This window comes from Pteronotus mesoamericanus, unplaced genomic scaffold, assembly GCF_021234165.1.
Source record: "Pteronotus mesoamericanus isolate MK-2021 breed Mesoamerican mustached bat unplaced genomic scaffold, CSHL_Meso_final contig_169, whole genome shotgun sequence".
Classification (NCBI taxonomy): domain Eukaryota; kingdom Metazoa; phylum Chordata; class Mammalia; order Chiroptera; family Mormoopidae; genus Pteronotus; species Pteronotus mesoamericanus.
In genome coordinates, this window is record NW_026555068.1 from 10,438,448 (window position 1) to 10,510,536 (window position 72,089).

General features: G+C 38.6%; 1 non-coding gene across 1 annotated transcript; it reads left to right on the forward strand.

Annotated features, from left to right (window-relative positions):
- The first annotated feature begins 28,470 nt into the window (after positions 1-28,470).
- LOC129064931 (small nucleolar RNA SNORA44) lies at positions 28,471-28,601 on the forward strand. Its single transcript, XR_008528542.1, has one exon. It is a non-coding gene; the product is annotated as a small nucleolar RNA SNORA44 (small nucleolar RNA).
- Positions 28,602-72,089: the final 43,488 nt, after the last annotated feature.

Consider the following 72,089-nt stretch of genomic DNA (forward strand, 5'->3'; position numbering starts at 1 on the left):
ACAAATCATAGACTCACCCCCAAGGACCTAGGGAAAGCAGTCAGAAAATTAGGTTGTGGCTTATACATTTTCTTCACTGAACTCAGATACTCGCCTGTTCTTAAGGTTTGTTCTGAGTCAGAAGTTTGCCTTCTTCTCATTTGGTTTCAATTTTCCATCTGCCCATGTGGCTTTGTCGCCCGCCTGTTGTCAACAGGCCAACACCTTCCAAAGGCTAGAAGGAAAACCCTCTGTGCCCTCTTGCTTCAAAGCAGCCCATCTTCTTTGCCTGCCCGCTGAATTACCATTCCCTGAGTGACAATGACCTTCATAATCAATAACGGCATTGAAGAATCAAAGGTTCCACCTCAGCTCTGTTAACCACCCACTTCCCAGGCTCTTTGTGAAAACTCTCCACTCACAGGTACCTCTCTCCTTCCTTCTGACTACCATTTCCCTTCAGCATCCTGTTCCCTCACTTGTATAATATTAGAATTACCTATACCAAAATAACAGCTGTTCCCAACAAATGGAATAGAAAAGCATTCTCTTCCAGGCCCGAGAAGAAGAGTAAAGGATGGGGCACCAAAATATCTTTTCTGGGATTGGCCCTCCAAGAATCCTTCAGGTTTTTCTGTCATACTACTAATGAGCTCTTCAAAATAATAGTCTCAGTCCAGGAATCACAACCATAATAGGTTTCTCTTATTACTCAATTTTCCTAGGCTTCTCAGCTCTGAGAACTTCCATCGTCACTTAAATCACAGACCTTGTGGCTGTGCCTACTAGACCATCTGGCCTCTTCCAGTGCCTAGCCCTCAGCCCATCAGAGAAACTGCCTTTTGACAGCAGCAAGGGCCACTTTTGGAGGTCCTCTCAAGCATAACTTTGAAAGTTCACTTTTCTTGTAGTTTCTGCCGTCATTATACAAAAACGACAAGCTGCTCTTTAGATTTCAGTCTCCACACCGTGAAAGCCAAAGACTTCCTAACTTTGAGGTATGTCAGTCAGGGGTCACTTAGAAATCCAACTTAACAAGATTGCTTCCCTCACTGCGTGAGCTACTTAATTCTGTTTTTAGCCCTGTTCTGCTGCTGATTGATTGGCAGGCACAATTGTTTCAAGGTTACCACCAAAGGGCTGTATGTACCCATGTGCAGCATGTTTGCTGGAAATCACATGCAGCCAGAATGTGGTTTAGGTGGTTATTTTCACTGAAGCAAATATGAAAAGTATTTGCTTCACCTATGAAAGACGTATGGTCTTTCTTTCTAATTTGGCATCAAATATTTTATATATTCCATATTGCTATTAGCTATTTACTTTGGACTTTTTCTGGCTCTTGTTCTCTAGTTGTACCTTAAATGTTGAAGCTTTCTGAAGTTACATTCCTGTTTGAATTCCTTTCTCCCTTGACATACTCTCATAAGTTTCCATATACCCCCATTTCTTAAAGAACCACAGTATCTAATGACTCAAAAGCACAGTCCCCCACTGGATCTCTCTCCTGAGCTGTATAGCAGTACCTGCCTTCACACCTGGATGCTGTATTTTGTTGTATCCTAACTAAACCCCCAACTCACCAAGTGCAATACACTTAACTGCTTTGCATGCCACCCCCCTACTCTGCACACCAGCCTCTAAGACCTCACCCATCGCTGCTGTCACCACTGCATCTATTCGCTTCTCGTTCCCCCTATGGTTGTGGACATCACTCATGGTCACCAGTGTCTAGTTGTTTTGTAGCCCCATATATCTGAAAGGTCACACTTGCTTCCCCATTAAGGATACACATGGCTATGTTACTAGTCTTCCCAATAATGACTTTGAGCAGCTAAATATGTGTCTGTCCCCACCATGCAAACACATTCAAGAGCTGGTGCATAATTTTCTATGTTTTGTCCCTCTGAGGGAAATGTTGAATTAGTGGCATCATTGTAACCTCACTCAGTCTGCATCCCTAAGTGACTATGAGGAAAAAATCCCCAGCCAAACTCCCCAAACAAGAAGCAGACATTTGCTGTTTTAAGCTTCTGTGATTTGAGGCTGTTTATTAGCACATCATGACATGGCCTTCTCTGACTGGTACATCTTTGCTGCTCAAGGGGACCCACTCAGCTAAGTAATCAAGTACCACTAACGCTTTCCTTTCCTTGATTTTCTATATCCAGATGGTCAAGAGCCCTGATAGTTCTCCCTGTAAATATACCTTAAATCAGTTTTTTTCCCTTTCCATCCTAACTGCCACTATTCTTTTTGTAATTACATTTTTACAAACTTCCTAAATGGGTCTCCTGTGTCACCCAGCTCCACCTCTACACAAATATTCTTTGATTCTTCTGGAATGTTTCAAAATAAAAATCTGATTTTTTAAAATATTTTGTGAGTTCCTAAAAAACCTTTACTTAGGGTTCTTTTAAATACAGTCACTTGTTTTAAGGAGTAAGGCTTTGGAATATCAGCATTATTTTGTGAACAAGACATTATCTTGGAAATCAAACATCTAAAAGTAGATCTAAAAGACAAGAACTTCATTCGAGAAGGAAGGTAACTCTTCCCCTAACAATACTTTGTGAGGTCAAACTGCCCATCCCTAGTATCATCTCTGTCAAAGGAGAGCTGGGTTTGGGAGGAGAAGCAAAAAGGAAAGCAGGACCAGCAGGCAATGGAACAGAAATCTATATGACTTCTCAACTCTTTCAGTATCTAAAATTTATGACAATCCTATTTTCCAGTGTAAGTCTAAAAACCAATCCCTAGACCCAACCAGACGTTCACTCACTCTATTTTTCTCATCACTTTTCCACCCCTGTAGTTAACCACTCACTGTGAAAACAGCAAGCCGATGCTATTATCCCTGATTTTTAGGAAAAAAAAGAAAAAGGTTTTTAAAAATGAGACAGAGAATGACCATTTAACCAGACCAATTCTGCACATTTGTAGCCTGGCAAGATTGCTTCCCAGGGATTCTGGTTAGCAGCTAATTTCTCCTCACACAGGGACTGACTCCTGCTGTTCATCATTCGTTTGTGGTATGAACCTGTGAGTTTAGAGAAAAGTACTGCCAAGCAATAATATTGCTAAGTATTATTTTTATTAGTTCTCCTTTTATTTCTATTGGAGTTTCTCAATGGAGGCCCCTGCTATATATTTGGACACAGTAATGTGCAATATGCAAAAAAGGAATGTGAGTGGTGGCTCTGCGTTCTCCTGGCTGCAAAGCCTCGAGGGTCTCACCTGGAGCTGTATTTAAACTCACTTATTTAAACTTCGAGGATAATTTCTAATGTTCGGTGCCCTATGGGATCTACAACTATAATTTCCACCTTAGATATAAATAACTAAGTGACAGGCAAAGGAAAGGAAATTAGAGCTGATATAGTCTCTATAAAAACTCTAAAAATTATTGAGTGTTCAGATTATAGTTTCCAAAGGTAAAAAAAATAAGGTAATCATAAAACAAATTAATAGTCGATTATTGTTTTAAGAATAATTCTCCAAAGATTTAAATACACTCAGATGCCTTAGGGATTGTTTTTAAATCCATATGTCCATTAACCTAATTTTTGAATATTTATTTAACAATTTAAATATTTACAAAATTGGTAGCAATGGGAATTATATAAATTTTTTTCAGAATGAATATTGTCAAAGGCATAGATTTAAAACATAGAAGTCCTCTCCTCCCATAAGTGGCCTGAGGTGACCTCTGATAATTGTTTGCTACTCACTTGACTCAGAAAACCCCACAAAATCATGCAAATTAAGATGTTCAGATCTTTGCATCTACTTTAAGAACACTTGAGAAACTGCCCCGGCCATCAGGGGTATGCATATCCAAAAAGCCAAGTGAGGTTTTTCCAAAAACCAAAGATCTGAAGGGTGTCAGTTTATAGAAGCAACATGTGCGCCATTCCGTTGTTATACTGGTAGAGGTGATAGGCATGCCGAGGCCAAACAGGGGGGCTGGATGCAGGGTCACTGGCCCAAAGAGAGCACTGAGTCTTTACTGGGTATGTTTATAAATCCAGAGAGTAATGCTGAACATAAGGGTAGATTCTCTGGTCGTTGAGCACATTCCAGTGAACAAAGCTCCCAAGATGCAGCACAACACTTAAGAGCTCATGAACAGGTTAACTCATACACAGCTCTCCCTACCACATTGCAATGATCCTGTTGATTGATCCAAAACCATAAGAAAAGGAAGAAACAAAAACTATGATCCAGGAATAAATTCAACATAAAATATGAGGCCTGTCCCTAAATTATCCAGACATGTACTGAGAAAAATAGATACATTTATTAAACAAGAAACAAGATACAAGAAGCATTGTACATTAGACAATGACACCTCAGAAGGAGTTCAGAGTAGGTACCATGGGACCTCACATGATTCTCCTGGCATCTCTTCCACTGTTCAAAACACTCTGCAAAATTCTTGGAATCACCATCAGCCAGCCCTCCATGTTTTCCTGAATCTCATTAACAGTCTGAAATCTCCTCCCTTTCAAAGGTGATTTTAGTTTTGGAAAAAGCCAGCAGTTGCAGAGCACCAAATCTGGACTGTAGTGGGGCCTGAGTTATCTGTGTGATTTGATATTTTGCCAAAAAATCTCTGGAAGAGACATGATGCATGAAGGGGCATATTGTTGTGATGAAGCTGCCAATCACCAGTTGCCCACAGCTGTGCCCGTTTTTGTCATATCACATTTCTCAGCTGACAAAGAACATTGAGGTAGTACTCTTTATTAATTGTTTAGCCTGGAGGGGCATACTGGTGATTGACAATACCTTCCCAATCAAAAAACACAGTTAACATGCTTTTGATCTTGCTGTGACTTTGCCACACCTTTTTCAGGCATGGAGAACTAGGAGACTTCCATTGGGACAACTGGGTCCCCGTTTTGGGATCATAGCCATAGATCCACAATTCATCTCCAGTTATGACCTTCTTTAGGAAATCTGGGTCATTGGTAGCAGTTTGAATCAAGTCATTAGTAACTGTAGCATCATGTTCCTTCTACTCTGGTAGCAGAAGCCACAGAATGAATTTTGCCATGACACCTGTCATGTCAAGAATCATGTGTCAAAATCTTGGATATAGTAGATATTGGAATACCCAGATCAGCTTCTAGTTCTCACACTGTCAGCTGCCGATCTTTGTTGACTGCAACCTGTACATGTTTGACATTCTCAGGTGCTCTGCTTGTCTCAGGCTTTCCAGAACATGGATCACTTTCAACAGATTCTTGGTCATCTTTGAAGTGTCTGTGCCATACTTTTATTTGCACTGCACTCATTGCATCGTCCCCAATCATCCACATATTTTCTGCGGAGGAATGTTCAAGCTTAACGCAAAATTCAATGCAGACTCATTGCTCTACTCACTCAGTCAATTTGAATGCGACAGCCACACTGTACACATGTGCACTCAATAGCTTCTACTACTCCCCTCCACTGACTAGTACAGTGAAGTCGCCATTGTTCACACATGTGCATTCCAATCCACTCTCTTTGGCTACCAGGTTATATCAATGCCACACACACCATTTTCATTATATTAACAATGGCTCAACTTTATCTGAACAGAACTCATATATCCTAACAAAAGTAAAAAATTAAAATAAAATAAAATAAAATAAAATAATAAAACATGGACATCTCCCCACCAAAAATTTCCTTAAAGAAAAGATTTTGCCTTCTCCCTAGTTCCTCCTCCCTCAATACCTCTCCACCATCCCAACCAGTGCACCCACAGGTCCCCACATCTGGGTAAGGGAAAAGGTGATGGGGAAAGTGTCATGGGGTAGGATTGAGGGAAGGCATGGAGCAAGAACTGAAAATATTAAGAATAATTCCACAGAGAGAAAAATTCTTCTGGAAAGTCCTCCTCAGATGTGCCTCTTTCCTCTGGGCTAAGCAGAATTATTAGAAGCCTCCTGGAAGGCCACTACTCATGTCCCTGAAGATGCTGCTGCCAGAGTCCCATACTCCAGTGCATCAGAAAACACAACCCTAAGTGACACTGATGACACACTGTTTTAGAATCCTCTGTCATTTGCTTGTATGACAGACTACTGAATGATAAATTGAGGACAAGCTTATATTACTCCTAGGAGAAATAAAATTAAACTTGTGTCTCACTGACCTGTCTCTCTCGGGTTCATTTTGCCTTTGAGCACTTGCAAAGCGATCACAGTGTCATTGGGGCCAACTTCCATGCACTACAGGAAGCTGTGCTCACACCCCCACCCCTTTGCAGCCCAAGTCCACCTCTGAGCGCTCCTGTCTGAACACACAAGTGCCATTTTATATGCAACATTGGGTCTAGTCATTACTTTGGTGTCATTTTTTTTATCATGATGTTTCAGCCTAAACTGTCTTCTCATGTATCTCTGCAGTCTTATTGGCTAACATGGCTGATCGGCTAGGATGTAGTGTTGTAGTGTCTGTCCTGGCTGCACATTGTCACTCGATCTGGTCTATAGATACTCTTAGGTTTCAGTGATCACTCTGGTTTTATTGATCCTTGGTTTGGTTTATGGCAGGAAGGAACAGTTCATGGAAAAGGCTCTTTGTGAAGACTACTACATTCTTAGAGGGGAAAAAATGACCCTTTTTTGTGTATGGTTTAGATATCTTTTGTCAATATGAAAAAACTCTGGATTATGTTCAAATTGTTGCTTTCATAGAACAAAAAATCTTTAAAATTCTTTTTCTTTCCATTTTTATACTTTTCGGAAATGATCCATAATTATATTTTCAACTAGATTAGCATTTTTTAATATTTATTCTCATCCTATGTATTAAGCAAGGGAAGTGTTGTACTTTTTTTTTTGGATAACGATAAGGATAAGAATATTGAACTCAGGATATCCGAAATGCTAATGGTCACACAGCTGGCCAATAAAACTGAGAAAATACAACTCCTTTCTGATTCTGAGCTCAGTGTCTTTTTGACAAAATTATACTCTGTAATCACTGATGATAAAAATAAATGATTTCCTCATCAATGCTTTTCTATGCATTTCTTCACTTACCCATGCATGTCTTAAACTTTGGGGATATGACTGGGTACATGTGGGTGGGAAGTTATTGTCAGGAGCAAACAGTGAAGTATCAATAAAAAGATAAGAGAAGCAAATGGAAGGATAAAGGCATCAAAACTTTAGCATAGACTTAGAATAGGAGAAGTGGTATTAGAGCTTCAAAAAAAAAAAGAAAAAGATTAAGATTCCTATTTCCTCTCAAATACATAAAGTATACACACTTATTCCAATGGCACAAGCATTTCACAGGTAAAAACTTCTTGCTACCTCAATAGCTGATGAAGCTGAAATGTACTAATAAGCCAAAAATAGTGCCCAGCATTCCTGGACTCCAGTCCTTGCTCTGTCACTAGACATATCTTCCCATTTTAAGATTTTCTATTTATAACAAAAGAAAGGAAAGATATTTTTCCTTTTCAGGGAACTTAGACATTAACAAAATGTTTTGAGCAGGAGTAACATGTCTTTAACATCATTGTTATGTCAATGACTTACAACTAAGCCCAACAGCCATGAAATCATAAAATTATTCAACCTGTCATGTGTTCATCTCAAGAGAACTTACCATGTGCAGAGCCTATGCTCTTAAAGAGCTTTTCTGTTAGAAGTGGGTTGTACCAATTTTCTCCTTTTCTCTTTCAAGGCAATTTCTTAGTAAGAGAAAAAGAATGACAGTGGGAAAGGTTTTATTTGTTGTTGGGTTTTTTTTTTAAATGATAGCTATCATATTGAAAAGATGTGAGAGGTATATATAGAGTAGGAGGGAAGTAAAATAAATTAAAAACTAACATAAGGCTGTTTGAAACTTCAGTCACCTTCATTAAAATGCTTCGCATGGGTCCTCAAGAGGATGACTGATCAAGTATTAGCAAAGATCAAAGAGAGCCATCATCTTTCCCCTCGTGGAGCACTTTAAAAATAATCCTTGCAGTGTGTCACAAAAGTCAGTGGACAGGAATTTAGAGAGAGAAGCAACACCATCACTATTTCTGGTTCTTCAGATTTGGGAAGAGGTGAGGGCCAGCTGGCCAATCTAGTGCAGGTGGTCAAAGCCATACACTGGAAGAAACCACCCTGGACATGAGGTTTTTTGATGAGTTTTCCTTTAGAATTTCTATTGTTCTGTATTTCTGTGTTGGCCATGGGTTAGGTGGTGCTATTGTCAATTTGGTATATGAGTCTAAACAAAATAAGAGCCACTTGGGATTTATTAATGCTGATTTCATGTTGAGCGAGAGAGAGCCAAGAGGAGGTGTCAACTCAGGTTTGTGTCTGTTCTGTGACTGGATAAATGCATGTTGCTTTCTATTTACAGAAAATGGCACTTGTCCTGCTCTTGTGGTGCTAAAATGGATAAGGATGAATAGTGCAGACAGTTCTGTCAACTGTACTTTCAGCTGTCTAAATGGTTTCTACAAATTCCCACCTACAATGGGCAAGGTCAAAAGCATCAAGGAGGTGTCACCTCATTGAGACAGAAATACACCTGGCTTCAAGCCCCACACAACTATCCCTGAGGCTAAAATTAGTTCTATAGATGCTTGAGTACTTTATCTTTCCATCTCACATTTGGTTTTATTAAGCACAGAGGACAGTTAATAAAGGAAGAAAAATTGGTCTAACCAGATTAATTGAGCTCTCGTAGAAGGGAGGGTGAACATTGCCAGTCTGTCTACTTCTGAAAGAACAATGAAGCTTTTATTATTGCCCATAACACTGAGTGCCTGTATTTACATTTCATTCTTAGGCTTCAGGTGCACTATCCCACCAGGGGAGGAAGTTCAGGAGTATGTCTCTGCTTCATTTCCTTCAAGAAGAAAGAGAGCTACATATACCCAAACAAAATAAAACACACATACACACACCATCAATCATATGAATAGAACCAGGATAACGAATATTCATTAAATGATATTAGCGGACCTTGAATGGCACCTCTCTCTGTATTTTCCATAACCTTAGTTTACATACTTCAGTAGCCATAAGAAACTTCTAAGATCTTTACTATGAATTCCACATTTTAAAAAGGATTCTAATGGTAGTGGAAGGAAACTTGACTTTGGGTGGTGAACACACAATACAATGCAGAGATGATGTATTATAGAACTGTGCCCCTGAAACCTATACAACTTTATTAACTAATGTCGCCCAAATAAATTTAATAAAAACTTTAAAAAACATATTCTGGAGGCTTATCCCCAGATATTCTGTTGTAGTAAACAATGTCAAAAATAATACACCTTAAAAATCTATTTTGAATAAGCCCATGGATTAGACTCATGGAATTAGACCATGGAACCCACTTTGAGAAACACTGGTCTACATGACTGATTGATTATAGTACTGATGGATGGGTTGAAGATTCTCTTTTTATTTTATGAAAGGCAATTAAATAAGTTCTCCCTGCTTTCACCTCCTACCTAAATAGAAGTAACTTTCATCTTCTTAATGAAACCCATAATTATATTTCAAAGGACTTCCAGTTCTCATCTGCTTTCTTCCAGATTCTATGCCACTGAGTCCCACCTAATTTTTTTCAAGACCATCTTCTGGTGCTAAAAGGAGATATAGGGTGGATCAAAATATAGTCACACCTGAAGCCACAATTCTACATTATCACTACCTATTTCATTTCCTTGAGTTAATTTGACTTTGCATATAAACAGTAAGCTCATGTCTCTGTGGTAGATTCATTGAGGGTCAGTTAGAGACATAAAAAGTAGTCACATGTGTACTACTTGTCAGTGCACTATCACAAGAAGCAGATAGGTGATAGGGGTTGGCAATGCCGAGGTCAAAACCAGAAGAGCCAGACAAGAGAGTGCTCCGAGTCCTGCCAGATATCTGGAGGGATGTGGGACTATCCAATGAATGGGCGATCCAACTAATATTTATTATTTTTTCAATTAATAAAATTTATTTTTTTAGAGAAATCTTTGGCTCACAGAAAGATTGAGCAGAGGGTACAGAGAGTTCCCATATAGCCCTGCCTCCCCACACACAAAACCTCCCCCACCATGGACATCCTGCACCAGAGGAGTGCCGTTGTTACAATCGGTGACCTAAATTGACACGTCATTATCACCCAAAGCTATAGGGGACATTAGGGTTCATTTTTAGTGTTTACATTCTATAGGTTTTGAAAAGTGTAGAATGACATGTATCCACTGTTGTAGTATTTGATGTTAAATTTTAAAGGATGAGTTAATACCAACTGAATGACTTAGCCATACACCAGCACCTGACACCCTGGTACCACATCCCACATTTTCTTTCAAGCAATCAGACAAGGTAGGTCTTATTAGCTCTGTTTTGTTCAAGAAGAAACTGAGATTCAGAGAGGTAAATGGATCTCTTCAAGTTCAAACAGCTAGTAAATGATGGCGCTGTATAAATTGGACTGACTGCAACATCCCCACACTTGCCATTATTTCATGCCACCTTCTAAAGTATTTGTACTTGTGGAAATAGTACCAGGTGAAATATGTTGTTTGGCTTTATTGAGGCACTAAGCAAGTGATGCTCTGCCCAAAACATTAGCAACATTAAGAGGACCAGAGAGAAAACATACCACAAATAGCTTAGACTTCACTCAGCAGAGTTGAGTCTACGGGGACACTGAGGGCAAGTACACAGGCACATTTGAAAAACTTTTTGGAGCCTCTCCACAAAAAGAAATGGATTTATAATCACAGTGTTCAGACACTGAGCTCCTTAAATGCAAAGGATCAAGTCCTCACACCTTTCAGGATGAATGATAATTTCCCGGTAAAGAGAGACATATTAGACCTGTCATAGGCGGATTTTGTAATAATCAGGTCTGCATTTGCAAGAGAATCAAGGTTCCACACTGTCAGTTTCAGCTTTTCTAGTTAAATTAACTTCTTCCTGATAATACATCCTTCTGGGAGGAAATGACGGAAGAGTTGGGGAAGGGATATATTAGGGTGAAAGAAATATGCTACTAAATTCACCTGGCTTTGTTTGTTGTGAGTTGGGGGTGGAGGGGAAACACTGAGATCAAAACACATTGGGCACATATCTTCATTGTATTTCCTGTATAAATTGTTGCAAAAACATAGCCCTGTAACACCACCCCCTTCCCTTCCTAAAGCAGACTCACTCTCTCCCTTCTGCCTCTTCTTCCTTTTCCGCCCAGAGTACCTGCTCCCATAGCAGTTGCCACATCCTCAAAGAAATCTTGCCTAATTATCCTAGCTTAACCTTGACCTTCACTTTGTTCCTTCAGGCATTTCGAGCTAGTTGTTCTCTGACTCCATCTTTACTCTTCTTTATTTTTCTTCAAAGTATTTATGCTAAAATTTATCTCATCTTCATATGTCTGTTTATTGCCTATCCCCTGCCTACCCAGTCACAAAAATGGAAATGCCATGAACACAAGGGCATTTTCTGAATTGTTCATTGATGTTTTCCTGGGATACAGGGATAGTTTCTGGGACACAGATAATGCTACATAAATATTTGTTGAATCAATAAATGAATAAAATATATAAAACGATGGCTACAGAGGAAAGGAGCCACATGTAGAGCTTTCTCCGGTTTTTTCCTATTTCCCGAAGTCAGTTGTCTCCCTGGACTAAGAAACCTGTCTCAGATCTGTCATCACCATGCCAGTCCATAGAAGGACACGTGAAGTTGGTATTTGTAATGTCCTGTTACGGCAATTGAGGCTTGACAAGACTCTTTTTTTTACCCTTTTAAAACCCCACAAGCTACTTGTACATCTGATCATATAACTTTGTGTTGAAACCTGGCTAATAAATAGAATGGTACCCCAAAAGGTAGGAGAAATGGATGGATTTACAAATGAGGGAAAATGTTTTTAGTTACAAATTTTACAAAATATAATTCATCATTACAAAATAGAACTAAGAGCATTCATAATCGGTCTGCCCACAGTCTGTCTTAGCTCAGGTATATTCGTGTTTCTAAACCTTCAGGAATCACAGAACTTCCTCTCCCTCCTCAAACCTATGTCTAGCCTTCATTCTGCATGTGGTGTCCTGGCTGGTCCTGTGGCACCCCCAGGCAACGTTGCTTGTTGCACTTTTGAGGGTTACCATTATGGCCTTTGCAGACAGGGAGCAAGCCTCTCTTCAGATGTCACAGAAACCACCTTGGCCCTTCTACTAGGCCTCTCGTGGCCAAGTCGTCCATCATATGCTCCTTCCTGATCCATTTCTTTGTCTTGCGCCCAAAGCATACAAGCAGGTAAAGGAGTCAGCAGTGCAGAATGGAACGTTTTTGGACTTTACAATTATAGTCTAGAGATTAAATCATGACTTTGGAACCTTCTAGATATAGAGCCTTAAGAAAAGTAAATTTTGTAAGTTTTAGGAAATTACTCTCCAATATTGAAGTAATAACAATTATATTCCAAGATTTTGAAAATTCAATGTTATATAAAACCTAACAAACCCTACATAGTAGTAACCGAATAAAAATATTTTTTTAAACTACTTTCGCCAGGTGGTTGAAGTTGTATGTGCCTGTTTATGAAACCCCACCCCCAATCTTGTCTTCAGGTAAACATCTTGGCTTCCTCTTTCCTTAGTGTTCTCTCTATCGTAGGTGCCATCTTTCCTAAAGTCAGTGAATGCAAACAGATTTTCCCTGTCCCAGCCCACCACTCGACTCAGCCACAACCCCACTTTGCTTACCTGGTATGCACAAACACTGGGTTATGCATGAGTAGCTCTGCCTCTCAACAACTTTCCTAATCTCTAAAATTTCCTGTGGCAAATGAATGGTCAAAATAAATAAATCACAGTTATGTGCTCCTAAACTTCAGGAACTAAAATCTGAAGGCATACTGCCAACATCTTGAAAGAACTATAGCTTTCACTATAAAATAACATTTGTCCATTTAAACTCTATGAAAAAGATTTTAAATAATTATAATAATTTTACTCATAGCATTATGGCATACTAGCTAATATATTATTCCCAGTGTTTCTAAAATAATGTGATAATATGCCATACATGTGACATAAAACATAATTGATTTCCAAAATGAGAGTTGCAAAATCCTCCTTTTAATATTGGAGAGAAAAGACATATTTCTCAATTGTGATACATGCTGTTTCTACTTAGGATTGATTCAAATTAGAGCCACCTAATCTCGTGGGACTCTCAGATTCCCGTTCTGCTTGATGTCACATTTTTGCTAGGGCACCTTGTGGGTAAATAGTCTCTATTTCAGGAGACACCCATAGGAATTTGCAGAATAGTTACAAAATTTGAATTATTGATTGTCTCCTCCTTGGACTGAAGGCTCGTAGTGGCCTCTGACTGTGTCTTTTCCTAATTAAATGTTGGTGGAAATTAATTGTTTTTAACTTAGATGCTATATAATCATAGGAAAGTGAATGTTCCTACTTTGTCCTCCAGTTTCCTACAGATGAAGTAGAGATAATCTTCCAAATTACCCAACAAGCTTAAATGCTCCCATCCATATCACAAGACTTAATCTCTCTCGTGAGCTCCAGAACAAGTTTTTCATGCATTTCTAAAACTTTATTTTAGTAAACCTGAAGTTTTCCTCAGCCCCTTCCTATAACAGTCTCCTCTTCTGGGTCTCTGGCTAATAATGCCATTATATCCTAATCACATCTGCAAATTTTGGACTTCTCTTTATCAGCTTTCTCATCCTGATCTGCTGCATATGGGTCCTCAGCAGATCCCGATAATGCTATTCTCTGCAATACTCATGCTCTTGACTGTATTTTGTTTGTTTGTTTGTTTTTGTTTCAACCTAGACTAATTCAATAGCGTCCCAATTAACCTCACAAATTCTAAACATTTGCCTCCCTTGAGCACCATATTTCCATCTTTATCAGCCAAACATATAAATCGGGTTAGTTCATTTCCTTCCTAAAAACTGTATGGCTTCCTCATTGCCTCCCAAATGAAATCCCAAGTTCTTATGGATTTTTAAATATCTAGTTGCAAATTATCATTCTAGTCGTACTCCTCTCTGCATAATGCTGGCTGCCTGATGTCCTAATCAATTTCAAAATGCACCCTGAACTGTGTGTCCTGATGTTTTGACTCCTGCTGCTCCTTCAATTCTCAATTCTTTATTAAAATCCTTCTCATCTTTCAAGACCCAATTCAGTTGCCACTATTCCTTTGGATTATCTAACCCCATGTCAGAAAAAAATGCATCTTTGTTTGGATGCCTATATTTTATTTGTACATTTACTTAGCACTTATTGCATTTTCCTCCCATGCTATCTTAAGAGGCAACATAAGGGCATTTTAAGTGAAAGCATGCTAAGACATTAGGAAGACCTGGGTTACAGTGACAGATTTATGCCTTGCTGGCTGGGTGACATTGGGCAACATGCTTAGTTTAAATTATCTCACCTCTTTTTATCATCTCAAAAATGTGGATAATAATAGCTACTTCATGTAATTATTAGGAGGACTAAAGAAATCTATATACTTATAAATATCTGCTATAATTTAAATAATAGGTGTCAGGAAGGAATATTTTCTCTAGATAGCTTCCACTAAATAAACTCCTTTGATATATTCTTTCAGAGAGATAAAAAAGCAGCAACTTAGAAAATCTGAGGTAACAACACAATTGCCTGGATTGTCTGAATTGTGTAAGTCCTACAGATTGTTTTATCTTTCATACACCCAGGGGGACACAGGAAATACCCTCAGGATACAGAGGAGGATATGATGTATGTCTTCTAGCTGAGACTGTTAAAATGATCACACTAGCTGTCAATATGTCTGTTCGCTTACCCCCACTCCCGCCCCCTAGATGGTAAGCTGCTTGAGTATATGAATCTTCTCATACTCATTCCTGGATAACCTTAGTGCCTCAGCGGGGTGCATTGGCATTAATAATGTTGAATTGAGTTGAATTAAACTTAATTGAATTGACACTAATCGAATCTCTGCTAACTAAACATGTGCACCAAAAAGAGAGAGAAATATGCTATTTGATATTCATTTTCTTACTGCTATGTTCTACCTCCTTGACCTGCTGTTCTTTGTTTATATTAGCACAAGAAGCATCTCACAGCCTCCCTTTTCTTGCATTAGCTTCCATCTGTTGCTTCTGCTGTATTACTCCCTTCCTGGGAAGAGTTGCTTTCCCTAATTATTTCACTTTGGTTTAATCTCCTCTTTCATGATGGACATGTTATTTGTACAATCTGTAGAGTGTTTCATTAGCAGAGATGTGTACACTAGGAAGAGGGCGTGTTTATTATTCATATTTGTCATTATTCTGGAGCTGCAATCGCTTTTCTAATTTTGGCTCTTCTGAGCCTACTCAATTTGTCTTCCTTTCGCTCATCTTCCTTCAAAAGCGGCCTGACTCCAGTTATAATTGCTTGGATCTGTAACAGATTAGTTGGGCCTTCTGATGTCTTTCTGTGTGACTTCACAATGTAGGGAAAAGATGCATCAAGGCCTCTCAGCCAGTGGACCCTGAATTGTTTTCCTCTGCTCCCATCACCGGACAAAACCAGGCATTGCCCAAAATGAGTCCACAGCATGTTTGCTGACCTATTACCCATCTTCTGAAAGCAATCATTGAACTCATCCATCTGCTCTGGCAGCGCACATTCCTCTCTTTCCCCCAGTGAAATTAAGATTGAAGCCAAGGGTAATTGTAATTTTGCTATCAATAACAGCTCTTTCATAACATATTAGAGTCAAAGTATTATTTCTATCAGCTTGAAAGTTGGTGGTTAATAGCAGGATCTTTGTCTAATCCCTTCTCTTAAATCGGAGTCTAAGGACTACCTGCAAAGTCTAATAAGCACACACAATTCCGATCTCAACTCCCACAAATTCAGATTCAGTGGGTCTGAAATGGAGCCAGGAATATGCATTTTTAACAAATTCTCCAGATGAACCTAAGACAGGTAGTCTGAATTCAACGTGTTGAGTACATTTAGAACTGTGATACATTTCCACCAGATGTCTAAATAAACATAAAACTTAGAGGAGAAAGAAAAAGAAATTCATTCAAATGGTCATTACAGGATAAGACAGTGGGTAATGACTGGGTTTTTAACCAGTTGTTTGTTAAATTATGAAGACAAGAGTTCGAATAAATTCAAGGTTGGTAAATGTCTGAGATAAACCTTTGTTTCTGCATTTTGATGCTTCAGCCACAACCAGTAATAAACAATGGCTCCAGTATGAGTATCTATTGCTGGGTAACCAATTAACCCAACATTTTGTGGCTTAAATTAGGAGTTATTATTTCACAGTTTCTATGGATCATGAATTCAAGGAAGATAAGGATGACAAACCATTCTGGTTTGCCTGGGACTCAGGGTATTCCTGGGACATGGGACTTTCACTGTTTAAACTAAGAAAGTTTTGGAAAACCCGTGGACTTGACTAACTTGGACTCAGCTGGGTGGTTCTGGCATAAGTTGGGATATCAGGATAGTCTGCTGTCACTTTATGACTTGACTGTAGCTGAAGGATCTGCTTCCAGGATGGCAGACTTATGGCTACTGGCCAGATGCCTTCAATCCTTGCTGGCTCTAAGCAGGAGACTTCACTTCCTCCCTACACTGTTCCCTCTGAGTGGCACCAGTGTATCCTCACAATACAGGAGCTAACTTCACCCAGACTGAACAATACAAGAGAGGGGTCCGGGAGAAAGTCGCAGTTCTTTTTATAAGCTAGACTCCAAAATCACACATCACTACTTTTGCCTTCTCTTATTTATTAGAAATAAGAGAAGGCAAATTTCAGCTCACAAGGTAGGACAATTAGGCTCCGCCTTTTGAACAAAAAAAATGCCAAAGAATTTGTGGATATACTTTAAACTGCCACAGCTCCTGGTGCTTTCTTCACATTCAAAACCTTCCTAGAAGATGATTTAGTAGCGACTCATGCCCTCTAACTAACACTGAAAGAATTTCAAGTTAGAATAAAATAATCCCTTCCTGGCATTTCTTTGGGTTGATGCACTATAGCTGACCTCTCTGACCTTCAGGAGTTATGTTCTTGTTGCTTTAATAAAAAAGAATGAACTTTAATGCTATTTTACTCAAAGATGACTCTCATTTCTAAAGTAAATGCCAGTCGGTTTCCTTCCTAGCTGTAAGGAAGGTGGAAACTCGGCAAGTTCATAATTGACCAGATCAATGTGTTCGGTCAAAAATTTCAGAAAATTGTTTCCAAATTTATTTTTTTAATTTTAGTCTTATTTTTCTATTAAATTAGTAGTTAAGCAGAGCCTGGAAGACAGACTTTAGCAAATTATCTATGTGACCATAGGCAAGTGCTTTTCCTGACTATTTTATATACATATAAAATGAAGAAATTTGTCTAAAAGTTAAGATATTTTCTTAAGGTTGTCTGAATCACTGGGATATTTGTTAGATCTTAAGAGAGAATGGATCAGATATATATCCTTGAATCTGGAAAAGTAGAGCATATGTTGGTGGACTGGTCCACTCCCTTGATGAGTTAGCAGGATACTTAAGTCACTCCTTAAAGGTAATACAGTATCTGAGAGGTAATACAATATCTGATGACCTGGATGAGCAACATACCATCAAAACTTGTGCACTTCCATACATATCACTTAAAAAAAGCAGACCACCTTTGAAAACAAAAGGTTCCGGGGGAGTGTGATGTTTTCACGTATGCTACAAACATCCTGGCTGTCCAAATTCTGGAGACTACAGAAAAGCATCCAATGTGCAGTGCCTTCTTTTCATTAGCCATTTTCCTTGCCATATGTTACAAACTGATATGTCATTGTCATACATATCAACTCAATACCTTAATTGAATTCCCCCTACAACATTCAAGAGAGTCATAATCTTTACTTACCAGTAAGCACTAACAGCCATAAAGATTACTTAAATTTCATCTTCCCTGTTTATTCATCTTTTCCTTTGTGTTTATAAAATTAATTTAGTACAGCCTAATACAGTTAGTTGGGTCTCTTTTTTTCCTTTCAGATGTTCTCTCTAAAGATGCAATGATTTTTTTTCTTTAATATTTGACATATATTTTAAGACTTTGCACACACAGAGATCAATGAATACTGTCTCATATACAAACACAAAAAACAGAGGAATGCCATTCTCTCATCATAGATAAATAACAAACAACTTTGAGAGAACTGTCACTAGGCAGAGTAACATGACTCAACAGTTAATGACAGAAAATGACATTCTTTTACCTAATAGACAGAAAAAAAAAAGCTCAGAGGATTCTAACATAAGAGCTGTCCAAATTGTGAAATGTTCCTGGGTGCAAACCCCTCCCGACTGTGTGACATCCTTGGCAGCACGCAGGGCCTTAATCACAGACTAACTCAAGGAACTAGTATCTGTTATCTTCAGCATATGGCACATATACAGGTGCCATATGGCATAGGTACAATGCAATGACATTTAGCTTTTGCAAATTCAAATATGCAAGGTCATATAAAAATAATATTTTTAAAAAATAGGTTTAGACCACATGGTTCTAAACACAAGCCAGATACTTCCTCTGGTATAAAAGCCAATGGAACAGAAACTTCTTTAAATGCTGAAGGGAAAAACTGGCAGTGCAACACGCATAAACTCATAGTGTATTCTTCATGGGAAATGTAAAAGATTCTTCTAGAGCACTTTATGACTGCATGTAAGTTTTGTCATAAATCATGACTTTGGAGCCTTACTACAGAGGACAAGAATAGGTGGAGAGAAACCTGGCCTCTTAAACAGAATAAAGGGAATCCAGGTACCCCATACAGGTCATTGTCCATCGGCCCAGTTGAAAGATCTGGCCCTCCCTAATCAACACAGTCACCCATGGCTGTGTCTTCTGACACTGAAGCTGATGCAACACTACAGTCAGTTAGCTTCCTCTTTATTGGCTAGTGTATGGGAAAGGAACATATTGAACTACACAGGAGGGTTCCAAAACCACTGCAAAGATCAAGGAGTGATGTTTTCAAAGAGTTTCCAATAAGATATCTTGCAGTTGCTTCTCTCGTCTGCACCCCCACCTCCATCCTATTCCCTTCTGCCTGCTTGAAAAGATGATCATTGCCTTAAGTGATTAAGTGCTTCCTTTTTTCTGACTCATAGTTCATAAGACCAGGGCAAGAATTTCAATTAGCTTTTCTTCCTCTGTGAAGGGAAAAACAGAAAAAAAGAAAGAAAGAAAGAAAAATCAGGCCTCAGAGAACAGGGTTGTCAGGAAGCATTTTCAACGCCTACCTGTTGTCTTTTTATTTCACTATGACAAAACTACAATAAGACAGCAAATAGGCTCAAGATTCAAACGCTTCTTAAATGAGCAGTTGCTATGTTAATTTCCTGTTTGACGTCTTCTGCCAAACCACACAAATGTGCTACATGAAGAGACTATTTATTGTTACTCAGGTCTCCAGAAACACTTAGAATTACAGCGCAGCCTAACTAGGTTCCTAGTTAGAAACCTTTGTTCCAAGTTCCAGTTGGGTGGCTACTTACTAGGTGTGAAACTTTGAGTACATTGCAAAACTTTTCTAAAACCCAGTTTCCTCACCTATAAAATGGAAAAATATTAATACCTGCATCACAAGCTGGCTATGAGGAGTAAGTGATTCCACACTTCCTTCCGCATGGAGGAAACTTTGTTCGCTCTAAAACACTATGATGGAAAACAATAGTGCCCAGTGGTAAAGACTGGAGACTCTAGTGCTGAGCTTCCCAATGAGGCATGTGCCTCCACTACTTCCTAGCTGCATGATTTAGGAACTCTCAGCCTCTTGAAGCCTCAGTTTCCCTTCTGTACAATGCAGATGCCAAGATGCTGTGATAATCCATGAAACATTTAGGCTAGGGCCTGGCATGCTGCAAGTAAAACTTACCTGTCGGCTATTATTACTATGTAACTGTTATTGATGTTTTTGTTGAGTTATAATGAGGAGCAATGTAAATAAAGCAAGGAGAGATAAGCAATAGAAAGAAAATGGTGGCACTGCCCGAAATACTCTCTTAAGCAAGGAAATAAAATAGTGTGGGTTAACAATCCTGTACACTCAAAATTCAAAAGGCCCAATTACATGTAAAAACTGCTTTTCAGGAAGGAAGGAAGGCATGTTCCCCAGGTAGAGCACAGCCTAGTTCCTTAAATAAGTGTTCAGCAACTTATTCTCGGGAGTACACCTCAGTACTGACTTTAAGAATTGTCTTTTGTCACCAGGGGAGGAAGGACCATATGACACTCAAGTTGGGTGGATGAATCCACTTAACAGTCAGGTAAAGGAGGGTAATAATACTCAGCAAGAGATCGAAGGACTGATCCTTAATCCAAGAATTAGCACTGATAAACAAAACACTATTCAAAAGGGTGACAACAACATATATGGAAAATGGTCCCACAGTATTTGTTCAGTACACTTCAAACCTATAAATGGGTCACCTATAAAAGTGTTTGTCTTAGAGAATAAAGAGTTTAACCTTCTCCCATAGTGAAAATAATGCCAAGGGGATAATTTCCCCAGCAACTCCTCTTCTGCCTTTTGGAATCTTCCATTTAAAACTAGTCATAACCCCAAAGGAAGAGAACAGCAGGTGGGAAATCAGGACAATAGCAATAGCAACAATAGCTGTAATATTTTCATTTATCTTGCTCCTACCACATGCCTGCACTGTGATTAAGTGTTTTTTATGTGCATAATCTCATTTAATCCTCCTAAACATTCTGTGGAAGTAGGATTACAGAAGGAAACTAAGGCTTGCAGAAATAAGCATCATGTCCAAGTTCATACAACTAGAAAATAGTAAATCTGGGATTTCAGTCGAGTTCTAACTGACTCCAGAAAAAGTACCTTACATCCCTATCCATATATATATATGCGCCATATATCTATCTGTTATGGCAGTGTTAGGTGAGTCCTTATTTCTCATACAAAAGAGGATAATGTAGGAACTGTTCTGGTCAGTGAATCCATAACATCTGTTTCATGCCCACTGTCCACATCCAAATACATTGAATAGCGAGTACATGTGGGACTATTCTTTCATTGTTGCTGGTGTTGTTTTTAATGGATAACATGAAGAAAACAAATATAAATAGGAAAAACAAGCTCTTTCACTGAGAGAGCTTAAAATCCAAAGATACAAAACAAATATTCAAGGAAGAGAAATCATGTGAAAAGAAGAGCATTGCTTGCTGCAGGCAGAAATGACCTGAAATCAATAGGCTGATCCCCAGCAGCACTGCACTAAGACACATGGGTCCCTTCCTAGTGGCCAAGACACAAAGTATGTGGAGAGGTTGTTGCTGTTGTTTCTCCTGCAATCGACCAGGATGCAGAGAGAGCATGTCATTAATAATCATTAGCTCAAGGCTTACAGGTGCTACAGCAGATGTTGCCTGGCAGGAAAATTGGCAGCATCTGAGAACACGAACCAGGAGGTAATTTTCATCATGGGACGATTCTCGGAAGATGACCAGCTGAATTCAAACTGTGTTCACTCTCCCAGCCTTCATATGGGATGGGATCGTCACATCATCTGACTCCCACAGGAGTTAGATTCCCTACCTGTGTGCTCCCCATACGCCATGACTTACCCCCATCAAAACCTCTGTCCCACTGTATTATGTCTGTTTGTTTGTTTGTTTACATGTATTCCTCTAAGTAGATTGTCAGTTCTTTGAGGACAGGAGTATGTTTTATTTATCTTTGCATCTCTAGCATTCAGCACATGAGAGTTGCTCAGTTATTGTTGAATAAATGAGTGAATAAGTGGACGAACCAATAGGTGGATCAATGGATGGATGGATGGATGGACGGATGGATGGATGAATGGATGGATGGATGAGTAAGTGGAAAGGGTGGACTACAAGAATAATTTTTCAGTCAATATTTACCCTCAGAACCAACACATTCAAAAGTGACCTTAGGAGTCATCTATTTTCATAAGAATATCACTTTACCTTTGGAAAACATTTTGTTATTTTACAATATGTTTGCAAGTATATAATTCAACATAATCTTCAAAATAGTCTTTTATGATACATAGAAAAAAAATTTGATTCACCCATTTCAAAAATGAGGAAAACAGCCCTCAAAGGATAACCAGTTTCCCTAATGTCAGACAGTAAGTATGTGGTGTGGACAATAACATGCCTTTTGGAAAAACACCTCTTGACATGCTCTCGGACCCTGATAGAGATGGACTGCTTAACCATGAAACACAAAGTGAAATGTACATCCAACACAGCCCATCAGAGGGTCTCTGATGCACAAAGTAACAAAGTGGAGCTGGCCCGCAGGCCAAAGAAGCAGCACCAGGAAGAACAGAAAGCGCAGACAAGCATAGGGGAGCTTGTCATCCATCACAGTTACACCACCACAGCTCTCTCAGTTCGCACAATGGTCACATGGGAAGTCCTGTAAGATGAGCTGAAGAAGAAAGAAAAAAGCCAAGACCGGTTTGTAGAGGGCGAGGCTTAGTTGGAAGGTGCAGGTCAAAAATGGATGAGATGGGTGGGAGCTGCATTACTGTTTTACAAGAGAGGAGCCTTGAAAGACAGTGAAGAGAAAACGCCTTCTGAGTGGGTGGTTTGGGACGTGCACTAATAATCTACTTTATGTGGAAAAAAAAGGGGGGCCAGATGTTAATATACATGTGAACTCATAATGGCAAATGGCAAATGGCAAATGTCTTAGATGCTGGGCAGGGCCTAGAAAGTAAAAGAATAGTGAGATGAGTTCTGGCTGAGTTGCTCAGTTGGTTGGAGTGTCATCCTATACACCAAAAGATTGTAGGTTCAATCCCTGGTCAGGTCACATATCTAGGTTGCGGGTTCAACCCCCTGTCAGAGCACATATAGAAGGTAACTGATATCTCTCTCTCCATCTTTCCCCGTCTCTCTAAAACCGATAAACATATACTCAGGTAAAGACTAAAAAAAGAGTAGTGAGACAAGACAAGGAGCTCTGGGATAGAAGCATGTAGATGGAATATAGGCATAAGTGTAAACTATTATAATGTTTGCATTACCCTTTAACACCCATCAGAAAGCACACACCACAGAAGAGGCAGTAAATTACCAATTAGATAAATTGAATCAGTCAGTTGATATTAGCCAGCCTGTGTCAGCTGCCATCCCAAGTGACAAAAAATAAATAAATAAATAACCACACAGACACAGGAACAAAGTGGCTGGGATAGAGCTATGCATGAGACAAACAGCAGAGACTCCCCCTGTTGACTAAGCAAGCCACTGTTACCTCTGAATGTCTAACCTGAAAGCAACAGGCTAAAGCTGGGATCTCTTGAGGAGATCAACTGTCCACACAGTGGCAAACTGGCCACAAGGGGCCTCCTCAAACCTGGCAGAGTCCACCACACATTCTCACGAAAATAGATAATTATTCTAATAAGGGATTGCCTTTCGTGCTGGCAGAGTCTCAGCCAGCACCGCCATCCAGGGCCAACGCAGTACCTGATTCATAGTCATAGAATTGCACCCAACACAGCATTTAATTAAAGCAGCCTTTTCACTCTGAAGGAGGGGCTGAGGTGCGCCCATGACCGTACAGTCCACCAGTTGTGCCATGTATGGGACCATCCGCAAGCAGCCAGGGTGGCACAGTTCTGTAATGTTCGTCTCCCTGAACAGCTTCTTGTCTCTCTGGTTACAAGCCTGGTATACGGTGATAGCAAGGAAAGCTTTGAGTGAGATATGAGAGAAAAGTTTAAAATGAGTCATCTTTTTAAAAACTAGAAATATGAGGAAGCCTTATGGAACCTGACCAAAATGAATTAAGAGATCTGTTCTCGGAGCAAGAGTTGAGGGGTGGAAGATTTGACGTATAATGGTTGGGTAAGGTAATTGAAAAATAAAATCATTTCATGTTTGTACTTTTCTTAATTGAAAGTGCTTCATAAACTGGTTACATTTGTTGCTTTCTACCCATTATCAGCAAGGCCCATTATGGGAGGGCACAGACGTTGCACCCATACTGTACAATTTGGTGTTCACAGATTGACTTCTCCAAAGCCTCCCTTCTCTCTAATGGCTGCTAAATGATTCACTCCTCAAGTGCTTTCTGAGCATGGACTGCAATTATTAAGAGTCCTTTCTGCAGCACTCATTCTCTCTCCTTCCATAAAAGAACCTTCTTCCCTATTGTCTTCCTCATTTGCAATTCATTCTCCTAATCATAGCAGCTTTGTCCGGACTAAAGAGCATACTGAACGCTTTCTATACAATTCTCTCTCTCTTCAATCATGGGAAAAAGAAGCAGCAGCTGACTCACTTCAAGATTCACTCTTTCAAAAAAAAAGTCATTGTTTCCTGATTGGAAAACACTTTAAATAAAGTGTCCTAAATATACTTAACTGCTCTTTCATTTTAATTTAATACTGGGAGATACAGGAAAAAAAGAACTAATTGAGCTTTAACAATATGCCTTTGAAAGATTGGAATTTTTTAAGTGGCTTTTTATTGCTAAAGGGTTAGAAAATCTCACTAAATGAAGATTCATTTGTTTGTTATTGTTTTTTGCCTTATACAAAATATTACCACATGCATATTTGTATATAACATATATCTCCCAAATGAACAGTCTTTGCATTGTATTTTATATACATAGATGTGTATTTGTAATGTGCATACACACATCTCACAGAGAAAATTATATATATTTACTCAAAATTTTGAATAATATGGACATATATTACTCAAAATAAACAATCTTTGAGTGTTTGACCAAAAAAGCCTAGAAGAATTAGCACACACATACTTTGACTTCCCCCCGTTACTATGAATCATGTGCTCATGCTTCTACCTAAAGCCAGCCCCTCCGCATTTGCACATAAGATCTCATTTCCCTACTCCTACAAGGACATATAACCTGTCTCTCTTTTACATCATTCACTTTTCTTCTCTACTATATTTTTCCCATCAGTCTCAATGCTGCCTGTGGCTGGCTCTGGCCACACAAGAAGCCATAAATGTAGTCACAGTCTGGTGTGACTTGAAAGGGAGCCCCAGGACTCATGCCTTATAAAAGGTCTGTCCAGAAGGTATCCAGCCATGTAAATATAAAAAATGGAGGTGTTTAATGAAGAAGACACAAAATACAAGAAACATTGTACCATGATGCCTCTGTCCCCTTCAGATTAGGCACCTTGGGGTCTCACACAGTTCTCTTAATTGTCACCAGTTGCCCTGTCATATTTTCCTGAAGCACATCAACTGTCTTCCCTTTCAAAGGCAACTTTAGTTTTAAGAAAAGCCAGTAGTCGCAGGGCATCACGTCTGGCCTGTAGTGCAGCTGGGTCACCTGGGTAATCTGATGTTTTGCCAAAAAAGCTCTGCATGAGACATGACATATGAACAGTCATGTTGTTGTAATGGAGCTGCCAATCACCAGTTTTCCATAGCTGCAGCCTTCTGAATCATGTGAGTAGTTTCTGTAGAAGAATATCCAAGTTTAACACCAAATTTGAGGCAGATTTGTCACTCTACTCACTGTCATTTTGAATGCAACAGCCACACAGTGCACATGCTCATCAATGGCATATACCACCCCCACTGACTAGCACAGTAAAATCATCATTGTCCACGCATGCACATTCCAGTCCACTCTCCTTGGCTGCCCGGTTACATCAGTGTTGCACAAGCCATTCTCATTATATTAACAATGGCTTGAAATTTTCCGGGCAGACTTCACATACTACACCTTCATCCAATTATGCTTTTTAAACATGCCTTCATTTGTTTTTTCACTTTATGAGTAGAAACACTGAAGCATGAGTACGCATATTCACCGAGGCCAATTTAAACACATACAAATGGAGATTTAGCCAGAAAATGTGGTGTAGTGTTCCAAAAGTTTGGAAGGTCCTGGCAAAATAAAGCCACTTTCTCTTCTGGTAAGTAGAGATGTCCATTCCCAACCTGATACAAACTTCCTGGCTTTTGCTAGATAAATGAAAAAAGAATCTTTCCAGAGAGACCCTCCAACCCAGCCTGAAATATAAACAGGACTTGGGGAAGGAGAGTATTGTAGTTTCCAAGTTGCTGCTTCTTACAGCACTGAGGAGAAAGTATCAAAAGAGCCTGGTTGGTTACACTGGATAGGGATGTATTTCTTCCTGACACCTAGTATTATTCAAATGACAGCAGATATGACTGAAAGCATTTATCACACTCCCTGACTCACTTTAATCTCCCACAAAGGGGAAGCTACGCTCAGCACTGGGCGGGGGGATAATAAGGCAGCCGACAAAGCTGCCAGAGAGGAGCATTGATTTTAGGTGCCAAAAATAGAATCTGCTACAGTGTCCAGTCGGCTGCCCCATGTCGAGAAGTGGATTATCAGCTGAACTGCACGAGAAGAGGAGATGTTTGCAGGCAATCAGATTGGCTTATACACAGAGCATTAATTCTCCCGGAATATGCCATGTTAACCAATCAAAATGGCTTCATCTTTAAATAAAGCCGGCAGCCTCTGAGGCAGTATTCACAGTTCCAAATAGCAATAATGACCCCTGCTTGCAGGGCATGTTCCAAGCATTAGCACCTAGCCCGGGTTAATGGTACAAAGCACAGCTTCTCCTAACTGGTCATTAATCCCAAGTAAATACCCAGCAACTCAATTTCTGTGGCTTTAGGATAAACCTGAAATCAAATGGCCTAGTCAGACCGAGCAGATTTAATGCAGGAAAAGCTAATGACCACAACAGCCTCCCCCTCTGGGTACAGTGGAGGAGAAGCTAATCTAAAAAGCATTTTTCCTTTCATGATGGCTGAAATGCTGATTTCTAAGTAAGAGCATGCTTCTCTGACTAAATGGAGACACATCACGAACCCAGAGTCAGTGAGGAATGAGCTGGGAGCTGTTTTTCCAGTTAATGATGATGGATTTTAAACTGATCCATTCACATCTGACCTCCCTGCACTCCCCCCACCCTCTGAACAGGCTAGTTCTGCTTAGGCTGCTGTCTGACTAAGCAGTCAGGCAAGTTAACCAGGGATGGGAGGCCTGGTTGGGCTCTGCCCTGTGATACTGAGGCCAGCAGAGCCGCCCCGCTGAGGCTCCAGCAGATGCGCTTGATCGTTACCGCGTGCGTGTCCTTTAGCTCTGTAATCCTCTGAAATCGTCGCGCCGGATAATTGTCAAACTGTATTCCGTGATGTTGAGGGGTTCAGAGAGATGCATTGTGGACTTTGGAAGGCTGTGGAGACAGGTTGGGGAGGATTGTCCAGTGATCTGACCTTGGGTTTATGCTTCAAGGAATCCATGTGTTTTCCTGTTTTATATACTGAAAGTCTTTGTAAATTTTCATTAACAAAAACAGTCCTGCTATTAAACTACAGTTCATAATATCTGATCGTAGGGGAAATGGGTTTCCCACAGTGCAGCGTTTGGGCAGCCCTCCACGCACACGAAGTTCAGTCACGGCCCCTTCCTTCTTTGCAACAAGTTTTATTACTTCTTCCACTCCTGGAAATTTACAGCACTGCCTTATTTTGCCAAATGCTATTTTCTCAAAAAAGCTGTATCCTCCTCAAGGGCAGGATAATAACAAACATTTCTTATTCATTTTAGTGCCTAGCACAATATTTATACAATGTTTATACTAAACATTGATTTCTTAGGAAAATGATCAATGGCAATAGTATAGAAGACTTTAGTCAAAGAAATATTAGATCTAGCTAAGCATAGCTTAAACAATTTGATTTTTGGTTTTTGTTGGTTTGGGCATTTGTTTTTGGTTATTTGTCTTTATTTTTTCTTACCATTATCAAGATGTGTTCAGACAGTAAATTGCTGACATTTGTTAAATGAGGTCAGAATTCATCTTTATCTAATGATCTCAAAGTAGATACCACTGCTCCAGACTTCATGTTTAGGCTAATAATGAAGTGTAGGTAGAGAAAAGTGAGAAGTTGTGCCCAAAACTGATCCTTTAAAAAAATTATTTTTTTTCCCAGAAGCCTCCTAGAATAACTTTGTGGTAATCTCTGTGAAGAACTATGAGTAATCTGAGAATTTACCCTACTTGCAAACTAACACATTAGCCTATGACAGGTTCATGGATGTTGGCAGAAAACATGAGACTCCTAGTTCAGAGATAAAGGACTTTATTACTCATAGCAACACAAGCAGCATGAGCATCAGCATATTCGTGTCAGAACCTCTTGCTCCCAAGTCTCACAAGGGTGACATCAGTGGGTTCAGATAGATGCTGGCACAAGTGGGCTGCATTGTAAGAAAGGAACGCACAGCTTAGGAAACCCTGATCTTGTATGATGGGCAGTAGGCAAGCCTGCCATCTGCTCCAGGCAACAACTATGGCTATCTCCCAAAGCCGGTCACTATTCATTCTTTAGAAAATAATCCAAAGTAGGGCAATCGGCACCTCTCTTCCTAAGGCATGTAGAACCATGAGAAACCCATGAGGAATTATCTCTCCAGCATGTTTTCAAGGGTGGTGGCTGGTTGTAGCCATGGGGTCTCCAGTTGCATGCGAGAGCAACCTGGAGAGACTTTGACAGCTCAGGTCAGCACAATACCTGTAGCTGTCACTCGCCTTTCCTATAATATCTCAAAAACAAGACAAAACCAAACAAAACAAAAAGAACAGAAAAAAAGTAAATAAAGAGAAAAGAATTATCTCTCAACAAAATGTCATGAACCAAGACTTGGACCTATAACTATACCTGTCTATATTCCAACTTGATGATAGAATAATTATCTTTTGATGACAGAGGGACAATTTATAAATTCAAAAAGAAATAAATACTATCTTAGCTCACAAGATGTCTCTAAAGTAAATAATATTTGCATAGTTATAATAGAGTAATTCTGTTTATTTGTTTTCAACTTTTGTGATTAACTCATAACAAACTCATGGAAAACTTCATTGTGATTACTGAAAATATAATATATATCATCAACCAAGATACTTTTGGAAAGGAATACTAAGACGATGTAGACATAAAACACCATCACTTAAAACAAATGGAGAAAGTTGAATAAAATATACCAATTTAAAATTTTGTAAACATAACCAAATTTGGATCCAAGAAAGGAAAATCTCTAGGTTCTGGAAACCAAAGGAGCTGAAAGTCACAATAGTGAGTATGAATTGAAACCAAAATACCTCACAGTGTTGTGGAAACTAAAATATGCCTTAAAATCTAGGGTACGGAATACTATCTAATGCCTGCAAAGAGAAGAGTCTTGGCCATAGGGACTCAGAGATGCACTGCTTGCATTAAGCTAAGAGTCACAGAGACTTAGCTACCTGTAAAACAGAGACTAGAAGAACCCCACTCGATACTGAAGGATGTGACATAGAAAACTTTCATCCATTCCAGACCATATTTACAGAAAGAGTCTGAACTCAAACAAATGCCATTTGTAGGAGTGGGACCTGAATTCATACACTCAAAGGATATGTATATTCCAAGCCAAGGAATTCGCATTAAAGACTGATCCAGATTTTATCAGAGATGAAAACAAAACCACATTATACAGATGTTTCTACAGACAAGATTTCTAGCTATACTTCCATGGAAAATGGTCATCACTAAATCTGGGTTCATAACCAAATATTATAAATAGATAAAGAGATAAAGTAAATTAGAAAACATTAGGAAGTGCAAGTAGATGGAAGAAACTACAGACTAAAAATTAAAAACTGTAAGCCAATATGAAATAAGCTTTGAAAGTATTAAGTTTAAAATGTTTAAAGAGATAAAAAAATAAATAAAACCTAAGACAAATATAAGACAGTATGAAAAATTGGCAGAGTTTTAAGAATCAAAGGGAATTGCATGAATAAACAATGCAGTCAGTAAAATTAAAATATCATGGAATGATTTTACAGTACAAAAATAAAACTAATGAATTGGAAAAAAATTTGAGAAAAATCATCCATAATTCGGCACATAGGAGAAGAGATGGAGAGAGGTAAAGATAATTAAGACATGTAAGCTAGAGGGGGGAAGAAGGTGAAAAACGCATTAAATAAGCTTTCCTAACAGGAAAGAGAGAGAGAGAGAATCATTATTCAAAGGGCTAATGAAAAAGAATTTTCCAGAATTTCAGAAAGATACATTAAAAGAAGCACACCAAATCCTCTGCAAAATAAATAAAAATAAATCTGTAACTAGCCATATTATAATTACAATGTAGAACATCAAACACAAAGAAAAACTCTGAAAACAGCTGCCTTTGTTTCAGTATAGGCTTAGCTGCAAAATTTTTTTTCAATGCAGGGGTTCCAAAAAGATTTAAATTCATTTTCTTTTCTCATATAGTAGTCTAAACTTTAGAGCACCTTTGTCCAAATGAAGTAAAATGCAAGCCCCGTATGTAATTTTAAAGAGTTTAATAACCACATTTCAAAAAGTAAAACAAAAAATTATATTAACTTGAATATTTTACTTTATTTAAGGCAATGTATTTAAATACTTCAAAATGCCATCAACATAAAATTATTAGATGATTTACTTTTTACTAAATCTTTAATCTTTACATTTACAGCATATTGCAACTTAGACTACATTTTTATGGGAAGCACTTGATCTGTATTTAGAGTTTACAAAATTTACTGTCGAAAAAGTAGATTCACATGTTCAAATTATTCCAAACATTTTTAAAAGTGTTCAAGTCCTAAAACAAATATCAGTGTTTAAATTTATTAGTTAAAATTAAATAATATTTAAAGTTTGTTTCCTTAGATGTGCTTGCCACATATCAAACATTCATGGTCACATGTGATTAGTGGATACCATTTAGACAACACAGTTCTGCTGGTAAGTGTTCTAGAACTAGTTGCAAGTCTGGTCCAGGACAGCTTCTGTAATTCTTTTTGATTGTTTTTGTTTCTGTTTTCTCTGCTTTAATCTTTTTTTAAATCATGTTTATTCTATTACAGTTGTCTCAATGTTTTCCCTCGTTGCCCTTCTCACCCATGAGACCCTGCCCCCCTTTCCCACAGTCAATTTCCACTCTGTTGTCCATGTCCATGGGTCATTCATACATGTTCTTTGTCTAGTCCCTTCCCCTTCTTTCCACCATTGTCCCCATCCCCTCTGGTCACTTTCAGTCTGCTCCACCTTTCTTTGCCTGTGGTTTATTTCATTCGTTAGTTTATTTTGTTGAATAGATCCCACTTATAGGTGAAATCATATGGTAATTTTCTTTCACCGACTCATTTATTTCACTTAGCATAATATTCTCCAGTTCCATCCATGTTGTCACAACAGTTAGGAGTTCCATATTTCTTTCTTTTTTTTTAAATGCAGATTGATTTTATTTATTTATTTTTTAATGTCAATATCCATTATGAAATATTTTTAAAAATTTAAAACCATTATGAAGTTTCAGCAATTAAACCAACATGACACCAGCACAGAAATAATCAAGTAGATCAATGAAATAAAATGAGCATTCTAGAAACAAACATATATATCTTTCTAACAATGTAATATGATTAAATTGATATTTCAAATCAATGGGGAAAATAAGGCTTATTCAATATATAAAGCGCATGGATCACTATTACTTGAAATAAAACAAATATAGAGCCCTATTTCACACATTATACAAGAAATATTCAGGTGAGTTAAAAATAAATATGTAAAATCTGAGGAGTTTTAGGTGAAAATACAAAATAATATTTTTCTTACCTTGAAGTAACATATTCAAACCCAGAAGCTATAAAGTATTGACAATATGACTATATTAAACATTTTAGACTATACAGTAATGTTCATATAAAAAAAGTTAAAGGGCAAGTAATAGAATAGGAAAGTATTTGCAACACATCTATAAACAGGTTAATAGATTTTTTTTTTAAGGCAAACATTCTACAAACATTTAATCAAAAAATAGATAAAGAATACCAAAAAGTCATTTAAAGATTTTAAAAAATAATAGAAATAGTCAAGAAATATACAAAAACAGGTTTAGTTTCAACAAATATAAAAGGAACAAATGAAGTAACACATCATTGTCACAATCAGATTAATAAGTATGAAAAACATTGGTAATATCAAGTATTGTCAACTGTGAAAGGAACTGGGTATTCAGAGACTCTGTTTCTTCATCTTCTTAAGGTAGTCCTTTTAGCATATCTTGCAATGCTGGTTTGGTGGAGATGTATTCTTTTAGCCTTCTTTTGTCTGAGAAGCTCCTTATTTCATCTTCCATTTTAATTGAGAGCCTTGCTGGGTAGAGCAGTCCTGGTTGCAGACCTTTGCTTTTCATGACTTGGAATATTTCCTTGCCATTCCCTTCTGGCTTGTAGTGTCTCTGCTAAGAAGTCAGCTGCTAGCTGTATCGGGTCTCCCTTATATGTTACTACGTCTTTCTCCCTTGCTTCTTTTAGGATTCTCTGTTTGTCTTTGATATTTGCCATTTTAATTATGGTGTGTTTGGAGGGGGCCTCTTTGGGTTCCACTTGAATGAGACACTCTGTGCTTCCTGGACTTGTGTGATTTTTTCTCTCCTCCAATTAGGGAAGTTTTCCATTATTACTTTTTCAAATAGGTTTTCTATACCTTGCTCCCCTTCTTTTCCTTCTGTTATCTGTATTATATGGATATTATTACATTTTAGGTTGTCCTGCATTTCCCTAAACACCTCTTCACTCTTTTTGAGTCTTTTTTCATTTTCTTGCTCTTTCTGGGAGCTTTTTTCTACCTTGTCCTCCAGCTCGCTGATTCAGTCCTCAACTTCATCTAGTCTAGTTTTGATTCCTTCTCCTGTGTTCTTCAATTCAGAAATTGTATTCTTCATTTCCTCTTGTCTCTTATTGATAGTTTCTATGTCCTTTTTCATGCTGATATAGTTTGCAGTAAGTTCCTCCTACTTTCCCAGTAGTTTTTTGTAATCCTCTCTGAGCTCACTGAGCTCATTGAGCTTTCTTAGAACCATTGTTGAAAACTCAATATCTGATAGTTTACTTGCCTCTATTTCATTTAATTCTCTTTCTGGGGATTCCTCCTTTCCCTTCGAGTGGGGTGTGTTTCTTTGTCTTCCCATTATTTGTGGGGCTCTTCTCTTTAGCTTCTGCTTCTTAAATTGATCTGTCTTGATTTCCTGACTTTGTGGTGTGAACTTCTAAGGTAGGAGACCACTTTTTTTTTTTCTGCATCTGCCTCTGATGATGTCAGATGTTGACCCTGTCTGACCTTATGCAGTCTCTTTGAGACTTTCAGGAATCTACTGTCTGTGGCTGTCTCCTTCAGCTTTTAATCTAGCCACTCTGCACTCAACAGTTTGGCTTAGAGACACCACAGGGTGGGGCAGAGTCCCTCCTGGGGGCAACGTTATTGGGTCCTCTCATGCTGCTGCCACTCTGGGGAGTGGTCTGCCTGAGCCAGATGGCTGCTTCCATATGGGGGAGGAGTTAGCACCAGGATCCCACCGGCTACTCTCTCAGTTCTCTCCCCAAAGCCTCCTTCCCCAGCCTTTCCTCAGGCATCTCCAGCCCACTCTTCCTTGCCTTTGCAGGAGATCAGGGTAAGTAACTACAAATAAAAACGTATACCTTTAAACAGCTCTTTAAGTCTCCAACCACCTATCTCTGGCAGATAGCAACTCTGCCACTTTTCGCAGCTAGCTGTTATCTGTGTACATTTTGGGGCCTGGCTATAGGCTGGAGATCCTTGCTTATGGCTTAAATCCCATTCATCTCAGGGGGATCCAAATCACCCTTTCAATATCCTTCTGATGTTGCCGCCCGTGTGCACCCTGTCAGCCTTCACGAGTCTCTACCTCACCCCTTACCAGTCAGGTTGAGACAAAGCTGACTCTTCTGTCTGTTCGAGGGTAAAAGGCTCCTCTCTCACTATTGCTCAGTTGTTCGTTCCAGGTGATTTCTCCACAATTTAGTTGTAATTACAGGTTGGTCCTGGGTGGAGGTCACTGTGACTCCCACTCACTCCTCCGCCATCTTGATTCCCCTCTCTGTAATTCTTTACATCAATGCAAGTGAGGCAGGGGAAAGTGGCTAGGAATTTGTTTATAATTCTTAAGACACCCTCACCACAGGAAGAGGTGTACTCATTCATTTGGTCACTCCTTAGAAGAGTGCCTGACACATAGTAGGTGCTCAAATATTTGTTCAAAAGAATTTTATATATACATCTTGTTACCCATCAGTATATTATAGTAAGATTTAACAATTCTGTTTTCTTATCTGTAAATGCAAGAAACCTACTATCTCATATCTAGAAGTGTTAGACAATTTCCTTCTCTGTACAAACCTAAAATGTGTCCCTTAGATAGACAGATAAAGTACAAATTCCTTAACATCTCTTTTAATACAATACACACTGTAACTACTTTCTGTAACAGAAAAGAGCCTGTACTCAGATTTTTCGATAACTTCTGGGAAGATGTATATTTAAAGGCGTAGGAAATGCCCTCCTTTAGTAAAAAGAATTCTGAAAAGCAGTTACATATGCAAACTTTTTATATTAAATGCTGTCAGTAGCAAAAGCATAACATAGCATGTAATCAACATAATTATTTGATTCCTGTGGGAATCAAAATTTCATACAAATAATTCCAAGTAGCTCTGTTGGGTATTACAGGTTTGATTTTTAGACAGACTGCATAACCAGTTGTACCCACTCAGATCCACACATGAATCTGGCTGTGCACATTTAATAGCAGTTTTATCTAACTAAACACAGAATATAAAATGAAAAGAAAATTTCCGCAATTTACCCTTCCTCCTCACTGGTCACTAAACCTCCTTCTCAGTAAATGCAGTAAATTTCATCTATACTACATAACACTATACATATTTTTAAAACTTGTCTTTTTCTCATGACTTATAATTTCTGTCTTCCTCTCCAGTTTATGAATTTCAGGAGTGCAGGTAGTATACCTTAACTGCCCCTATGCCTAAGTAAAGCATAGATAATAATATCTATATTATCTGCATCCTAGGAAAGTGATAGGGATGAAGAGGCCATGTATTTAAGGGTAAGATTTAAGTGTATTTTAGAAATTGAAAAGTGTTCTAAAAATCTGGTTTAGACTATTACTAACATAACTTGGAAGATAAATTAGATGCACCAAAATTTCCATTATGAAATAAACTGTATCTGCTAGAAAAGTGCTGAATGTGCAAGGTAGCTCTACTCCAAGCCATCTGAGGCAAGAACTGATCTGAGCAAAATGAGGGGAAGAAATTGCTGGTTGCCCTGGAGAAGGAGGGATGAGGAATAGAGGAGAAAGTGGATTTTGTGATTTTCTTCTTGTGATCCTTCCTTGTGACCTTCTCTGCCATCAACCTCCATATCTTCAACAATGAAATGATTGAGAGAGAGATGATGGGGGCCTAGAGCTATAAGATCCAAAGTGGTGGAATCTCTTGTCTAGATCTGAAGAACAAGGGGACCCCTACAGAACCCTTTGGTTCCCTTAATGTTGGTTTTAATAGCGCTCATAACGATAGTAGTACCTGCCCGGACACTAGCTCAGTGCCATTCACGTAAAAGATTCATATTTTATTAAATATGGAATTGTCATTCAACTGGAAATATGAAGAAATTCCTGAACAAAGTAGTGTCACTAATGCAGTCATTTTTCAATCTTTTTAGCAGTGAAACTCTTTACAAATAAAATCTCTGCTGGTCCCCATTATATAAAAAATTACAAATAATGAACAGTTCCCTCAGAGGAATTAAATCTTTATTGTGTGATAGATATCAATGTATTGGTTGTGTAATAGAATGTAAATACTAAAGTTCCAACTAAAGCATCACTATGAGAGGTATCATATTTCAATATGAATATGGGACAATTGCCATGGACAAAATTTATAAGAAATGATTGAGACCAGGTTCCATAAATCTTGGACTCTTCAGAAGGATCAAGGATATAAACAGGGTCAGAAAGTAGAGAATGAAAAAGGATTTGACTTTTTCTTAGAGAGAACTGTTAAAGCGCTGAGTCCTCTCCTACAAAAAGGAAGGGTGGTTGCTGGTGCAAAAGAGCTAACATTTAACTCGAGCAGTAAGACAGAGCTTTGAAAGAGCTTTCTATGTGTTCCATGGCATCTTGATAAAGTTAAAGTAACTATCCTATGGCAACAGAAAAAAAGTAGCCTTATTGGAATCCCTCTTATGCCTTCATGGTCTTTCAAGAAAAGGGGTTACAAAAGAAAAAGAAAAAGAAAAAGAAAAAGGGTTACAAAAGTGTATCCTTGAACCAAATATGGACTATTTATGAGAAACAGACTTGTGTCATAGTTGTTTGAAATCCTGCTTCAAGAGTCTCAGTGGGAACACACAAAAAACAGCGCCTGGGGAAAACTATCGGAGAATAAGGTGCTGAGGGGTATGTGGCAGCTGGAGAAATAAAATATACCACCTACGTTTCAGGAGTTGCCAATAACTAGTAGCTCTGAAGAGTCCCTTAAAGTACCAAGACAAAGTCTTCTCTAGCCATTGTTCAGAGCCAGAGAGCTTGAAGTAGCCTGGCTAACGAAAGCCTGCCCTATCCCTTCAATTCTCAGTCCTCTAGTCCCCAGCCAGGAGCCCCAAATAGCATAAGTCTCTGGTGTGGGAAGGCGGTGAGCTAAATATCAAAGAGACCATCCTAAATGTAGGTTGCAAGCCACCCAAGGAAAGGAAAGGAGGACTTTGAGTAGATGACTGAAGAAAATTGATTAATATCTTGCATTCCAGTTACCAAGAAAAGACAATGTTCATGCTTTTTGACTCATAACCATATAATCATCCATTACTTAAGAATGAGCAAAAGAAAATTATGAAATATACCAGATTTGCATCTAAGGACAAAGAAAAATAATTCACCCATGGAAAAAAATGTTAATGGGTCAGAGTTGGTAAAAAATAGAATTGCATTTCTATTACATCCTGAGAGCTTCACATTCACCATATCTGTTACATTTACAAAAGCCCTTGAATACCTCTTTGAAGCCCCTAGAAGATTAGAATCCCAAATATCGGAGTTTCAATTGAGGCCATTCAACAGCCATCATTTATTCAATAACCATTTTTAGAGTACCTACTTTGAGCTGTGCATTGTATTAGGAGTTTTCACCCATATTACATCCTTTACCCCATTGGTAATACACACTTTTCAGGATAGAAGAGGCCAAGGCCCTTTTGCAAACTCAATGTCACTTAATCCCCTCAAATACACTGTGATGAAGTCCGGGCAGGGCTGTTATCTCCATCTTTCTCCAAGGAAGATAAAGCTGGCAGAGTTACACAACTAACCAGAGATCATGGTGCTAGTGGATTTTGGAGCTGCTCCTCCTCATCACGGCACCAGACTCTCTCCTGAGCTCTGTCCAATACAAGCGCACTCAATGTTGTCACCTGTCCCTTCACATACTTTTTGCAAATAAGTCTGTGTAATATATATGTATAATGACTGCATTTGTTTCACTCTACCTTGATAAATCTCCCTTTATAAATTTCATTTCCCACCCTCTTCCTCTTTTTTTGGCCTCTTAGTTTAGCCTTAGTGCACAAGTTTTGGCTCTCACCTGCAAAGTAATTGTGATAAACTCTTTAAAAAGAAGAGTATGAAAACTATATATATATTTTCTCTTTGCTTGGATATATGAGTATTTCCTTTGGGTTTTTTTCTAACCTATATTTAAATATTCATTATTTTAAAGAACTCCTTTAAAAAGAGTTAGGCATCTAACACAATGCAAATTCTTAGGAAGTGATCATTTCAATTCTAGGATATGTCAGTCACTTTGAGCTAGTAAACCCTTCATGCCTGCATTTCCCCGCACATTATCTGAAATAGGTAAGGTATCTGTTTCCTTGGGCTGCCTTAACAGCATAGCATAGACTGGGGGACTTAAACAACAGAAATTTGTTTTCTCACAGTTCTGAAGGCTACAAGGCCAAGGTCGAGGTATCTCTGTCAGAGGTGGATTTTAGAGAGGCCTGTTTTCCTGGCATGTAGATGTCCACCTGTTCACCGTGTCTTCACATGGTTTTTCTTCTGTGTGCATTCAGAGAGAGTGAAAGAGACCAGTCCTACCAGATTTAAGCCCCATGCTTATGACCTCATTTAATCTTTACTACCTTTTCAGAAGCCTTATCTCCAAATACAGTCATTTTAGAAATTAGGGCTTCAATACTATATGAGTATAGTAGGAAAACAATCATTTCATAACTGGTGGCAACTGATCCACAGGGCTATCCCCAGAATATAGTAAATCCAAGCAAATGTTCCAAACACCCAAGCTGAATATTCAGAAAAGAAGCTCATCATGGGACTCTGTCTTCAGTTATGAGAGAAGCCCCAAGTCACTCAGATAGTCTCCTCTAAATCTGTAATACATCAGCTCCCTTCTGCCATTTTTACTAAAGTAAAATAGGCAGAAACAGTCTTCTCTGAAATCTCTTTGACCCAAATAGTCTTCACTGGAAGACTATCTGACCTCATGAGAAAGTAGGTAATCCCTGGACACAGACTTATTATCTTCAAGTTGCAGTCTATCATTTACTACCTGCATAAATGTAACTAATCATTTAATGCCTCTCAGTCTCAGTTTTTACCTTTTAATAGGAATCTCAAGGCTATTTATTTGACAGAGCTGCTGTGCAGATTGAGAGAGTGCGAGTTTGTCTCGTCATCTTTCCTACCTCCCCCGGAAATGGCCCTAGGAACAATCCTCTCAGGATCACTTCTCTACTAATACTTGATGGGCTGCATTGTGACAGTTCTAAAATAATCCTCTCCAGATTCATTTCCACTAAGATGATGATTCTAAGCACAGGAAAAAGAGAGAGGAGTGATTCATTATGTGTATCACTCACCCCCAGGAGAGGGGTGTTTTGCAGAAGACAGACAGAAAGGCAGGAGAGCCCATCTTCAATTATAGTTACTTTAAAAGAAAAAAAGAGAAAAAACTAAGCATTCTATCTTATTTAGCATTGTGTCCAGTGCCTACCACAGATGGAAAATATGTTTAAATTTTTTTTTAAGGAAGGAAGGAAAGAGGAAAGGAAAATGGGGGACAGGAGGGAGAGAGGGAGGAAGACAGATAGTTTTATTTTAGACACTTAACATCTAAGGTGAAGTCAAAGGTAACAAAACTGTCAGCCCTGAGGCCCTCATCGAGCTTGTCATAGATGACGAGGTTCTTTTACCAAAGAAATTACTAATTTTTTTAAGTAAGATTTTTTATTTTCATAAAATTGGAGCCATTTTACAGAGCAAAGTAAGACTTCAGTTTCCGGTCCAATCTGTGAAGAGCTTGGAAGTCATACTCTCATTCTCACAACAAGGAAAGCTCTGAACAAACAACTCTTCGATTCATCAGAAACTTGAAGTCTCAAGGAAAACTGCTACCCCCTGAAATGGGAGACAGACAGGCAGACACTGAGAATCACAGTTTAACAGACTGGAAGCCCAGGAGCAGAAGCCACAGTAGAAATTTCTATTGGTAGGAGCACTTTCAAGTGTGCTCCTTCACTGGAAGACTCTCTCACATTCTCTCAATCTGCACATGTCAGACTGTAAATGTCAAATTCCTGGAGGCCCAGTATGGGCTATAGCTGGTCCCCGACTTCCAATTTCTCAGCTTCATGATGGTGTAAAATCTATACACATACACTAGAAACCGTGCTCCTGATTGTGATCTTTTGCCAAGCACATGGTGTGTGGTCCGACACTCTCGTGACACTGGGCGGTGGTAGTGAGCCGCGGCTCTCACTCAGCTCAGTCATCTTGAGGATAAACAACCAATACCCTTACAGGGGGTCCCACCTTTTGGCATCTCTGGGACACACTAGAAGAAGAAGGGTTGTCCTGGGCCACACATTAAATACACAAACACTAATGAAAACTAATAAGCAAAAAAGAGGTTTTAAGTAAATTTATGACTTTATGTTGGGCTGCATTTATAGCCATCCTGGGTCTCCTGTGGCCCATGGGCCATGGGTTGGAAAACCTTTAAGTGTGTCACAAGCATTTTTTGAATACTGTGTTTTGTGTTTTCACATCCCATCACGTCTACCAAAAGCCCCTCAGCATCTCCTGCTTCTGATGAGAAGAGGAAGATCATTACTCTTCAGGTGAATCTCAAGGTAATTACCCAACTGTAGGCTAATGCAAGTGTTCTGGGCATGTTTAAGGTAGGCTCCACTAAGCAAGGATGTTTGGTAGGTTAAATGTATCAAGTGCATTTTCATCTTATGATACTTTCAAATTATAATGGGTTTATCCTAAGTCAGGAAGCATTTGTAGTTTGAGAGTTAAAAATTTCAGCGGGGGATGGAACCCAACACTGTTGTGAGTTTTACCTTCTAGTTAGCTCTCCCATGTATTCAGTGATTATAGTGTATAGGTAAGTGAAATAAATGACAGGAATGTTATAGGTGATGGGGGGAATGTGTTAAGGAAGGAGAGAAAATGGAATTATATAAAGTGCTTAAATTCAAGGCAGAAGGAGAGTGAAAGAAAAAAAAGATTAAGGACAACATATAGATTACAGATACAAATATGGTAGATAATAAGCCAACTATATCAATAGTCACTTTAAATACAAATGGACTAAGTTTATCAATTAAAAGACAGAGACTGCCAGACTACATACATATACACATACATGACCCAGCTATATATTGTCTATAAGAAATCCACTTTAACTATAAAGATGCAAATAGATTAAAAGAAAAGAGATGAAGAAAGATAAGCCACTCTACCACTAATCAAAAGAAAGCTGGAGTAAGTATATTAATTTTACACAAAGCAGAGCAGTATGAGTAAAGGTCTTCACCAGCTCCAATCAGATTACGTTATAGACTTACTTAGATGGCAGATGTTTAGAACTGTAATCATAAAAAAAAAAAATCTAGTGGATTGTATATTAAAGTTGTTCTCTTGGCTCCACCTTGTCTTAATATTTTTTTCCTGCTCCCATAAAAGTAGTGCTTTTTAGATTTAAAGTACCAAGACAAAGGTCCTGAATAATCTATACTGATCCCCTGTGCCTATATCACAGTCAAAATTTCAAACCTATCAAGATTATGATTTCCAGACATTTTCTAAAACACTTTGACCCTTTCCTACCTGGTAGTAGCTAATCCAGATTCAACAGGAAGGACCGTGGAACATGCTGCCAGCAAGTCATAGCTCGTACACTGTCTGGAATACCCTTTCCCGGAATCTGAAATCTGCGCAGAACACTTAACCTCATGGAACCGCTGGGCACCTCAGTCGGCCACATCCAGCTGGCGGACAAGACATGTCGATCTCAGTGCCGAGAGATAAGTCAGATCAAGAACAAATCCAGGTTTTGTGAGGCCTAAATGTTATACAACTTCGAAGGCTCCCTTTAAGAAAAAGTATACAAAATTTAGAATACAAAATTAGGGTTCACAGATAAATGAGAAAAGAAATCATAACAAATTACAAATTTTCAAAAGCTGGCAGATGCCATAAATATCACAAAATCCCAGAAAATAACATATTTTCATTAATTAACCTTGTCACACATGTATATTATTTTCCACACAATTTGAACTGCTTATTCTTTGATCACCTCTTCATCTCATACTAATGTTATAAAAATAATTTTCTATTAAGAGAACAGAAAAATATTTTAATTCCTCATATAGCTTTTGTTGCTCAAAATTCCCTTTTATTATCAATCATCAAAAAAAGTTTTAGTGTCCCAATTCAATATTAGTGATGTCATACGTATTTTTAGAATTGCTAAGTATGGAAAAAAATCTCTTGCCAGCTTCTTTTATATTGCATTTGTAAGATTTGAGGGCATTTTAAGTTTCCTTAGATAGTGAATAATTTAAACCCTCTTTTAAATGGCAACCCATTAATTAGCTAGTCTGCCCAGAGGCAGCATGCTGGTAGTAGTACTCCTAGAAGCCCTGTCTACACCGGGGTGACTGACAGTGACTTAACTGCACAGAGGGATCAGATAATCACATAAATGTAGCTCATTAAACCCAAACTAAATACGTCCTCCACTCAACTTTCCTTAGGGAGATCCTTAAAATGCCCGAGGGTCATTGGCGAAAGTGGGTCATTGGGAAAGTTGAAATGGAAAAAGTACAACCGCAGTTTAAAATGTCTTGCTTTTGCCAATTTTATACAGCATAGAGCCTTGTGAACACATTGCTGGGACCTTGGATAGGCTTCATGGTATATCCTCTTCTAGATCAGAATTCAGGCTAATGCTGTTTTTATGGGAAACGGATGACGTGGGTGTGGGCCTCCATGTGGCCAAGGGCCTGAAGGTGGCTTCAGGGGTGTCTTTACTTTTGATCCACTGGCAAAGGAATAACTTTATATCCTTTAAAATATCCAGGTCTACATTTTTTTCTCCCTAATCATAATCCCTCTCAAACTCTTCCCTGTGGAGTCCTTTAAATCCTTCCTTATTCTGTTTCACCTTCAATGAAATGAGTTTTGTTTTAAAATGCAGACTGTTGATTTCTAACTGCGAGGAAAAGAAAGGGAAAACAGTGGAAACAAAAGGTCAAAAAACCCCTCAGGTGAGTCACAAAGCTATTAATATATTTTTTTAACTTCATGTCTAAGAGTTGGCTGAAAAGTGACGACAATTCAGAATGATTAGCAGGAGAGAATGAAAAGTCACAATTCTGTTGCCTGACTGGGGCTCCCCACCCTGCCTGTCAGTGACTTACAGAATTAGAGAGCAACTCGGAAAGGGAGGTACTAGCAAACCCTGCGCTGGAAAAAGGCAAGAATGCGCCAGTGGTGGGAAATGACAAAAAGGGCCAGTGAGGCAAAAAGATTTGCAGGGACAGTTATAGATCATGGCTCCCATGTGTAGTCACTGGGCAGATTCTGGATGAACAGCAGGAGGGAAGGGGACAGAAAAAGGCCAAAGCAGAACCCTCCATGCTGTCAATCACGAGCAGAAACTCCTGGCAGGAGAACAAGTAGACTGTGCCCTACGTTCCACGAGAGTGAGACTTCAGTGGGAAAAGGGAGGCAGCAAAGCAAGAAAGCAATCTCCTTTCAAGAGTGACATTAACATCCAGGCACAAGAACAAATACCCTTGGTACTAAAACAAACAAAAGAAAAAAACAATAAAACCAAACAAAAAAAAAAGTCCATCCTTTCATTATTACATTCTTCTAAAGTTTGATAAATAAACTCGCCTGTCCCAGCCTCTGTTTTAATAAACACTTAATAGCCTTAAGGAGGTCTCAACTTACACTCAGTAGAGGCTCCCCATAAACAGTCTATAATTTAGAAAAGACATTTTAATAGTTAGACAGGCAGGATTTAAATGGGATGGCAATAAATGTTTTTCTTTTGTCTTCTCTACAAGCTTTGTTGGAAGCATGGAGATTCACATTCTAAATAGAAAATTGTTTCAGGGGATAATTTTCATGGTTCTAACATGAGAGATGAAATTACTTAAGAGCCTGATTTCAGCATAGTTAAAACCTGCTCAGGAAGGCAGTTCAGGTTTTCCAGTCACCAAATGCCACGCTGACCCAGATTCAGAGCCAAGTGAGCACCTAAGTGCCACCTGGCAGTTGGAATGCTGATTGAGTAGGGATTCTATTTTAATTTTTTAAAACTGATATTTTTTAAAAGCCTCAGGGCATGCAAAGAGTAAAATATACCAATCATTAAAATATTTAAATTCACCAGCAGCAGTGATTAATAAAACATCCAAATGAAACAGTTTACAGAGAATGGTCTCAATTTTTCTAGCCTAAAATAGCACGCTCAACCCAGCGAGTTCATTTTTCTCAGTCCCTTTCCATCCTCACCCTCCAAAAGTTTCCTGCAATTCAACAAAAACATACAAGCCTCTATACCAGGAAAGACACTCTGTGGCTGGAAAAGTGATCACTTCTAGTTCTCAGTTTATTTATAATTAATGATCAAGGCATTACATTCTGACTTGTATCATTTATTTGTCCCTGAAGCCTATAGGGGAGAATCATAATCCAGGGCCATTGGCCAAATACAGCCTTCACTCAGATTTTTCCTTAGCCCACCAGATTTTTCAAAAATGTTTGAATTATTTGCCAATGATTTTCTTTTTCCTTTTTCTTTTTTTCTTGAATCTGCACAGGCACTGCAGATAATGGGGTCTGGTTTTAGCTTATGGCTGAATGAGCAAAGGATGGCTTCTAGAAGAAAAGGCCAGGGAAAGGGCAGAGGGTATGAAGGTCTTGCCAAGCCAGTGATGCTAACAGCCTGGGCCTGAATGATGGCTGAGGGGATGAAAAAGAGGCAGCAGCACCAAGACCTATTTTGATAGGACTCAGGACACTGATCATCTGTGAGGCCTAAGGGGGAACAATGGGTCAAGAATGACTCTAATGCTTCTGACCCAGGCAACTGGAATTAAAGCAGAAGAGCAAGCTTTTGAGAGAAGATAATGAATTTGGTTTAGATCACATGAAGAACTTTATTCATTAGAGAAGAGTTGTAACTCCCTTATAACCAAGATAATTTATATTTATTACAAAAGCAAATATATCAAGCAACATTTTGAAATATAATTAAACTTGTTTAAATTCGTTTATTGAAATTATATAAACAGTGATTAATACAGATTGTTTTCAATATAACATAGGTGTCACACGTTTCTCCTGGTAATAAATAATAGATAGATGGGCAGAAGAAACACAATAATAGAATAATCTAGAATAATTAATCTTATTACTAGGAGTCTCCATATAGATCAGCAAACCCAACCCCATTAACAGGTGAGGAAACTAAGAACTAGAGAGGCTGGCATTCTCCACTTTACAAATTTTTAGGGCACTGACTATGTGCCAGGCACTTACTTGGTGTTGAACATGTAAAAGTAAATAGAACATAGTTCCTGTACTGAAGGAGCTCCTAGCCAAGCTAGTGTGTGATAGTGTCTAGTATTCAGGAAATTAACACACAGCCTAAAGCATGTGACAACAGTATGCTTAAGCTGCAAGGTGCACCCAATCCAGGTTTGGGAGAAGTTCTCTGAAGGTCTTGTGTGAGCTGAACTACACAGAATGAGTAGAAATCAGGTAAGAAGAGGTTGTGCCCCAGCAAGGGAAAGTGAGGGAAAGCATGGAGCACTTAGTTAGCCAAAGGCATTAGAGTACCGGGATTTTGGAGACAATAGTCTCCTGACTCCTAGTTCAATGCTATCTTTAGAATACTACCTATCTCTGTAGGTCTCCTGACAAGTATGGGATGATTCAGCACAAGTATCAATACACTTGCACAGAAAAAAGGAAGCATACATGGCTCATGCTTACCCAGTGATAGACATTGAGATTTTCAAACTCTCTTGTTTGAAATGTCCCTTTAAAGGAGTAATTACTTTGTATTATAGCTGTTCATTTCCTCCCAAAATATTTATATCAATTGGCTCATGCCATAAACTCTTAAGTTTGGAAAGCATTTTAAGGCACCACTTTTTCAGTAACCTAGGGAGCATGGGGCAGGGGCAGAGGGGGCAATCAATGCCCCGGTGGATATTTGGCAATGTTTTTAAAACCAAGTGATTGCACATGCATGTGCACACACACACTATATTGGGCCAGGCTCTGTCCTGCAATATGCCCAGAACCAAGTAGTGACTCCCTACCCATTAGTCTTCATACCAAGTCTTCATAGTTCCCATTTTTGAACATTCAACAAGGTTTCTTTTTAAGGTATCAGACTGGCTCATGCACATACTTGAGTGTGCAACCAGTGCTATAATGATGCACACAGAATGCAGTGGGAGTATATAGAATGGACAGGCAGTCAGAGAGAAGAAGGAAACAGGGGCCATAAGAGAAGAGGCAGCATGTGAGTCGGATGTTGACAGAGCAGCAGGATCATGCAGATGGAAATGGAAGAAAGGAACATTCTAAAGGAATGGACCTCATCGGTCACACTGCAAAGGTATGGAAGGGCAAAGCATATGTCTGGTAGTCTGGCATGTTTGCATGACCCGTATATACGATGAGAAATTAAAAGAAGCTGGGAAGGGAGACATCATCCAGAGAGTGGGATGCCTCAGTCACTGTTTGGTGGCTTAAATTAGAGTAGAAAAATCTATGAAATCAGAACTGTGCTTTCGGATAACTTTCCTATTAAACTATAATAACCTATAAGAGTCCCTTGAGTTACTGTGACAACTATCCCCAAACAGCAGAATCCTTGTTCTTAATTGTATTCTATGTCTCTTCTGCAGTATGAACTCATCAATAACATCACATTCAACCGACAGTTTAGAACACCAAGAAACCACTTTCCTCCAGGGTATGGATAGAATATGGATGTAGTGGGGAGAATATTGAACTCCCTGTCAGAAGACTGCGGCTCTCCCACCACAGCTCCGCCACTTACTGTGTGCTCTTGAGTAAGTGGTCGACCTTTTGTGACATTTCCTATAAAATGTTGATGAAAATAACCTTCTTCATAAGGCCCTTGTTAAAATTAAATAAAACAAATAGTGTAGTCTTTGAAAGTACTTTGCAAACACTGCAATGTAATGCAAATAAAAATTATTGTATTATTAGTATAAATATTGGGTTGGTCAGATTCCAGTCCTTTCCTAGAGGAATTCTTTGCCTTTTGCTCTCCCCAAGAAGACTGTTAATTTATTATTATTTCAGTCCCGGCCTTGGCCCCTTTATTTTATTAATGTGGCCTTTGTAGGGTCATATTGAATTGGTTCAGTTGATGACATCCCAGGGTTTGGACCTAACTGCTAGGCTCAGCTGGTTTCCAGTAACCTAGGTCCATTGTCTTTCTTTCCAATGACCTACATATCTACTCAAATTCATTTTTTGTAAGTTTCTAGTATAACAAAATGCAAAACTCTCCTTTTTTTGATTTGACCTTCATCCACATAATTCTTGTTCTTGTTAATAATACTCAAATCTCTTTAATTTATTTTCAGACACCCAAGATTAAGTGCTGGATAAAAGTTATTCCAATAATTTATTTAGGTAAATAAAAACACAAAAGAGATACTTGAGGCCAGTTTTTGGGAAAGAGCCAGTAAGCAGAGAGACAAGGTGCTGCATTTGCCTGGAAGGAAGTTACTGATACCACAAACTTGGTGCCCCAGTAGACAGTGTTGGCCACAGAGAGCTTGAGATTTAGAGCTCAAAAAGGCTTCTGGGAGATAATCATCATATACAGCTGGGGCCCCAAGTGGCACTCTACCAAGTTAAGGATAAACTACCCCTGAATATTTCTCCCCGCAAACCAAAGGAATATCAGTGAGAGCTGCCGAGGTAGTAGGCCTGAAGGGGAGAGGAAAAGTGAAAGACAAAAGAAAACAAAGCCATCCCTAGTGGTTGCCGCTGGCCCTTGGGAAGCAAATGAAGATCTTGGTTATCACACGGATGGACTGGGAAGCAGGAGGACAAAGACTCCCCAACCGTGACCTTGCTCCATGGCAGTTCATTCTAAAGGTGCCTATCAGGAAAAATACAAAGCCTCTCTAGTCCCTCTAGTAACTTTTCAAGAATAGTAAGCAGCAAACAGTCATATATTATTATCCATCTAAGAAAGCAAGACCACACAAGCATGAACAAAACGACAGACAGAAGAAACAGTACTGTCTATTTGAACTATCAGTCTAATACCAAGGACGTGCCTGTACATAACTAAAACACAAATCAGGGTGACTTTCAATTTGAGAGCAGTACAGAATGTCACTGCGGATGGGAGAATATTGTCTTCCATGCAGCGAGGCTCTGCATCCCAAGCACAGGCCTACCATCTGCGTCGTTCCAGAACAGAGGATGCTAAGAAGTGAAGTGACAATAGAGAAAACAAGAGTGTTGAGCCAGGTAGAGCCCAGAGGAAAGCTTACACCTGCCACTTGCTAGTGCTGGTAATGTTTCTGGGCCTCAGTTTCCTCATCTGTAAAAAGGACAATGACTATTCCAAGGGGAATTTTTAAAATTAAATGAGTTGGCTTGTATAAAATTCATAATTTCAGCTGCTTTTATTAGAATTTTTATGCAAGAGTAAAATGACAGATCTCATTTCTTATGATATAGGGTGCTGTTTTAGAAAACAGGGTGAAATAAATCTTCCAGCTCCAACCATAAAATCCCACCCAACTCCTGAATCTATAAAAGGACAAACTCAAGTTGGCCACAGAGTTGTGCACAAAACCACCAAAAAGTACATTTCAGCTCATAAATTCAAATCTCAGAAACTACGAACAAACCAATTTCCTGCTGGATATATCTACACCCAAAAAAGTTGCCTGTAGTAAGGACAATCAGAAGCAATCCCAGAAAGACTGAAGTCTCTTGTGATTTTAAGAAGTCAGGAGACATCTGAACATGGAGAAGAGTAAACCAAACTGCTTAGCCCAGAGGCCTCCGCTGCACTGGAGACCAAGTCCTCCTCCCAACTGCAGGGACCGGTCAGGTGACACAGAGCCACCTATATCACAGGTTCCCTCCACCTGTGATCCTCACCACTGTCTACAGGAGGAGAAAGGTGAGCAGCCATCAAGATAACTCAGCCTGAGCCATTTCTAGCTGGTGCCCTTATAAATATGCTTCAATTGTCCAGAATGATTGCTTCCGATAAAGGCCAAACATGAAGTTCTGACAGGGATGTCCTTATGAGTTTGTACTGCTTGTAAACCTGTCAGAATAGATGCCTCCTTGTATTTCCATCTTTAACCAAGGTAACGAGTCAGGTTATGTTTCAGGAAATCATTCCGTGTATTCCATTCAAAGCCAAGTCTGAAAGCTTGATGAGCCCCCCAGGACCTGTGGTGTTAATTAATCAAGCTTCATGGTTTTCCCCAATAAGGTAAGAACTCAGTGTCTTCTACCACTTCTCGCATCCAAACAGGCTAACTCTTTTTATATTCCCTATTTTTTTTTAATTTTTAGAATTTTGTTCAGTTACAGTTTACAGTCAATGTTAATTTATATTAGTTTCAAGTGCACAACAGAGTGGTTAAACAATCATGTACTTTATAGTGATCTCCCTGGTATTTCCAGTACCCAAGTGGCACCATACACAGTTATTACAGTATTATTGACTATATTCCCTATGCTGTACTTGACATCCCCATGACTATTTTGTAACTACCAATCTGTACCCCTCAATCTCTTCACCTGTCTCACCCAGTTCCCAACCCCCACCCCTCCGGCAACCAGTCTGCTCTCTATGTCTATGAGAGTCACTTTTTGTTTTGTTTGTTTGTTTATATTGTTCTTTAAATTCCACCTATACATGAAATCATATAGTATTTATATTTCTCTGACTGACTTGTCTTGATGAAACTACTGCTACTTAATCTGGTAGTGCTGGAATGATTAGCCACCCTCTAATATTACCTCTTCTGAAACACAGACAACCAACTGGCTGGCTCTCCTAATGACATTAGATTTCCAAGATATCTAAGTTCTGACTGCACCTCCTCTTGCACAGCTACAGCTCCTTCAGGCCCCCAGCATGTCTCACCTGGGCTAAAAACAAAATTCCCCTCCCTGGGGTCCCTTTCTTTTGTCACCAGCTAACTCCTTTAGAACCACCTTCTCCCAGAGACTGATAATTAGAAAACAGAGATTTGGCCAAGTCAACTGTTTTATTTAAAGTCACTTACTGGATTCCATCACCTTCAAGAAGAAATTCAAGCTCTTCAGTATTTTACAGAAGATCTTTCATGAATTCCTTTGTCTTTGTACCCCCTCTGCCCACATTGATCTTACCTGTGTCCTAGCTGTAGAGCTACTTGTCAATTAGCCATAATGACAGAATCTGCCACCCTTTCCCCCAACTCTTTGTTAGTTCATCTCCCTGGAAACCTTTTCTATATAACCTCCCTACCATTCTCCACTAATCCCTCTGGTTAACTTTTATGCATCCTTCACAACTCAGTTGAAACATCCAGTCATTGGGATGCTTTTTGCCACTTTCCCTCTACATTCATGTAGAATTAATTTGAAGCTGATGGGCTTCCAAGGACTTGCAGCTTTAATTAATCTGGCTTTGTATTTTTGTTGTTCGTCATCTCCAACACTATTGAAATTTTGGGTTGAATAATGTTTTACTGTGTGGATTGTCCTATACATTGTAGGATATTTAGCAGCGTCCTTGGCCTCTACCCAGTAGCTATAGGAGCAACCTCCCTGAAACTTGTAACAACCAAAAATGTCTCCAGACGTGGCTAAATGTCTTCATACATAACCAAATCATTTTCATTGTGAATCACTGCTATAGTATTATATAGGCATCATTCCATGGCTCTACTGGAAGTGTGGCTTATTTGACCATTTTCCCCACTGAGAAAAATCTCCATATTGGCAAAAACTATACTTTTCTCGTCAGTGTCACCCCAGTGCCTACAACAGTGTCTATCACATAATAGGTACTTGGTAAGTATTTGTTGAACGAATGAAAATAAATGAATAAGCAAAGGTTAGAAATCATTAGCTGTTACTGCTCTACATTGCCAAATATACCTCTCAGAAATTTCAAGATGTAAAGCATACGGTCATGGGCCAAGAAAACAGTTTTTTCGCTGAGAATTCAGAACTCTTAGGATCATAGATAGAATGAAAAGGAATTTTTAGGAGTCAATTAGCTCCACCACCAATTTCTTGGATTTGAGAAAACAGATGCACAAACAGAAGAAGTAACTCTGCATATACCACGCAGGGTGTATGCAACAGAAACCCATCCCAAGTCTCTCACTGACCTTGGCAAAGCTACTTGCTTTTCTGTACACACAAATGGAAGAACTTTTCATGCAAACTTCATCTTGCCAATGTATACAAACCATCTTTCAGTTGGTCTCTTTGAACCTATGCTGACTGTAGCTGAGATTTCTCTTTCTGTGATAATTTTGAGATGTTTTTAAAGCCTTATATAAAACTTTAGCAACATTGGGGCTTATCCTTTTGCATTGCTCACCATATAAACTATTCATAGTATTCCCATTTCAAAATATCTTGTGCTGAATTCTTCACCCAAACAGTTTAAATGCAACACTCCGGGATACTGAAGGTGAGAAGCAAGAGCTGAATGTGGCACTTCTCAAAACACTAATACTCAGCTGGAGGAAAATAAACCAATTGAAACAAAGCTGTAAAATGTCCATTAGCTGTAGATGCCCACCCCCTACATCCATAGCAATGATATTCTGCCTTGAGCAGCTCACTCCTCACCACAAACTGTGGGAGTAGCTCGGTTTCTGCCCTTCCGGTACCCAACAACGCAGACCAAAGTCAAGTTGTAGGAGTGATATATGTTTAAACTTAAAATGCACAGGTAGCACTAGCTGGTATTTTCAAGGCCACACAATTCATATTCTGGTAGACATGGGGATGGGGTAACCCTAGCATTCATAAAGTGCTGAGAACAGAGCTGCTTAACCAAGAGATTGGCCCACTGAATGGTTAACTCTTTTATTTCATCTCCTCTAGTATAAAATCTTCCTCTTGCATGTGCTAGCAAAAAAAGACAGAGGCTGTCTTTCATTTTTGCTTATACAAGCTCCTTGAAATGGAAGGAGAGGGTTTTTTTGTTACCTAGAGGGCTTGACTGAATGAGGTAATATATTTCCTCTTTCCTCTGGGAGAGAGAAAAAAAAGTTAGAAGATTATGGCTACAGAATCCTGAATGCTTTCTGAAAGAAGATAACATAAAGAAAGGTGGAACTAAAGGAGACTTCCAGACTCTTCATAGTTTAGTGATGGTGACGATGAAGACAGGTGAGGCAGGACACTTCACACATTGCCAGGATTCCATCCAAGTTCTGAAATGGGTTCCGTGGCTCAGCAGAGATAAGGACACCTCAGTCAGAACTCCAGGCAATGTCTGAAAAAACTACACTAATTCCCATTGTAGTAAACAATAGAGAGTAAAATTGACCTTGGAAATGTTTGTGGTGTCAGTATTTCTGAAACTCCTCTTTAAAATAAATTGTTATCTTTCTAACATTAATCCTTGTGATTCTAAAGCTGGTTCTAATTAAAAGGGGAGCCCCACCTCTGGTGTATTAGTACATGATGCATCTTCATAATCTTGCACTTGAAAACCTTGGAATTACCAGGCCTTACAGCCAATCTTACTGAGGCAAGAAATGAACACCTTAGGAAGGTATAAACTGAAATATGCCTTTCTCCTGATTGATAAATAGGTAGATTGTTGGTAGATAGGTAGGTAGGTAGGTAGGTAGATAGATAGATAGATAGAGCTGTTAACAGTTTGTTTTTTTCTTTGAATCTGTGGTGTATTTTCAGCCTTTTTTGGTTTCTCAATGGACTTTCCCTGATACTCAGTTATTCCTGCTCAAATAAGGGCAAATAAATTGAGATGTGTGCTGTTGTATGACAGATTATATAAGATTCTTCAGTGGCATGGCTGATTTAAGCTCAGACTTTAAGTAATTACAAAGCTCAGGTAATTACATCCTAAAATACCTGTGAGAAAGGAGTTACTAACCTGGTTCCAGGGTGAGATCCAGGGAAGAGTAGTGATTATTTATGTGCATGTTCGTAAGATTTTTATTATTTATGTCCTAATATTGTATATATAGTAGTAATTATAATTTTCCTGTTATATTGAGCAACATTATTTCATGTTTTCCAAGGTGATCCTAAACATTATTTCAGTAGATTAAAGTTCGTATTATCAACATCTCTAAATAATATTTATGATATTAACTTATCATGTATATTCAACACCTTAAGAATTTATTTTGTATCTAAGGTAATGGGCTCCTCATCTTTCAGAAATCTCCATTACAGGACATGGCTATCTTTGCTTTATTATAGCATTTAAAATCTTAGCTACAGACATTGGCAAAAGGAATGAAGCTTGGAGGAAGAGTAAGAGCAGGAGTTCAACTTAACACATTAAGTGCCTCCTTCCTCAGCTTCGCTTCCTTATTCAGCCTTCTTTTCTTCCAAATCCACACATTCTCCAGGGCCTCAGTTATTATCTGTACACCAATAAATGCCAAATGTATACCCCAAGCCCAGATTCCTTGCATTTATGTACATGCTTTTCTATCCCTCTTGGATAACCAATAGGCACCTTAATCTCAACACATGTAAAATTAAATCCATCTCTCCTTTGGTTTCCAAACTTCCTGTGCTCTGTAGCTTAGTGAATGACATATTAATCCATCTAGTTGTCCAAAGCATAAAATTAGGAGTCACCTTTGACTCATTCTTCTCCCTAATCCCATACCCAACCAATCATAAGACTTGTCAATTCTTCCTCTTTGAAATATCTCATATTTATCCTCTATATTTATGCTGCCATTAAGTTCATACCACCATCACCTCTTGCACTGTCTACTCATTGGTTTTGCTACTTTCATCCTGACCACATCCATCAGCCTTTACAGCACAGCCTTGGGTAACCTCCTTAAAAAGCAAGTCTAAGTTGCTCATTCTGCTTCAAATGCTCGTATTACTTCTATTGCTCTCTGGACAAAATCCTTAACGGCATAGCCCCTGCTTGCCCTCCCTGCCTCAAGCTCCACCCCTCTTCACCTTGAACTCAATGCCTTAAACACACCGTGCCACTCATAGTTCAACAAAAGGGCATACTTTTCCTTTCTTAGGGTCTATGGACAGCTGCTACCTTTACGTTCAAAACATATGCTTGCCACACTTTCCCTTGTCTAGATAATTAAAAATCATCCCTCAGGTGTCAGCTCCAGTATAATTTCTTCTTAAAAGGGCATTCCTGGGGACCACTGATTGTCCCTGGCTCCCTCACCTCCAAGGCTGAATTACCTGGCTCTGCTATGTGGCCTGCTCTATCATAGCATTATTTCATTCCCCAATTACTTACGGATATTTCATCATGGGCTGGACATGGAGCTAAATGCCTGCCTGAATTATATTAGAGATTCTAACCTAAGGGCTTATGGATGAAAACTTAATATGTAGGTATTTCATGTGACCTAACAGGGCTTAATATTTTATTAATCAAAAGTCAATAGTTTTTAAAATCAAGATATTTTAAATGAAACATCTAAATGTATAGCTTCCTTTAAATAATTGGAAATCTAGACGGATCAATTGAAGCAGAAGCAATAATTAATTAACTAATTAATTAATAGACTCTCACCAAAATGGGAAGAAAAAGAAGTTCCCCCCAAATGAGTGGAAAAGGGGACTCCCCACAGAGAGAGCTAAATGAAATAGAGGCAAGGGAACTATCAGATATTGAATTCAAAACAATGGTTCTAAGGAAACTCAATGAGCTCAGCCAGCTCAAAGATAACTATGAAAAACTGCAGAGAAACTATCAGGATCTTACAACAAACTATATCGACCTGGAAAAGGACATAGAAAGTATCAAGAAGACACAAGAGGATATGAAGAATACCATTTCTGAATTGAAGAACACAGTAGAAGGAATACAAAGCAGGTTGGATGAAGCTGAGAATCGAATCAGTGAGATGGAGGATAAGATAGAAAAAAGCTCCCAGAAAGAACAAGAAATGGAAAAAAGACTCAAAAAGAACAAAGAGGCATTTAGGGAAATGCAGGACAACCTGAAACGCAATAATATCTGTATAATAGGGATACCAGAAGGAGAAGAAGAGGAGCAAGGGATAGAGAACGTCTTTGAAAAAGTAATGATGGAAAATTTCCCCAATTTGAGGAGAGAAAGGCTCTCATGGATCCAGGAGGCACAGAGGGCCCCACTCAAGAGGGACCCAAGGAGGTCCACTCAAGACACATCATCATTAAAATGGCAACTATCAAAGACAAAGAGAGAATCCTTAAGGCAGCAAGGGAGAAGGAGAAAGTAACATACAAGGGGGGCCCGATACGGCTAGGAGCTGGCTTTTCAACAGAAACACTACAAGCCAGAAGGGAATGGCAACAAATATTCTAAGTCATGAAGAGCAAAGGCCTACAACCAAGGTTGCTCTACCCAGCAAGGCTCTCAATTAAAATAGAAGGGGAAATAAGAAGTTTCCCAGACAAAAAAAGGCTAAAAAAATACATCTCTACCAAGCCAGCACTACAAGATTTGCTAAAGGGACTGGTGTAAGAAGATGAAGGAAAAGAGTGAGAAAGAGAAAAACACAGGTACAAAGAGAAAAAATGAATAGGTTTCTATCAGTAATAACTCTCAATGTAAATGGACTAAAGGCCCCAATGAAAAGACACAGGATAGCTGAATGGATAAGAAAACATGACCCACACATATGCTGCCTATAAGAGACGCACCTCAGAGCAAAAGATCTACACAGATTGAAAGTAAAGGGATGGAAAAAAATATTCCAAGCAAACGGGCAAGAGAAGAAGGCAGGAGTTGCAATACTTATATCAGACAAAATAGATTTCAAAACAAAAGCCATAAAAAGAGACCCAGAGGGGCACTTTATAATACTTAAAAGAAGATTCTATCAAGAAGACATAAACATTGTAAACTTATATGCACCCAACATAGGGGCACCCAGGTATATAAGGAAAATCTTGGATGATTTCAAAAAAGATATAGACAGCAACACACTGATAGTAGGGGATTTCAACACCCCACTGTCAAAAATGGACAGATCTTCCAAGCAAAACATCAATAAGGATATTGTGGAACTGAATGACACACTGAATCAAATAGACTTAACTGACATATATAGAACCTTACATCCCAAAGAAGAAAAATACACATTCTTTTCAAATGCTCGTGGGAGTTTTTCAAAGATAGACCACATGATAGGACACAAAGCAAACCTCAGCAAATTCAGGAAAATTGAAATAACACCAAACTTTTTCTTGGACCACAAGGGTTTGAAACTGGAAATCGACCTCAAAGAGAAACTTCAAAAATTTGCAAACTCATGGAGACTGAACAGTTGACTATTAAACAATGAATGGGTCAATAATGAGATAAGAGAAGAAATCAAAACATTTCTGGAAACAAATGAAAAGGAACAGACAACAGTCCAAAACCTATGGGACACAGCAAAGGCAGTCCTGAGAGGGAAGTTCATAGCAATACAAGCTTACCTAAAAAAGATAGAAACATTTCAAATAAAAGACCTAACACTACAACTTCAAGAACTGGAAAAACAACAAATAAATCCCAGAGCAAGTAGAAGAAGGAAAGAGTGAAGATTAGAGCAGAACTGAATGACATACAGACAAAAAGAACAATTCAAAGGATCAACCAATCCAGGAGCTGGTTCTTTGAAAAGATAAATAAAATCAACAAGGCTTTAAGTAGACTCATCAAGAAAAAATGGGAGAGGACCCAAATAAATAATATCAGAAATGAAAGAGGAGAAATAACAACTGATACCACAGAAATACAAAGGATTGTAAAAAACTACTATGAACAATTATATGCCATGAAATTTGAAAACCTGGATGAAATGGACAAATTTCTAGAAAAGTATAATCTTCCAACACTGAAGTAGGAAGAAACAGAAAGCTTGAACAGACCGATAACAGCTGGGGAAATTGAAGCAGTAATCAAGAAACTCCTGGCACACAAAAACCCAGGGCCGGACGGTTTCACAGGAGAATTTTACAAAATATTTAAGGAAGAACTAACCCCTGTCCTTCTCAGACTATTCCAAAAAATCCAAGAGGAGGGAAGACTCCCAGACTCTTTTTATGAGGCCAGCATCACCCTAATCCCAAAACCAGATAAAGACCCTACAAAGAAAGAAAACTACGGGCCAATTTCACTGATGAACATAGATGCTAAAATCCTCAACAAAATATTGGCAAACCACATCCAACAATACATTCAAAAGATTATCCACCACGATCAAGTGGGATTCATCCCGGCCATGCAGGGATGGTTCAATATACGCAAGTCAATAAACGTAATACATCACATAAATAAAAGAAAAGACAAAAACCACATGATCATCTTGATAGACACAGAAAAAGCATTTGATAAGGTACAGCACCCATTTATGATCAAAACACTCAGCAAAATGGGAATAAATGGGGCATTCCTCCATGTAATAAAGGCCATATATGAAAAACCTACAGCCAAAATTGTACTCAACGGCAAAAACTGAAAGCTTTCCCACTAAGATCGGGAACACGACAAGGATGTCCGCTCTCACCGCTTCTTTTCAACATTGTATTGGAAGTCCTAGCCACAGCGGTCAGACAAGAAAAAGAAATAAAAGGCATCCAAATAGGAAAGGAGGAAGTAAAGCTATCATTCTTTGCAGATGACATGATAGTGAACGTAGAAAACTCTGTAGACTCTACCAAAAAACTCCTCAACCTAATAAGTGAATTTGGCAAAACAGCAGGATACAAAGTCAATATTCAGAAATCAAAGGCATTTTTGTACACCAGCAATGAAATAGAAGAAGAAGAAATCAGAAAAAAAATACCATTCGATATAGCAACAAGAAAAATAAAGTACCTAGGCATAAATTTAACCAAAGAGGTAAAAGACCTGTACGCAGAAAACTATACAACATTGAAAAAAGAAATTAAGGAAGGCACAAATAAATGGAGGCATATACTGTGCTCATGGATTGGAAGAATTAATATCCTCAAAATGTCCATACTACCAAAAGCAATTTATAGATTCAACGTAGTCCCTATTAAGATACCAATGACATATTTCACAGAAATAGAACAGACATTTCAAAAAGTTATATGGAACCATAAACAACCCCAAATAGCCGCAGCAATTTTAAGAAAGAAACACAAAGTAGGAGGGATCACAATACTGGACATCAAACTATATTACAAAGCCTCTATACTCAAAACAATCTGGTACTGGCACAAGAACAGACCCATAGACCAGTGGAAGAGAATAGAAAGCCCAGAAATAAGCCCAGGTCTATATGGGCAACTAATATTTGACAAAGGGGGCAGAAGCATAAAATGGAGCAATAATAGCCTCTTCAACAAATGGTGTTGGGAGAGCTGGATGGCTACATGCAAAAAATTAAAATTGGATCATCAGCTGACACCATACACAAAAATAAACTGAAGATGGATAAAAGACTTAAATATAAGTCGCAACACCATCAAAGTCCTAGAGGAGAACATTGGCAGGAAACTTTCAGATGTCCCACGCAGCAATTTTTTCACCGACATGTCTCCTAAAGCAAGGGACATAAAGGAAACAATAAACAAGTGGGACCTTATCAAAATAAGAAGCTTCTGCACGGCTAAAGAAAACATCGGTAAAATGAAAAGAGAGCCAAACATTTGGGAAAATATATTCATTAATGATACATCAGATAGAGGTTTGATCTCCAAAATATATAAAGAACTCACTAGACTCCACTCCAAGAAGACAAAAGATCCAATCAAAAAATGGGCAAAGGACCTGGGCAGATGCTTTTTCAAGAAGGAGATACAGAGGGCCCAGAGGCATTTGAAAGGATGCTCAGCATCACTAGCCACCAGAGAAATGCAGATCAAAACCTCCATGAGGTACCACCTCACACTGGTCAGAATGGCCATCATATACGGATCAACAAACATCAGGTGCTGGCAAGGCTGTAGAGAAAAGGGAACACTAGTACATTGTTGGTGGGAATGCAGACTGGTGCAGCCATTGTGGAAAGCAGTGTGGAATTTCCTCAAAAAACTGAAAATAGAACTACCTTTTGATCCAGCAATTTCTCTGCTGGGACTATACCCTAAGAATTCCAAAACACCAATTCAAAAGAACCTCTGCACCCCAATGTTCATAGCAGCACAATTAACAATAGCCAAGTGTTGGAAGCAACCTAAATGCCCATTAGTAGATGATTGGATCAAAAAATTATGGTACATATACACAATGGAATACTACACAGCAGAAAGAAGAAAAGAACTACTAAACTTTGCGACAGCATAGATGGAACTAGAGAGCATTATGCTAAGCGAAATAAGCCAGGAGGCAAAAGACAAATACCCTATGATCTCACCTATAAGCGGAACCTAACCAACAATACAAAGATGCAAGGTAAATAAGACCAGCAACACTGAAGGAAAAGAAATGACAGAGACAAGAGGGATGGGGGGGGGGGGACGGGGGAAAAGGAAGGGAAGGGGAGGGTCAGGGAACATGTAGCAAGGTCTCATGGACAAAACCAAAGGGGAAGGATTGAGGGAGGATGGAGGAGTGGGCAGGGGAAAGTGGTGGGGGGAAGGCAGAGACAAATGTATTTGAAAAAAAATAATAATAATTTAAAAAAAGAAATTCTAAATAAATAAATAACTTCTATTTTTTTGTTACAAATAAATAAATAAAAATAATTATTAGATCTGGCAAAACTGGATCCACGTTTCTGAAAATGGCAGCCATAAACCATATTTGAATCGTGCCTATGCCCCGCAACAGCTGTTACTAGTCTGGTAAGGCTGCAAGAGGTATATATCACAGAGTGGGGGACTTAAATAACAAGAAGTATTTTCTCACAACCTTGGAACTAAAAATCCAAGATCAAGATACTTGCTGCCAGCTGTAGTCTTCCTGAGACCATTCCCCTTGGCCTGTAGTATCTTCCCCTTCCTGCTGTATCTTCGCATGGCCTTTTCTCTCTACACATGCATGCCTGGTACCTATCTCCCTGGATGTCCAAGTTTCCTTCACCATCATGTTGGCTTAAGGCCCACCCGAAAAACCTCACAAATTTAAATATCTTATCTCCAAATACAGTCATATGCTGAGGTACTGGGAGTTGCAACTTCAACATGTGAACTTGGGGGAGAGGGGAACAAAATTCATCCCCTAACAATATCTTTATACTCAGTTGTACATAGTCCCTACCACACTCTCTGGTCAATAAGACAAGTGTTCATATATCTGGCTCACTTCACTTACCTGAGGCTATATCCCTGGCCCTCATAATCATCTGAGTTCATAAATCTATGTTATCCTCTCACTCTTTGGTAAAATTTTTGTGAAATTAATCCTCACACCATTTTGTGAAGTAGTTCTTTGACTCCAAGTTCCAACTTCTTAGTTAATACATTATACTTCCTCTCACAATATTAATGCATTTATCTTTTCCTCCTTTAGATGGAAGTGTCTTGAAAATAGGAACATATTTTTATTCACCACAAGGCAGCTTCATGGTAAAGACAGCAAGTGCTGGAGCCAGGGTGTTCAAGTTTGAATCATGACTCTCCTCCATCCTAGTTGACTTTGAACAACTTATTTAATTTTCCTATATTTAATCTAAAAAAAATAGGGATAACAGTGCCTATATTCTAAGAGAATTAAATGAGTTAATATAGGTAAAGTACTCAAAACATTGCCCGACACATAGTAGTTGCTCACTAAGTGCTGTCGATACTATTAGTATAAAGACTTTTATGTATTTTTATCCATTTACTCAATAAATAATTACTGAGCATTTATTATATACCAGGCACTTTACTGAGCATGAAAATCCTGCCACCCTCAGCATGACTGATCCCATCTGAAAAGCCATTGTTTTAAAGATTTTATTTATTTATTTTTAGAGAGAGGGGAGGGAAGGGAGAAAGAGAGGGAGAGAAACATCAATGTGTGGTTGCCTTTCATGTACCCCTTACTGGGAACCTGGCCCACAACCCAGACATGTGTCCTGATTGGGAATCAAACTTGAGACCCTTTGGTTCACAGACTGGCACTCAATACACTGAGCCACACTAGCCAGGGCATTTTTTAATCACAGAGAGAGATTATTAGAGAGAATATTAAACATGAACTCTGAACTCGAACAAACGTTAACTACACGTTTGAGTTCAAATGGCCATTTGAATATCAAATGATGCTCCCAAAAGTTATTTTCCACATACCCAGTGGCTTTTAAATCATATTCTATTATTCAGTCAACATAATCCTAGGATTTAAAAAAAAAATTAGCAGGAAGGAATTTCACCAAGACGTCTCCTAAATTTTTCTCCTCCTGTGGATGCACCAAATATACAGCTAAAATTTCCTCTATGGGAAATCCAGAAACTAGTTGGATGACTTCTACATACTGGGTGACTGAGGTAAGTGACTTCAACTAGTGATTAGTGAGTGTCAGGAAAACACTGTTGCCATAAACCCCATACCCCACACAATGCCACACAACTAGAAGAAAACCCCCAACTCCCACCTTCTCCCTGAGGAGTGAAGACTTTGAACCACACTACTAGTGCCCCAACTTTCAAGGCTGCAACTGAAGGATGAGCTCCTCAATCACTTAGCTTTGGCAGCCAAAAGGGTTTGCATTCATGAGCCCTGCAGGACTACAGCAAACAAAAAAAAATCAGTTTTTAAATGGGTGCAGGAACAGTCCCCATAGCTATACACCTGGGCTTAGCAGAAAGAGCAAGCAAAAAAATGCCCATCTTCCAGTTTCTCCCTGGAATGGGCTTGACCACACACTTTCTGAATTGTTTCTAGTCATCTTCTAACGTAGGTTCACACTGCAATCCTCCCTGGAACTCAAAAGAGTCTGTGGGCACTTCATCCCAACAATAAACCACATTGCCAGCATGTCCCTGGAAAGATCTTGCCCATAAATCTATTGCCCAAACTCTCACAGCTGCCACAAGAGGGGTGGTCCCTCAGATTACTTACTTCTGATAGCCAACAGGGCTCAGCATTCTGGAGTCCCAAAGGATCATATTAAACAAACAAATAAAAAGCAGTTTTCAAATAGGCATGCGACAACTCCCTGCAGCCGTTCTCCCCAGGCTCAGCGCAGATGAAGCAGGCAGCAGCACCCACCTCCCAGTTTCTTGTTAGAGGGATTTGACTGCACATTTCTTCCTCTGCTGCCTGAGGTTCTCTTTTCTAATAAGCCTGCCTGGGGAAGTTGACTAGCATCCTCCTGGGAGCTTGATAGAGCTGGTGGTCACATCCACCCCTGTCCCTCCTGGCCTTACTCCAACAGTAAAACCAAGCTTCCGGTTTCTTCCTGGAAGGTACTTGTCAACACATCTAGCACCTCAACTGCTGTGGCTCTCACCCAAGGGTCTGGCTCCCAAATTACCTAGCTCTGGAAGCTGATGGGGCTTGACAATCACGAGTCTCCCAGGACCACACGGAACAAAGAAACAGTTCTATTTGGGTGAATAAGCACTACCAGTGACTGTTCAATCTGGCTCAGCACAGTCAGGGGAAAAAAACTAGCTCCCAGTTTGTTCCTGAACCAGCTCCAAGTTTGTGCCTGATAAGGGCTAGGCTAAAAAATCTAGCATCCTGACTTTCCCAGCCCCGGTCTGAAAGCTGGGTTTCAAATTAGCTTGTATCAGGAAGGTGAAGAGCCATATAATTAGTAGTCCTTCGAGAGTCTGAATAGAGATATGCAAATATTTTCCATGCCTGTGGCACATTGGTGGAGCTTGGAACACCTCCAACTACTGGGAGCCACTGAGATCAAAGATGTCAGCAAAGATCACAAAGGTCTGAGAGACAACCAAGAGTTTTGGTCAGGCTGATTAAGAAGGTTCATCTTCTACACAAGACCAGCTCTTCAATACTGAGAGAGGGGGCTCTTTTACCCAATGTACTCAGTTTTTCTTGGGCACAGATAGTCAAGAAAAATAAACATGTCCCAAACAAAACAACAAGATAAAGCTCTAAAACCATTCTTAATGATGCAAAGATATGTGACTTACCCAATAAAGAGTTAAAAATTACAGTCATAAGGATGCTCCCCAGGGTTAAAAGAGAAATGCATGAACAAAGTGAGAATTTCAACTGAGAGAAAAAAATATTTAAAAATACCAAACAGAAACAATATAGTTAAAGAATACAATAACCAAACTGGAAGTGAAAAATCTATAGAGGATTCAAAAGCTGACTACATCAAGTAAAAGAAAAGATTAGCAAACAGGAAGACAAAAAGTGGAATTTATCCAACAAGAGGAAAAAAATAAGGAAGGCAGGAAAGAACAGAAAAGAAGAAAAGAAGAGAAAAGCCTAAGGGACATATGAGTTCCCCAACAGGTCCAATATATGTATTAGAGGGATCCCAGAAAGAAAAAACAGAAAGGGCAGAAAGCTTATTTAAAGAAGTAATGGCAGAAAATGTCCTTAACCTGGGAAAATAAACAGATATCCAGACCCAAGAAGCCCCAAGAGAACCAAGAAGTATAAATTCAAGGAAACCTACACTGACATACGTTATAATTAAATTGTCAAAATTTGAAGACATAAGAGAATCTTAAAACCAGCAAGAAAAAAACAACTTGTTAAGTACAAGGGAACTCTTACAAGACTAGTAACAAAATTTTCAGCAGAAACTTTGCAGTAGAAAAAGGAGTGAGATGATATATTCTAGTGCTTAAAGAAAAAAAACTGCCATCTAAGAAAACTAGCCAGAAAAGTTGTCCTTCAGAATTAAAAGAGATGAAAAGTTTCCCAGACAAACAAAAATTGGAGTGCATTACCACCACTAGCCTGATCTTATAGGAAAGGATAAATGGAGTTACTCAAGCTGAAATTAAAGGATGCTAATTACTAACATAAAAACATATTAAAGTATAAAATTCAATTGCAAAGGTAAATATATAGTTAAATTCAGAATTTCCTAATACTGTAATGGTACTTGGTAAATCACTTTTAATTGCATATTAAGGCTAACAGACAAAAGTATTAAAAATAACTATCACTACAATAATTTGTTAATGGGTACAAAATATAAAAAATGTATTTTGTGACATCAAAAATATAAAACATGATGGAGTATAAAAAGGTAAAGCTTTTCTGTGTGTTCAAAGTTAAGTTGTTATTAACTTAAAATAGACTGTTATAACTAAACATGTTTTATGTAAAACTCATTGTAGCCTACAAAAGCCTGCAAAGCAAAAACTACAGTAAATACACAAAAAAGAAGGAGAAAGCAATCAAAGCAGACTAGCACAGAAAATCATCAAATGACAAATGGAGAGAGCAAAAGAGAAAGAAAAGAACTACGAAACAGCCAGAAAATAGTAAACAAAATGACAATAGTAAATCTATACATATCAATAATTACTTAATGTAAATGAACTCATTTCTCAAGTTAAAAGCCAAGCTACTATCTAGATTAACAAAGAAAATAAGATAAAACCCAAATAAAATCAGAAATGGAAGAGAGGACATTGCAATAACACAAATACTAAGAAACAGTATAAACAATCACATGTCCAAAAAATTGAACAACCCAGAAGATACAGATAAATTCCTAGATATATACAACCTGCTATAAATGAAACATGAAGAAATAGATAATCTTAACAGACCTACTACTGCTAAAAAGACTGAATGCATAATTAATTACCTCCCAACAAAGAAAAGTCCAGGAGTAGGTGACTTCACTGGTGCCTTCTACCAAACATTTAAAGAATTAATACAAATACTTCTCAAACTTTTCTAAAAAATAGAAGATAAGGGAAAACTTCCAAATTCATTTTTTGACCAATATTACTCTAATACCAAAGCCAGACAAGGACACTACAAAAAAGAAAATGTTATAGACAAATATCCCTGATAGACATAGACACAAATATCCTCAACAAAATATTGACAAACCAGCACTGGCTGGGTGGATCTGTTGGTTGGAGCATTGTCCCATACACAAAAAGGTCGCAGATTCAATCCCTTGTTGGGGCTTATATGAAAGGCAACAGATCAACGTTTCTCTCTCTCTGCTCCTCCTTCCTCTCTCACTAAAATCAATGAACATATCCTCAGGTGATCAAATTCAATAATACATCAATTCATACAGCATGATCAAATGGGACATATTCCAAGGCAACAAGGATGATTCAATATCCACAAATCAATCAATGTGATATACCACATTAACAAAATGAATAAAAAGCATATGATCATTTAAACATGCAGATCAAGCATTCAACAAAATTCAACATCTATTCATGATTTTAAAAATCTCAACAAATTAGGTACAGATAGAATGTACCTCAACATAATAAAGAGCAATTACAAACCCACAACTAACATTATACTCAATGGTGAAAAACCCAAAGCCTTTTCTCTAAGATCAGGAAAAATATAAGGATGCCCATTCTCACCACTCTTATTCAATGTACTACCAGAATTCGCAGCTACAGCAATGAGGCAATAAATAAGTAAATAACAAATATCCAAATCAGAAAGAAAGATGTAAAATTATTTTTGTTTGAAGATGATATGATCTTACAAAAGAAAATTCTAAAGACTTCACAAAAAAAAACCTGTTAGAGCCAATAAATAAATTCAGTAAATTTTCAAGATACAAAATCAATATACGAAAATCAATTGGATTTCTATACACTAACAACAAACTATTAGAAAGAGAAATTAAGAACACAATCCCATTTACAGTAGCACCAAAAAGAATAAAATACTTTGAAATAAATTTAACAAAGAGGGGGGAAATCTGTACACTAAAAGGTATAAAACATTAATGAAAGAAGAAATTGAAGAAGACACACATGAATTAAAAGATATTCCATATTCATGGTTTGAAAAAATTAATATTGTCGAAATGTACATACTATCCAAAATGATCCATAGTTTCAATATTTTACCAAATTTTCAAGGCTTTTTTCACTGAAATAGAAAAAAACAATTCTAATATTTGTATGGAACCACAGAAGACCCCAAATAACCAAAGCAAACTTGAGAAAAAAGAACAAAGCTGGAAGCATTACACTTACTGATTTCAAACTGTATTATAAAGCTATAGTAATCAACAGTATGTATTGCCATAGAAACTGACAGAGAGAGCAATGGAATAGGATAGAGAGCCAAGAAGTAAGCCCATGCATATAAGACCAATTAATTGTTAACAAAGGAGCTAAGAACATACAACTGGGAGAGGATAGTCTTTTCAATAAACTGTGTTGGAAAAACTTGATATATACATGTAAAAGAATGAAACTGGGCTCCTATCTTACGTCATACACAAAAATCAATTTTAAATGGATTAAAGATTTGACTTTAAGACCTAAAACCATAAAACGCCAAGAAGAAAGCATAGGCAGTAAACCACTTGACTTCAGTCTTGGCAGTGATTTTTTGGATTTGACACCAGAAGCAAAGCAACAAGAGTAAAACTAAACAAGTGGGACTACATAAAACTAAAAAGTCTCTGCATGCACATTTAAGAAAACCATCAGCAAAATGAAAAGGCAACTCGTGGAATAGGAGAAAATATTTACAAACCATATGTCCAATAAGGAATTAATATCCAAAATATAACAAGGAACTTATAAACCTCAGTGGCAAAAAAAAGCAAACAAACAAACAAAAAAAAAACAAATAACCCAGTTACAAAATGTACACAGAAATCTGAATAGTTATTTTTCCAAGGAAGACATACAAATAGCCAGATGATAGATGAAAAGGTTATCAACATTAATCATCAGGCAAAGGAAAATCAAAACCACAAAGAGGCTTTAGACATGTTAGGATGTCTTACCAAAAAGAGAAGAGATCCCAAGTACTGATGAGGATATGGAGAAAAAGGAAACTTTGTACACTATTGGTAGGAATGTAAACTGGTACAGCCATTATGGAAAAAAGTATGGAGGTACCTCAAGGACTTAAAAATGGAACTACCGTGTGATCCAGCGAGCCCACTCTGGGAATATATCCAAAGAATCGTTATCTCAAAGAGATATATGTTCATTGCACAGTTATTTTCAATAGCCAAGACATAGAAACCTAAATGTCCAAAAAAGGATGAATAAATAAAGAAAAGGTGTTATATATTGGAATTTTACTCTGTCTTTAAAAAGAAGGGAATTCTACCATTTGAGATAACATGGAGGAGCCTGGAGGGCATTATGCCGATTGAAAAGAGCTACACAGGAAAGACAAATGCTGCATGGTACCAATTTTACGTGTGATCTATTTTTTAAAAAGTCCTAGTCACAGTAACACAGAGCAGAATAGTGATTACTAGGGAATGAGGGGTAGAAGAGGTAGAGAAAGGTTATTAAAAGGGTACAAACTTCCAGGTGTAAGATGAATGTCTGAAGATCTAATGTATAACATGGTGACTGTAGTTGATAATACTTATTGTATCATTTGAATTTGGTAATAGAGTAGAACTTAAGTGTTATATCCAAAACACACTCACAGGTAACTGTGTGAGGTGATGGATGTTTTAATTAACTCGATGGTGGGAATCCTTTCACAAGATATATCCAGTCATCATGTGCACACTTTAAATATATTACAGTTTTATTTGCCAATGATACTTCAGTAAATCTTGAAAAGAAGGAAGAAGAAGGCAAATTTTCTCTCCAAATAAACCACACAGTAGAAAATTCTATTACTTTATGATTGATTTCTTCATAAATGTTTCTTGAGTTGTTAAACCAACAGCATTTTGATGTCAATTTTCTCCTCTTTAGTCTACTTCTAAGCAGGAATTATCAAATCTCTTCCACATAAATTATTTGCCTTTGGTCCATGCAGTTACTTTTTATTGCTATATTAAGAGAGGCAAACCAAAGCCTATGTTCACAACAGAAATTGTTTCCCATCATTAGCTTTGCCTTACCCCTAATCCTACTTTAAAATCCTGATTTTTTTTTTTTTTTTTTCCTACCAAACTAGTAGTGTCTACTTGGGACTGTTTCCAAATTCTGAGCTGTGACTTCAGCTGACAACAGATTTTATCTGGGCCATGTGCTCAGTTAACTGGAACCTGCTGACAATGAGAGAAAGACCAATGCCTGTAGCAACCAAAGTTTCATCCAGAGGAGCCCCATTGCGCAGTCACAGAGTGCACACTTTCCCCTGAGGGCGCTCTCAGGAACGCTTGCCCCAGCTCTGCGGAAGGAGACCAGGAGCAGAGTGAAGCACAGTCCCATCAAAAACAGGAAACAGGTCGTGTCCTTCGTCAGCAATAGTTATAATGGCTGTCACTTACTGTAAGCTCTCTTTGTGCTGGACACTGTGCTAAAGGCTTTTCACGTGTTATTTCATATTACCTTCACAACCCTATGAGTTGTTGCTCCAAGCTAACTTTAAGAAAACCAAAGCATGTAATTCGCCGAAGGTCAAACTGGCAGAGCTGAGTTGAATTCACGTCCGACTCGAGACTGCAAAGCTCTTGTGATTCACCCACAACACAACTTTTGCAGTGTTAGTGTCACAGGGCAGCAGGAAGCAAGGAGACCTAGGATCTTGTTCTGTGTCAGACTTTCCGTGTGATGCTGGAAAAGCCTTGTCCATTCAGTCCCAGGTGCTGCAAATGGATTCCACCGGAGGAACACGTGAGGATACCACTGTTCTTGGCGTTCGATGCTGGTCACTTTCAGTCTCCATGTCTCTGATGGCATCTCTAGCTCCACATTTAGGTCCCAGCTATTCTCTTAAGCTTCCTCTGTTTACAGAACCCATTGGACATGTTTCTCTTTCAATCTGGTACTTACCCTTTATCTCAACTTCCACCCAGTCGTGGTTTCCTGTGTATCTCAATCTTATCCTGAAAAAAGATTAGACAGGTCAATTTCTCTAAGCATCAGTTACCTCATCGACTGAATAAGAAAGGGTTTGGGGCTAGATTACCTCTGATGCACTTTGAGCTCTCACACATTAGCATTAGTAAAATGATTACCATCACTCTTACTGGGGAAGCACCACACAGTCCCACCCCAACTCCCAGGTGTGGCTTAATGACGGCAGTCCTGTGTTTGCCTACCCACCTGTCAAGTACATAGGAAAAATGAAATTCAAAAAAACAGAAAGACTTACATTTTAACCCACCAGGATTATCTTTTATTTTTTCACCCAAATTTTCAAAACCCTTTTGTTATATTTTAAGAGGAGGACTTTTGCCCTAAATAAATGCTCCCCAGGAACATTAAAAAAAAGAATTTAAAAATAATGAGGAGTAGGAAATCCATTTGGAGCAATTCTGTTTTTATATGATTGCATTTAATCAATTCTTTTGCTCATTATTACACATTTGATTCAAAGTTTTCACGGCCAAAAGCGGGGGGAATGCTAGGAAGCATTAATTTCTCCTTGTTCTGCTAATGGAACAATTTTCCACTTGTTATTCTGAATATCTCAAGAGGGGTAACATTTTCCAACCACAATCAAGTCGCAGTAGAATTGATTTGGGTCTGGGGAGAGAGCACGGTGCATGACATCCACTCTCTCCAACTTAGGCATTATTCTAACCTTGGAGTGTATCCTGGAGACTCATATCCATAAAAGACACCTGAGAAATCCAAATCCCCTTGTGAACTTCCTCACAGCTTTCTGGAGACGGAGCCTGCACCTATCCCTCCAAACACCTTTGAACTAGAGTAGCAGAAAAGCAGTGACTAAAGACTGGCTCTCTTGCTTGCCAGCTCTGTGAACTTGACCAGTGATGCAATGTCTCTGAACTTACGTGTGTGTCTTCAGAATGAGAGTAATGACAAAACTGTCTCACAGGGTTACTGAGGGAATTAAATGAGATAATGGTTATGAACATTCTCTGCAGGCAGAAAGGCACAATGATCAAGAGTCCAGACTCCTAACTATGCAAAATTCGATGCCCAACTCACCCTTTATAAACTATGTATATAACCTTAGGCAATTGGCTTTAACTCTCTAACCCACAGATTCCTTATCCGTTTGAAAAATAGGAAATAATGACTGCACCTATCACATAGGTAGTTGGGAAGATGAAATCACATAATGCCATCAGTGTCTAGCATACAGTGAAAAGTCCATAAATGTAGCTACTGTTAATGCCAGCATGGGATTGGGAAATGAGCACTGAGGGCTTGATGGGTCAGCAGGATTTCTGCAGGTGTTTGCACATCCTTAGTATGTTTATTAAGTAGCAAGGAGGAGAGAAAAAGAGAGAGGAGAGAGAAAATAAATATTTCCCTGGATAGGACAAAGAGAGAAAAATCAAAACATAAGTTGCTTTTAACTAATATTCTTGGCAAAGGACAAAGAAAATAAAACACTTCCTCTATCTCATAAGGCTCAAGGTAGCCCACTTATGCCATTCACTACCCTCTAACCTCAACTCTCTCTCTCTCAGCTCAGTGGACTTTATTCGTATTTTATTCTTGAAAACAATCAGCTGAGGAAATTCAGATGGAGTCTCACTGTGAGTTTTTAAGAGTGCATCAGGGTCATAAAAAACAGAGTGATTCTATCTATATGGAAATGCAGAATTCAAATATATCCATTCTAATAATCAAATTATAAGGGAAATGGTCCTCTAATAGGGAGCTAATGAAAGTTGATTCCTAAGCCTGCCTGGAGCTGTACGCAATAAAGAACAGATTTATAATGTGAAGCTTTTTTGTTTTCTTCTTCTCCCTACTCCCTGCCACCACCACCACCATCATTTTTATGATCCATGCCAATAACTCGATGGCCCAAGCTTGGATTAGAAAAAAGAAGAATTAGCAATCAAAGTTCTCATTTGACCAAACTTCCCACACCATCCATCCACATCTCCCTCTCTCTCCCTCTCTCTCTCTCTCTTTCTCAAAATTTCATGTAAGGGTTTGCCTAAAGATGCTAAATTAACTGGAATTTTCCCCTTCTGTACATTGCAGAAATGCTCCCCGTGGAACTATTGATTAGCCATTGAAACTGTACTTAGGATAATGAGGAGACTATTAACAGGACACAGGAAAAGCAAATTTGGCCTAGACAGGTTTTATGGAATACATCGGAAGGGAGAGGCACATTTTTTTAACCTCTTAATCTTCTAGATTCATTCCCTAAAAATGTAGCATTTTAAACCCAAAGTAGTTTAAGGAGTTATGTGGTGGTTACTGCAGGAAAAGCAGACTTCAGAGAAGGAGAGAGATGAAAATACATCTCTGTCTCCAGGGTTTTAACAAATTGTTTCACAGATGAGAAAATAGAATAACCAGCCACACACCTCTGGCTGTGACCAAACACAGATTTTTCTCACTCATTTATTGTCACGCTGATAGACAGTCACAGGAGCCTGAATGGCCGTGCATAGCTGGAACAGACAAATATGGGCAATAACCCAGCCCTTCCATGCAGTACATTTTGCTAAATGACTAGGAAAGGCCTCCTCCAAAAGGCCGTGTGGATAAAGCCTCTTCATCCAGGAAGGAAGACCTATGTCACTCCTGCTTGTCACCATGCTGAAATCCCTCATCATAACCAAGGAAGGATGTAACGCAGGAAGAAACGCCCACAGGACCATTGCCAGACAGCACATTGTAACACATGGTGTGAGAGTAACACTTTCACCATAAATTTAAACACTAATATCCCAGAAGGCAGAAATGAGATGACAGTGTGACACAAGAACATGGAGACACTAGTAGGAACCAAACAGAACACAAGCAGAATGATACAGGTTATTTCAGAGATAAATACTGCCCAATAAATATTTTGGGACTGGTATAGAGGTTTTATTCTTGGTCTTGCTTTCAATTTTGAAACTGATCAGGGCCCACATTCTCCACATTCCTTGGAGATCCAACCATCTCTTTTACTGTACATGTGGCCAGCCAGATTCACGCATTTCTGTTACCTACCTCTTCTAAGAATCTGAGACCCTGAACAATGGGCACACAATGCAGTAGACAGACTATGTTTTGTTGACTTGTACACTTGAAACCTTTATGGTTTTGTTAATCAATGTCACCACAATAAACTCAGTTTAAAAAAGCCACTTGAGACCCAGAGTTTGAGATACAGACTGCACTGGGTACTTTTTAGAGCACATTTGAGAAAAGTTGTACCTTCCACTGAAAGCCACTGATGAAAGTATTAGGATCAAAGGTATTTTTCAGCAAGTACATGATTAAAGATTAAGGTTGAGTCATCAAAGCTTGAAGCAAGAAGTCATGACACAGCTACAGATGGGAGCCTAGGCCTCCAAACAGCACCCACTTGCCACAAGTGACGACAGAGCAGTTGAAATGTGACTGGTCCAAATGGAGATGTGCTATACACAAAATAAATACACACCAGGTTTTCAAGATTTAGTACAAAGAAATGGAAAATACCATATTCATAATCTTTATACTGATTACACACTGACGTGACAATGTTGGGACATATTGGACTAAATATAATAGTAAGATTAATTTTACCTATTTATTTTTAGCATGGCTACTGGAAAAGTGAGAGTTACATTTGTGGCTCTCATCATACTTCTGTGGATGACGCTGCTCTTGTGCAAACTTTAAGCATTCCCCTATGT